The 72089-nt window shown below is 49.2% G+C and overlaps 2 long non-coding RNA genes across 2 annotated transcripts; one reads left to right on the top strand and one right to left on the bottom strand.

Moving 5' to 3' along the window:
* Nucleotides 1-24777: 24777 nt before the first annotated feature.
* On the bottom strand, nucleotides 24778-40376 carry LOC118143732 (uncharacterized). The gene is made up of 4 exons (XR_004728113.3): nucleotides 40150-40376; nucleotides 32714-34646; nucleotides 30721-30857; nucleotides 24778-25418 (listed from the first exon to the last, which is right to left on the bottom strand). It is a non-coding gene; the product is annotated as an uncharacterized LOC118143732 (long non-coding RNA).
* A 160-nt stretch (nucleotides 40377-40536) lies between these two features.
* Nucleotides 40537-49641, top strand: LOC118143868 (uncharacterized). The gene is made up of 4 exons (XR_004728363.2): nucleotides 40537-40995; nucleotides 48125-48270; nucleotides 48363-48469; nucleotides 48905-49641. It is a non-coding gene; the product is annotated as an uncharacterized LOC118143868 (long non-coding RNA).
* Nucleotides 49642-72089: the final 22448 nt, after the last annotated feature.

Genomic DNA, 72089 nt, shown 5'->3' on the forward strand with positions numbered 1-72089 from the left:
TTTCTCCCTGCAGTAATGACCTGCATCCTTTGCCCCATATCCTTCAGTTCCAGAAAAGTGACCGACAACAGCCACATCTGCCTCATCCTGAGCATGCAGCATTGCGTTCCTTATTTGGGGTGTTTGTATGTCATGCCTTCAGTCAAAAATAAGGTTTAATTGGAGAAATCCAGGCACCAAACAGCAGTAAGAAGAGAAACTTGTTTAGCACGGGAGGGTGGACATCACTGGGTGTCCCTGAAATCGCGCTGTCTCTCTGCAAATCTGTTTCGGGGGCTCCCCATCAGGCCTCTGCAGCATTCCAATAATAGTCTCCATTTCCTGCTGGCTGAGGACCCAGCTCCCAAGCACAAGGTCACTTTTTGAAGTTGAGTTTCCTCTCCACTGTGATGAATGGACGTGTTAGAGTGAACAGAACTTTCCGTCCCACCGCTGAAGATAAAGTATATAGATAGCAGTTTTTAAGGCTAAGGAGCAGAGACCCCACCAACAAAGACATTTGCTTTGCTTTAATTGTGGCTATTTTAATGCATATTGGTGGCTCAAGTCTATAAAGGCTGCATGAGATAATGCAGTTGTGCTGAAAACACACACACACACACACACACACACACACACACACACACACACACACAAAACCTTCCAGCTTTATAAATTAGAGAAATTAATCAAATGAAAATAGCCTTGAGAAAGTGCTCAGTGGGATTCTGTCCAATGGCCAACCAGCTCCTGGCCTTTCTGACGCAGAGTGCTGGACCCTTTTCTGCCACAGACATGGTGGTTGCCAGGGCAGCTCACCCGGGGACTGGCTCTGCAGAGCTGCGGCAGTGGCGCGGGACCCGTGCTAATGACTAATCATTGCAATCGTATTAATAAGGCTAATCTGAGTATGTTAAAGATTCAAAGGCAGCTGTCTTGACATTAAATTTTCTTCTGATAATGGATTTGACTGTTAGAAATAGTCAAGAGCTGTAAACCAAAGAAGAGAAAATATTTTTTTCCCTTCCCAATGTGGTAGAAAAAAAGGGAAACTCACTGTCTTATTGTTTTATCTACTTGCTCATAGGGTGGGCGTTGCTTCCAACCTTTATTGACCACGCATTTTTTTGTGTGAGTAAAACCTCTGTTGATGTTTTTTGACTCTTTTTAGTGACTCACACTGTCCTTGATCTATAAAGGCTATTCCTCTTTTGTCACATAGATTTCATCTGCTTTACCAGTTTTCTATGCTGTTTTCTTTCTTCAAAATAAAAAGTATCTTTATTGTCTTCGTGAACCATAAAAAGTATCCATGTTTATTGTAAAGAAAGAAAAAAGAGAATCAAGTATAATACAAAATAGGAAGAGGAGAAATAACATCACCCAAAATTCCTTTACAGCACCACAGAAACCCACGGCTAACATGATTGTGAAAATTTTCCCAGACACTTGGTGTGAATTAGAATATTATACAAAGGCATTTCACTGTATGTACTTTATTATGTAACCTTTCATTCAGCAAAGTGTGTATCATGGATCTTTTGGCCAATACCAGTGAAGACACACATGTCATCATATTTGGATACTACCTCTTATTCCAGTCTAAATAAGTACTAAGTCACTCACTTTATTATTTTTGGACCTTCGTTTTAAGTTTTTGGCTATATTATAAACAATGAATACACAACTTGGAATATACATTTTTAAAATACATTTTTTGGTAATCTCTTACAGATAAGTATCAGACGTAGACTTGCTTTATCTGTTCTCTCTGGAGGCTCTCAGCTCTGGCCAGCGTCCAGAGGCGGCCCGAGTTCCAGGGCTCACAGCCTCTTCCTCTATCTTCAAAGCCAGCTTCGGGGCATCCTCAAATCGTGTGCTCTCCCGTCTCTCTCTCCCTCTCTCCCTCTCTCTCCTTCTCTCTCCTCTCTCTGTTTCTTCCACACACACTTTTGTCACCGCGTCTCTCTATGACACTTTCACCTCCCCCTTATAGAGCTGCTGTGATTACACTGGACCTATCCAGATAATCCAGTGTCATCCCCATCTCAGGATCCTTTGCCACACACCCGCACAGTCCCCTTTGCTGTGGAAGGTCACTCATCACAGGTTTGGGGTTCAGACGTCTTGTGGTGCTGGTGCAGAAGGGGCATGGTTCTACCTGCCATGTTGGGCATGGCCCATTTTATAGGCAAAAAATTAAAAGGTAAAATTACTTGCTGAAGAACACACAGGTGGCTGATGCAATGATCCTTTATTCTTGTTTGGATTTCCTTTCTTTTTTCTTTATAGACAGGGTCTGGCTCTGTCACCCAGGCTGGAGTGCAGTAGCAGGATCTCAGCTCTTTGCAACCTCCACCTTCCAGGTTCACGTGATTCTTGTGCCTCAGCCTCCTGAGTAGCATGATTCTATCTGCCATGCTGGGCATGCTAAATTAATGTTAATTAATGTGACCCTCAGCTTTGGACCTATCTTATTTTCATAAACTGATTATTCCAGATGAAACCTTTTCTCAAGGTTTAACAACGTCACCAACATATATCTGATGAGGATCTGGCTGAACTGCATACATTGAAAATTAAGTATGGTGGCGCTTTGAATTCATCCGGTCCTTCAGTCCATGTCACACTCTCATCACGGCTCCTGCGGGGCCTACCTCCCGTCTCATGTATTCTTGCACTCAGTGCCTTTATTCCCACTCACCATCCTCTGGAACAGACACCCGTCCTAAGGGCGCCTTGTGGTTTACATGTGCCTCTGGAAAGAGCATGGTGCCTGTAATCCCAGCACTTTGGGAAGCTGAGGCGGGTGGATCACGAGGTCAACAGATCGACACCATCTTGGTCAACATGGTGAAACCCCGTCTTTACTAAAATTACAAAAAATTAGCTGAGCACGGTGGCGCGTGCCTGTAATCCCAGCCTCTCCGAGGCTGAGGCAGGAGAATTGCCTGAACCCAGGAGGCGGAGGTTGCGGTGAGCCGAGATCGCGCCATTGCACTCCAGCCTGGGTAACAAGAGCGAAACTCTGTCTCAAAAAAAAAAGAAAAGAGCATGGTGTGCGTGCCTGTGTGGACGTGAATGCTGCGGGCATGTGCGTGTGCGCGTGCTCTGTGTTGCCAGAGACCTTATTCAGCTTCTCACTCTTTTCACCCAGGATTATATTTTAAGACTGTCTTTGTTGCTGTCAATATCGTCGCGAAACGTCACGTTTCGTGCACTACCACACACCCCAGCAAAGAACCACCAGATGCTTCGCCTTTATTTTCTGTTTTTACTACTGGGAATTGGATTTTTTCCTATTCTATTTTCAAACTAGTTTTTTTTTTCTTTTTTTTTTTTTGAGACAGAGTTTCGCTCTTATTACCCAGGCTGGAGTGCAATGGCGCAATCTCGGCTCACTGCAACCTCCACCTCCTGGGTTCAGGCAATTCTCCTGCCTCAGCCTCCCGAGTAGCTGGGATTACAGGCATGCGCCACCATGCCCAGCTAATTTCTGTATTTTGAGTAGAGACAGGGTTTCACCATGTTGACCAGGATGGTCTCGAACTCTTGACCTCATGATCCACCCGTCTCGGCTTCCCAAAGTGCTGGGATATTTTTTTTTTCTACAGGTATGCTTATTTTATATTTTTAGCTGATGATTTTGAGTTTCTGAAAAATGTTTGTTTCACTTGTGAGAAATCATAATTGCATCTCCTGCTTTCTGTGTTGCTTTTTTAGGACTGCCATGATGAGTTCCATCATCTGGATGGCTCTACCACAGCTTTCCAGAGGCGGGAAGCCGGGGTGACGGTGTTGGTAGGTTCGTTCCCTCTGTGGACGAGGAGGGAGGGTCTGCTCCAGGCCTCCCTCCAGCGTCTGCTGGTGGCCGAGTCGCGGGCGTCTCTTGGCTCCGGTCTCTGCCTTTATCTTCACGTGGTGTCCTCGCGTGTGTCTCTGTCCAAATTTCCCCTTTGTATAAGAACGCCCCTCATATTGGATCAAGGCCACTTTCAAATTCTCATTTTTAATTGATCATTCACAAAGACACTATTTCCCCATAAGGTTGCATTCTGAGGTATGGGTTTAGGATTTCAACATGTGAATATGCATTTCAGCCCGTACTGCTTTCCATGTTCATAACTCTGTGTTTTATTTCATTGCTTTGTCTTGGACATTAAGAATAATTGTTGGCAACAGTGGCTACAGCAGCTGTCTGTGAATTCCCTCGGAGACTGATGGGACTACCTTACCATAGAGGCTGGACTTAGATATAGCTTGAGAGACCTATTCCATACGTCAGGTTCCTAGTTTACTCAGAGAGTTTTCTTTTCCTTTTAATTGGGAATGAATTTTTTTTTTTTTTTTTTTTTTTTTTTTTTTTTTTTTTTTTTTTTTGAGACGGAGTTTCGCTCTTGTTACCCAGGCTGGAGTGCAATGGTGCGATCTCGGCTCACCGCAACCTCCGCCTCCTGGGTTCAGGCAATTCTCCTGCCTCAGCCTCCTGAGTAGCTGCGACTACAGGCACGCGCCACCATGCCCAGCTAATTTTTTATATTTTTTTTAGTAGAGATGGGGTTTCACCATGTTGACCAGGATGGTCTCGATGTCTTGACCTCGTGATCCACCCGCCTCGCCTCCCAAAGTGCTGGGATTACAGGCGTGAGCCACTGCGCCCGGCCTTGGGAATGGATTTTTTTAAACCAACGCACTTTCAATATTTGCTGAGTTTATGATTTGTATTTCCACATAAGTTAAACTTAATTTAATACATACCTAAAATAAAGCAATGTTGTAAGAATTAAATAGAACTCGGGCTTTATGCGTACTCTCTTATTTTAATGCTAAGTTAATGTTTACTACCATTTTACTCAAGATGTTTTGCCTTTACATTGAAAAGAAAAGTTAACTGTAGGACTTAGCATGCGTGCTTTCTTTTTACAGTTCATTTCTTGAGCATTTATTATATACCCCAAAAATGTGCTAAGTAATGCTGAATATTATTTAATCTTCATAATGGCCTTATTATGTAAGCACTATTTTTCTCTTTATTTTATAGGTAAAATATTATCGGGTGAAATTAGTTGCTGAAGAACATACAAGTGGTTGATGCAATGTTCTTTTATTCTTGTTTGAATTTCCTTTTATTTTTTTTCTTTATAGACAGGGTCTCACTCTGTCACCAGGGATGGAGTGCAGTGGCACAATCTCAGCTCATTGAAACCTCCACCTTCCGGGTTAGAGCAATTCTCCTGCCTCAGCCTCCTGAGTGGCTGGGATCACAAGCCCACACCACCAGGCCCAGCTAATTTTTGTATTTTTAGTACAGATGGCATTTCACCATGTTGACCAGGCTGGTCTCAAACTGCTGACCTCAAGTGATCTGCTCGCCTTGGCCTCCCAAAGTGCTGGGATTACAGACGTAAGCCACCGTGCCTGGCTCACTCTTCTTTTCACTGAGAATTCTGAGGGACAATCAGGCGAGTTTAAGACTTTTTATTTTTATTTTCTGAGACAGGATCTCACTCTGTTCACGCAGCCTGGAATGCAGTGGTATGATCTTGGCTCTCTGCAACCTCTATCTCTTGGGTTCAAGCAATTCTCCTGCCTCAGCCTCCAGAGTAGCTGGGATTACAGGTGCCTGCCACCATTCCTGACTAAATATTATATTTTTAACAGAGATGGGATTTTGCCATGTTGGCGAGGCTGGTCTCAAACTCCTGGCCTCAAATGATCCACCCACCTCAGCTTCCTAAAGTGCTGGGATTATAGGCATGAGCCACTGTGCCCGCTGGATTTACCATGTTTTTTTTTTTCTCTTTCTCCTGCTTTCTTTCTTCATTTCTTCTGTTCTTCCTTCTTTCTTTCATTATTCTATTCTGATCTTTCTTTCCTTGATACTTTCCTTCCTTCTTCCTTCTATTCTTTCTTCCATATCTTTTCTGTTCTTGAATTCTTTATTTCATTACAATTTTCTTTCTTTTTCCCTTCCCTCCTCCCAAGCACCCTTTATTTTTTTCTTTCAAGAACCAGCTCGTGTTTTTTTAACCAATGTTACTGCATCTCTTTTCCTATTCAGCAATGTTCAGTTGTCCTTTGAGATTTAATTATTTTATTTTGAAGCTGAATAGAGCCTTCACCACTGGTGGCAGTGATACCCCCAACATGGTTTTGGGGTGAAATAATTAAAACGTTCAGTGTCGATCAACCGGGATGGGATTCCAGTCAAGGGCCGTGAGCTGGGGGCGTGGCCTCTTTCGGGTACCTAGGAGGAAGGGGTGAGTGTGAATTATGACTGTCGTAGCAGATGGCTGTAGCTCTGGAGAAAGACAAGGTGGGGATGGGGTGATGAATCACCACTTTCAGGGGAAGCATGAGATTCAAGGGACTCCTGAGCACATATAACAAACCCTTCATCTCCTGCATTTGGAAGAGAGAAAAAACTGTGAGCTGAAAATAAGTGCAGCTGAGCTCAGAGAGGTTCAGATACTGTGCTTGGACAAGTGCCATAGGCTAGCGGCACACTTCGATTGGACAGGAGAGAGCCCGCAAGACTCAGAATGAAGGCGCTGCTCCATGCACTTGGAATTTCAAGTCCACCTGAGCCTTCTGGGCCTGCAGATGTGGCCCAGTGCTCCCTGGCAAGAGAGGGAGCTTCAAGACAAGGAAGAAAACTTTGCTTATGGGATTAGATTCAGGGGTGCTAGTTCAAAGAAAGCTAACTATGGTGTCAGTAAGGGAGGGCTTACCGACATGGGGACATTATCGGGACACAGCATGGCCCCCGAAATGACCCAAAGAGATGATAGTGTTCTTTAACTCAAGTCGTCTGTCACTGATGTTTTAATTGAAATTTTGCTTCATTTATGTATTGTTTTAATTTCAGGATTGTAAAGAAGTCTTTATATTTTAATTTCAAAGGTTAAAATTTTGAGATGCGAACAGCTTAATTATGTCTCTTTCCTTCGTTCCTACCATTATTCTTCTTTTCTCTTCTTGTGTCTGAATGTTGTGACTACAGGATACAACCCCTATACATTCTGCTTTTGCCAACTTGAGATTTAATTTATGACGTAATACATGATGCATTTTAGCCAATTTTCCATAAACATTAAAAAAACAGTTGTAGCCAAGATGCAGCGGCTCCCACCTGTAATCCCAGCACTTTAGGAGGCCGAGGTAGATGGATTGCTTGAGCTGAGGAGTTTGAGACCAACCTGGGAAACATAGTGAGACCTCGTCTCTACCAAAAAAAAAAAAAAAAAAAAATCCAAATGTGTGGTGTGTGCCTGTAGTCCCAGCTACTCCAGCAACTCAGGTCAGAGGATTGCATGAGCCCAGGAGGTGGAAGCTGCAGAGACCTGGGATCACACCACTGCACTCCAGCCTGAGCTACAGAGACCTCGTGTGAAAAAAAAAAAGGTATGTTTTCTCTAAGGTATTCATTTTATAGTAAGTCACCCTAATTTCTGTGTTTGTTCCCTCTATACCTTTGTTTAAAAGCTGCTTCGATGATCTGTCAAGACAGGTGGCAGTGCTCAGTACCGTCTCCTACTACATGCAGTTTCTGCACATGTCTTAAATTGCCAACATTAATGTGTCTATTTAAAGACAGCATAACTTAATACTTCAACGTTTATAGCAATTACAGATCTCTGATGTGAGTGGTGCCCTTTATAATCTACAATTATCATCTCTGTGCCTGAGCGATTCTTGCTGTGCTGCCTCAGGGCCTGGGCTTAACTCTGCTGTCTCCTTCCCCTCCATGCACGTACCCAACACACTTTTTGAATCCCTTTCTGTCACTTTCTTGCGTGTGCTTGTAAATGTCACGCTGCTGGGCTTGGGTGTACAGCTCGTTCCAGGAGCTGTGATCTAACTGAAACTGAGACTGAGCTAACGCAGGACTGGTGCCTGCCTGCTGGTCTCCTTCGAGGACCCAGAAAACGTCTGCAGCCGCTGCCCGGAGCCACCCTCACACCAGGGAGCCCTAGGGCTGCTGCGCCCACAGGCTGAGCTGACGGGAGAGGGCTGGAGCAATGTGCCACACTGCCATGGGATCCCCATCCCTGATGACATGAGAGAGGGACCACGAGTTCCGAATTTCGCAGCTCAGGAGCCCACGTCCAACAGTCAGGTCTCCCTTCTGGAGCTGCGTATCTGGCTCTGCTAGATTTCTGCAGATTGTCCCAGGATGAAGGGGCCTGGAGAGCTGGCAACCCTCTACTGCTCCTGAATTGACAGGTTTCCTCAAGGACATGGCTGCAGCAGATGAACTGTGTGGCTGCCCTGGCACGAACCTGATATGCCCAACACTCATTCACAGAGGATGCATCAGATCCTCTCAGCCACCTTCCACCAGGCAAGGCATTCTCTCCTGGGCACACGGCTCCTGGAGCTTTCTGACAATCTCATCGATCCAGACCACAACCCTGATCAAGCAGTAATGGGGAGGAAAGGCACCTAAGGAGCCAGATAATGTGGGGCCAGTGTAGGGGGTCACGCTCTCTACTGGGCCTGAGGGGCACGGAGAGCAGCATAAAGTCCGGAGTCCTTCCAGGGCCTTACAGGTCCCACAGGGCTCCACCTTCACTCCCTCTGACTTCCCCTCGCCTCCACGTGGCCCCGAAGGTCTTATTCAGGTTTCCAGTTCCCCAGGATTGCTTCTCTTTCAGGCTTCGCGTTCGTGGCAATCTGACAAATGTCCCTGTCCCTGGTTGACCGGGGGGCTTCCTTCTCATCACTCAGAGCTCACCAGGAAGTCTGAGTCTTCAGCAGTGCTGTCCAGGCCGCGCCATCAAACCTGGCCTGCCCATGCTTTCTGCCAAGTCACCTGACTTAATTCTCCACGTGGCACCTCCCTGACCATTTCTCCTTCATTTCTTTGCTCTCTTAGGCATGGTCTGACCCTGACCTCCCCGACTAGAATGGAAGACCGGAGGACACCCAGTTGTCTATATCAGATGGGATGAATACACTGGGCTTCACATGGTAAGTGTGCATTTCTCCCCCACCGTGCTCCAGTGGTGGGTCGGCAGCACCCTGTCCCATGGTTAACACAGGCTCTGCCACTTTGGGTGGCACCACCTGAGACTCAGGCCTCCGCATTCACCACACGAGAAGAGAGAGAGAATGGAGAACCCTTGCTGGGCTTCACCGCCTCAGCCCAGAGTGAGCACACTTCCCTTCACTCCTGTTTCATGGGCTGGAGTGCCTCTTGGTCCTGGGAAGGGAAGGGAAGGACACGCTTGCTGGGTGCTGCCATCATGGTCTCTTCTGAGTCACCTCTCTGTTGCCCACACCCACAATGGTGCTTGGCACAATTAGGAGCTCCATAAAAAGCTGTAGATTGAGGAAAGAAAGGACACCAGCTTTGCCTTCCAGGTGTCTGTCGAGGACTGAGTGACATGGGAACGTGCGAGTGTGACATAGGTACATGCCACCACTTCCAGCTAATTTAAAAAATTTTTTGTACAGAAGGGTCTCACTGTGTTGCTGAGATTACAGGTGTTAAAAATGAAGATAGTATTGCTTGTTTTGTACTTCTCACTGCAACTAACCTAAAATCTTACACACGAACTTGTTGTTAGAGACAGGGTCGGAGACGCAGGTGAAGTACACCTCTGCATGGCATGGGATTTGCACAAACCCCGTGCATACCTCCCATTTCAGAGATGACCTTCTGCAGAAAGAGCGTGGTGTTGTATGGCTTCAGTGCGGAAGGTCTTTCTAGCAGCTCTATGCTGATGGAGTGGTTCCGGCAGGCAGGGGACATGGTAGAAAGAAAGCAGATCCGCGGGCGGTGACCACCATGGTTCAGACAAGCAAAGAAGGGCACAGTGAATGCATGGAGGAGGCAAACCACAGCTCCTAGTGGTGGCGGTGGCTGGCGTGGCTGGTGTGGCTGGCAGGCTCTGGTTTCCATGGTGAAGGAGCAATCCCCAAAGCCAGGGAAGGTCACAAGCTTGTACCAACGACATTTCCACATTGTACTCTCAGAGGAGCCCTCAGGGCCACGGCCAAGCTCCTGCTACGGAGGATGCCAGGGTAGGGGACTGGTTTCTACACTCACGGCAGAAACATGTCCATCCAACATGCTCAGGGCTTCTAGCAATGAATGAAGGACTAAACTCTGACTCTGCTGTGTTCAATGGTTCACTCTGAAGCTCCAGATGACTGAGTTTTTACCACATAACTTTCGGGTTGTTTGAAAACCAGCCACTGTTGCTTTACAGCTACAACTCCTGGCTCGTCACCTGAGATTAATGTTCTCTCCCACATTCTCTGTGTGTGGGGACAGTTGGAACCCATTTGGCAGAGAAGGCACCAAGCCCAGATGCCTGTTTCTAGGACGGTGAATAACCATGAGTCTGAGCTGGGCGTCAGGGTGCACAGGCAACTGTTAAGGAGCCAATTTATTACAGACAGAGCACTGTGTCCAGACACGGGGAGGCCACCTATCCATCCACCCAGCCACCCATCCATCCATTCATCCATCCATCTATCCATCCTTCCAAATATTATCTATCTAGCATCTATGTATCTTTATATCTACCTACCTATCCATCCATCCATCTGTCTGTATCTATCATTTATCTATCTTTATAGGCCTCTCTCACTATCACATTGCATATACGTATGTACAGACATACACATATATACATAAATCAAATAATAAAATATTAGACATTGCATTGCAGTAATGCTAAGACACATTATTTCACATTTTGATATCTCAAATCAGAATACATCTCACAAGACACAGAATGGTTTGACAATATTTTTCTTCTCTTAGTGTTATATTAAAAAATGAAGTATCTTACAATCAAAACCCTCTGAAACTCAAAGGGATGGTTATAAAGAACTTTGAAATAAAATAATCTAGAACAATCTCTTCATTGAAAGACCTTCAGTGGCTTTACCAAGGTGAAAGTTCTAGTAAAAAGAATGGGGTTGTGAGTGGAGATAGTTGACTTTTCCTTCCTCTCACCATCTGCTCCCCACATCATATACTTCCTCATGGACACAAATGTGTATACACACACACACACATACACCAGACACACACACATGCCAGACACACAGACCCACACACATGCCAGACACAGACCCACACACATGCACACGTACACACACAGACACACACATGCACACCAGACACACACACACCAGATACACACATATACACACACACATGCACACTAGACAAATACACAGGTACCCACATGACACACACACACATACACATCAGACACACATGCAAACACATCCACACACATGCACACCAGACACACACATACACAGACACACACACATACACACTCACATGCACACTAGACACATACACAGGTACCCACATGACACACATACACATACACACATACACATCAGACACACATGCAAACACGTCCACACACATGTACACCAGACATACACATACACAGACACACACACATACACACATACACACACGCCAGACAGCACCTGGATGCTTGTTATAGAATATATTATATATCATAGTTATGTCATATTTTGCTTATTTAATTTTGGAAAAGTCTTATCGTCAGTATTGAATTTTTTCAAAATAGTCTCCAAGAATCTTGAATCTTAACCTACATGAACTGTATCATATTACCTTCCATAGCCAGAAATGTAAAGAAAGGCAGAGTTGGGCGAAGCAATCTTGTTTGTCCCTCCCGCCCCAGGTCTGTGGGTCTCCGGTGCGAAGCGTGGCAAGGCTGCTCAGGGGTGGTTGCGAACCACCCCAGGGTCCCAGAGCTCAGAGCAAACTGTCCTCTCCGAGGGAAGAATGAGTTCCGCCGTCTTTTCTAACACTGTATGGAATGGAGATTTTTTTTTTTCTTGCTTCCTGGGCCATTCTCAGTTACAGGGACAACTTCCTACTGTTTGGAACCACCCCAAAGAGTCTCCCTTTGGCCAGATGTGCTCCACCGTGGAAACATTTCTGGAATGAAATTAGTTTGCTATTATAGCGTTGACTACAGGGGTAACTCCTTGTTAATCCAGGCTAGTCCTTACAGCTAAGATCCGTCTCTCTGCTGTGCCTCAGCACTCAGCCCAGGACCTTAAAGATGTGGGTGTTCAGGAAGGACCTATCCAAGAAACCCCTCAAACCTGTTCCCCCTTCCGGACCCAGGCTCTCTGCTTTCATGGTGGGTGATTAATAAATGGCGAATGAATAAGGGATGATGGGAAGGAGGAGAGAGGGAAGGGGGGCGGGGAAGAGAGATGCCCCAACCGTCTCTGGAATATCTGTAGACTCAGCCCATCGTAAGGACCTTCCTAAGGGCCTTAGAAAAGCACAAATGCTTTCATAAAGGACATAAATAAAAGCAGGGGAGTTGTACACTTGTTGGAATAGTACAGGTTCACTTTCCAGTTCAGTGTGCAGAATTCTGGGATGGATGCCAATTAAACCATGCTTGCTGGAGCTGGGAGAAGCCCCACATCCTGGCAGCATTTCCTCCAGGAAAGCACGAGGCACTGGGGCTGAGCCTCCAGCTGAGGCAGGCACTGCAGGCTTGGCTGAGCTGCCAGAGATTCGCAAAGGCCACTGCTCCCTACGTCCAAAGCACGCCAGATTAGCTAAGGGAGGCTTAACCTTATTTTAAAAAGTTCACTCCATCTTCCAACTTACAGACTCAAGTGGGGCTGGAGGTGGCGAGCCCAGAGGAAAGAAGGTGCCTCCTAAGCAGCTGGGACTCAAAAGGCACCCTTGGAAGGTGCTCCTGTACCCCACGTACACTCCCCCCAACCCTCTTCAGGATCCTGCCTTTTCGTGGTGATACGTTCTGCAGTATCATCATTTCCAAATCACCCTTGTCCTAAAGCACAACAAAGCCACTGGCTGACCCTACATAATCCAAGATAATTCACTGCCTCCTCCCAGAACTGTTTTCCAGCAGAGCGGAGGCCAGACTCCAGGCCTCCGCACCCTCCTCATCTCCTGCCCCAGGGATTCTCCCAAGGCGACATTAAAAAGAAAAAAGCTGATATCATTCAGGATCTACCAAAAATATAATGTACAGTACACATTTCCCACATTTGCACAAAATTTGGACTTTTGAAATGGAAACGCTTTTCTGAAACTATCCTCACTTTTCTCATCTCATAAAAAAGACAAAACCTAAGGCCACATCTGACACAGCCCAAGCTGAGGCAGGAGAATCCCTTGAACCTGGGAGATTTCCTCTTTACTTACCTGAGCTTCTGGTTTAGTGTGTTTCAAGGAAGGTCTCTTAGGCTACAGCGTTTGCACCTGGGGGAATTACGGCTTTAACTTTCTTTGTAAAAAGAAGATCAAGAATTGTTGCCAAAATAGATTCTTTGCTATTCTTTTCTTCCCCTCGGTTGTCTCCAAAAAGAAATTAGCAGTCACAGTCTCTACCTCTACATTATCCTTAAGAAAATACCATTGTGTTTGCTCCAGAATTCAGGGGCGCGCAGGCCTGGCCGCCCCTTTCTTGTGGTTGTCTGCAGCGGAGCCCCTGGCTTTGTACTGAGACGAGTGTCTCTTAGGCGTTTATTAAGTGATGTTCGAAGGCACCAGAATCTTCTCTTTCATTCTGCTCACACCGACACACAGGATTCACTCGGGAGGGACCAGCAGGCCACAAAGCAAGACACGGCTTTCTACCCTGCCCTGGAGTGCTGGGACCAGCGACACCCTTCCCCACCAACAAACCCCAAAGGAACAAAAACAGCAGCATATTGAGGATGGGTTGGGTGGAGGAGGAGGATGCTTGCTTTCAGTCTCTGCTCCTATAGTAGCTATTATGGTGATGTGCCTCAGTTTCCCCATCTGTAAGGTGGCAACAGTGGTGAGGACTATGCTGGTAGGAAGCACTGGAAACTAAATCACCCCTAAAGTCTCATTGAGCTCTAAAATATCCTGATTGTTGGCCAGGTGCGGCAGTGGCTCACGCCTGTAATCCCAGCATTTTGGGAGGCCGAGGTGGGCGGATCATTTCAGGTCAAGAGTTTGAGACCAGCCTGGCCAACATGGTGAAACACCATCTCTACCAAAAATACAACAATTAGCCGGACGTGGAAGTGGGCACCTGTAATCCCAGCTACTTGGAAGACTGAGGAAGGAGAATCACTAGAACCAGAGAGGTGGAGGTTGCAGTGAGCTGAGATCACATCACTGCACTCCAGCCTGGGTGGCAGAGCTGGACTCTGCCTCAAAAAAAAAAAAAAAGTCTTAACATATCCTGATTGTCCCTTAGACTTCTCAGTGAAAAGAAGAGAGCCAGACGCAGTGGCTCACACCTGTAATCCCAGCACTTTGAGAAGCTGGGGTAGGCAGATCACTTGAGGTCAGAAGTTCGAGACCAGCCTGGCCAACATGGTGAAACCTCATCTCTACCAACAAAAATTACCCGGGCATGATGGCAGGCTCCTGTAATCCCAGCTACCCGGGAGGCTGAGGCAGGAGAATCCCTTGAACCTGGGAGACGAAGGCTACAGTGAGCTGAGATGGCAGCACCACACTTCGGCCTGGGTAACAGAGTGAGACTTGGCCTCAAAAGTCCTTGCAATTAAAGTCAGACCATGGTCTTCATCCCTTTGCTAATCGTGCCGAAGGCCATGTGGCATTTTTCCTCCCTGGGCCTCAGTTTCCTCATCTGCAAAACAGTATCCTGGGACCAGAAGACCCCTCTGTAAAGTCCAACCTGAAAATTTCCTGACTCATCCCGAGAAAATAGTCACAGCGTGTACTTTTAACACATGGAAAGCCTGCCAGGGAAAATGAGGATGAACTTCCAGTGGACGTGAATTTGAAAGGTGGGTAGAGTTGCCAAAGGCCATTTCTGGAGCAGATTTTGGAGTGGGTCTAATGTGCCGTCTTTTCTTCTTTCAGAGCCGACCTCCATGGCCGAGGAGGAGGCAGCCTGTAAGTTGCAATTTTATGGCACCAAGAAAACCCTTCTTGACCTGCTGCAGGGAAGGCTCTAAATTCCATGTGAGAATGAAAACGCCCTTCGTCTCAGGCTCTCATCCCCCCACAACGCAAACCCTCTGGAAGGCTGTGACGGACACAGGCCTTGCAGGTGACGTTCAGCTACTTTGACTTCCATGCCGGCCCAAATCGTCTGTTTCCTCTAAGAAGCTTTGGCGGGGGAGAGGCCACGCCCATCAGCACACGGAGGGCTTCTTGAGAAGTACGGAGTGGAGAGACAGGGGCAGAACTCCAGTTTCTTGCTCTCCCTCAGCTCCAAGCAGGTGACCTCCCACTTTTCATCTGGGACCCTCCCCTGCTCCAATGCAATGGCGATGTCCCCAGCCTGGCTGCCCTGGGGACACCACAGTTCAGATGCCCAGCAGTTATCTCTCTGCCCCCAGGGCCCCAATTCTGTGTTCTCTCTTTTGGTCAAAACCACAACATTCCTCCAGTGTTCAGAACCAGAAGCCAAGCTCTGAAGACCCCCAAGTGCCCCTCCCTCTGCCCCTACCACGGCAGTCTTCCACGAGGCGCCCTGCCTGGCTCTCCCTCTACGGCCATCATCTGTGGGGCTGCGGGGCTGCCCTGGGGGAATGGGGGTGGGGGTCACGTCTGCGCCACGGGAGCAAGGCTCCCCACAGCAGTGCCATCTGCCTTCACCCACCCACTGCCTCCCCAGCATGTACCATCCACAGCATCACAGCACCAAAGTCCGTGTTTCACTTCATTCAAAGGCGGGTGCTGTGAGGGGAGCGTTTTCTGCTGTCTGATGACGGGCCCCACGTGCCTGGAGTCTCGCTGACACATAAGACTTCCTCAGTAGACATGTGTTGCTGCATAAATTTTACCCTTGAAAGAGCCAATATAAACAAAGAAATGGCAGCAGGCCCCACAAGAGGCTTCCTGGAGTTCACACGCTAGGGCACTGCACCAGCATCCTGGCTCAATCCTCAGTGCCTATCAAGACCTCTAGCTTCCTGTTCCAGCCACAGTGTCGAAAACAGGCCTGGGGGCTTCGCTTCAGCTGTCACTCCGAGGGAGCCCTGGCCCCTCACCTCATTCCCTGCTGAGGCCTGTGGGTCGTCCCCTGGGACCTGCAAGCACCCCTCCCCACAGGCTGCAATGCCAGGCCCACAGCCCCAGCACTCAGACAAGGCCAGGGACGGGTGGCACGGACGCCCGGGAGGTGAGCTTGATTCTTGACTCTGCCTAGTCAGGTGTGCTTGCCAGCTGGGGGTGAGAGGGTCTGGCAGTGCTGTTGGACAGCAAAGCCCCCCCACGCTGCCATCGCTCACCCAGACACACCTGTGTGGGGGCCCGGCTGAGCACCACCAGCGCCTGCACAGCAAAAGTCGCTTTCCTGGTACTTCAGCAGCAGTAGAAGTTTCAAAGGAAAAGTTATGCATGTGGTTTCAGAAGTAAAGCAGTAAGATTGCCCTGGGGGGAGGGGTGCCCAGGTGGGATGGGAAAAGACAGGGAGGGGCTCGGCTGTCTGTCGGGGTCTGTGGAAGGGGGTGCGTATTTACTGAAGCCACTGCGTTTTCAAGGGAACAACTCCTGGGCAAAAGCACTCAAGAAACCGAAACAGCAGGTAATTCAGAGACAAGCCAGGCACCAGGAGTGACTTCAAAGGCTGCTTGAACAAAGTGGCGACAATTTCAAAGACCGGTGGGAAGTGAAAGCTGCTTGCTTTTTGGGGGCTCTTTTCATGGGCACTCCCCAATGGCGATCATCCCCCTGTTGACTCAAACACCTGCAGAGGCACGGGGGAGCTTGCAGCGTCCAGCCCGCTCTGAGTCCAGATCCGAGGAAGGTTTGAGGCTGATGGTGTGATGCCGTCTGCGGGGAAGAGAAGCTGAGCATACTCCTCCCTGGGCCCATTGTTTGGGGACTGTCACCACGGACTCCTCATGTCTTGTCTGTCGGACGCCGGGCCCCCTCCTTCCTCCTGACCAGTGTGAGTTAGGCACCTTCTGTGCGCTCAGCGTAGATAGAGGCACCAAGTATGCAAAGCTGCCCCTGAAACCAAACACCTGCCTGGGGTCCGCTCACTGGGCCGCCTTCCGGGAGCCCTGGACGCCTCTCCTCCACATGCAGCTGCTGCGGGACCCCACGCACAGGCCTCACTAAAACAGGCTTCCTCCTGCACCCGAGCGGGGGGAACCCAGCAGTGGGGACAGGAAACAGGTTCATCACTGAATAGTCAAGGAAACTCATATTCTGCCGTGTTATGATCCCAACCCCGATTCCCTTGGGACCCCCAGAGTCAACTGATGTGCCTGTTTTTGGACACCTAAGAGGGGCTAAGGCCACCAGCCTGGCCATGGAGCACTCGCGGTATGAAAACAGAACACGCTGCCCCAGTGGCACAGCTGAATGGAGAATGAGAGGGAACCAGAGATAGCCAGGGCTGGGAGCGGGGAGTTTCAGCCTAAAAATCAATAGTGCCAGGCAAGGCTGGAGAGCCAGGGACAGGAAGTGCCCGACCCCTCTCTCCTCTCTGACGGGCCTTCCATCGGCCAAACCCCACTGGCAGCAGAGGGCTGGAAAGTCCAGGAGATGGGGCTTCCAGGGGTCTGCATGCCACGGCCTGGGCAGAGTGGGGCCTAGGGAACACAGGGGGCAGACGAGCCAGCTTCCTTAGGGTCCCACGCCTAAACTTCTCCTGCATGCCTGTCTGGCCCCAGGCCTGCCCCCATGCCACCTGCAGCTCCCAGCCACTCCAGTTCTGCTCTCTGGGGCCCACCTGCAGCCACATGGCTGCTGGCCACCCTGGCATGAGGCCGACTCCAGGCCTGGCTTCATGCTCCCTGCCTCCTGCTTCCTCCACTCAGCGTGTCCCGGCGTGGCTTCTGCTAGGTGGATGTTGAGGTGAACCAAGAATCAAACTCAGCCTGACGCAGAGCATGTGGTGGCTGATCAGCAAGCAGTTGCCTGTTGCTTAGAGGACGGCCACCAGCCAAGTCCTGTGGCTGTGGGTAAGGCCAGCCAGATGGCAGCAGGGAGGCCCAGGGGCCCAGTTAGCTCAAGCCAGTAGGACGCTGCTCTTCAGGGCTGTGCCAGGCCCAGGCACACTGGCACCTGCTGAGTCACTGTGAGTATTGCAGGGCACACGCCCACCCCAGGTGCCTCTGGGGAGAGTCTGCGATCCCTCAATGTGGCCAGGCTGGGAGCTGCCTACCCGCTGTCACTTAGCTTCCAGAGTGACGGGGCCCCCTCCCACCTGGTCAGCCAATCATAGTGAGCCTGAGCGGTAGGAGTGGGGTGGGCTGGGGAGGGGATTCCTCACCCCACACCTGCACCTGTGGTGCCATTGGCTTTATCTTTATTATGCGTTTTTGTGAGATTTAATTGATTTTTTTTTTTTTGAGACAGAATCTCGCTCTGTCTCCCAGGCTGGAGTGCAGTGGTGTGATCTTGGCTCACTGTAACCTCCACCTCCCTGGTTCAAGCAATTCTCTGCCTCAGCCTCCTGAGTAACTTGGATGACAGGTGCCCACCAGCACGCCTGGCTAATTTTTGTATTTTTAGTAGAGATGGGGTTTCACCATCTTGACCAGGCTGGTCTTGAACTCCTGACCTCGCGATCCACCCACCTTGGCCTCCCAAAGTGCTGGGATTACAGATGTGAGCCATTGCTCCCAGCCAAGACTGATTTTTTTAAACTGGAGTTAAATAATCATTTTATTACATGAGGCAGAGCTCCTCCTATGCTAGACATTCCTCATGCCCGAGCCTGTCCCCTCCATCAGAACAGAGCCCAATCATGGAGAATCGTGAGTAGCCAGCATTCCCCCTGGATTAGTCTGTTATCACACTGCTAGTAAAGACATATTCAAGACTAGATCATTTATAAAGAAAGAGGTTTAAAGGACTCTCAGTTCCACATGGTTGGGGAAGCCTCACAATCATGGTGGAAGGCAAAGAAGAAACAAGGCACATTTTACATGGTGGCAGGCAAGAGAGTGTGTGCAGGGGAACCCTCATTTTTAAAACCATCAGATCTCGTGAGACTTATTCACTACCACGAGAGCAGCATGGGGGAAACCACCCCCATGATTCAATTACCTCCACCTGGCCCTGCCCCTGATATGTGGGGATGATCACAATTCAAGGTGAGATTTGTGTGGGGACACAGCCAAACCATATCACCCCCTAACTTTTCAGGGGCCCAGGGCTCTCTCTTAGCCTGCCACTCCATGAGGTCCTGGGTGCCCCAGGCTGCAGACACCCACCCCTTCCTTCCTCTGGCCCCCTGCCTCCCACCACGTGACCAACAAAACAACCACCGAACAGCTATGAGCTGCTACTGACACTTCCCTCTGCAATGGACCACATATGCCACAGTGGTCCCACAAGATGTCGGCGAGGTGAAAAGCTCCTATCGCCCGTGACAGTGTCATAGTGCCACACATTTCTCACAGGTCTGCAGTGAGGCTGGCATAAAGGAACCTCCCATGCGGACTTTTTCTCAATTTAGAGAGAGCTCCTTCTGCTCGTAATGGAACTGTCAACTGTAAAGCAGCCCCGGCAGGTCCCTTCAGGTGTTGAGAAGAAGGCATTGTTAGCACGGGAGATGACAGCGCCATTTTCTGCCCCTGGAGACCTCCCGGGGGGCAGGACATGGAGGTGGAAGACGGTGACACTAAGAATCCCGACTCTCTATAGCCCTAGGCTAATGTGAGTGTTTATGTCTTTGTTTGATGCAAAAACATTTAACAGGTAAGAAATAGTAATAATTTCTAATAGGGAAAAGGGCCTGCAGAATAAGAACATAAAGACAGGAAATATTTTTGCACAGCTATACAATGTGTGTTTTAAGCTAAGTGGTGTTATAAAACAGCCAAAACGTTTTAAAAAGTTAGAAAGCGTATGAAGTAAAAAGGTGCAGCAAGCTGAGGTTAATTTGCTATTAAATAAAGAAGTGTTTTAATAAGTGGGCGACTTCACAGCCACCTGGCACTCACTCGCTGACTCACCCAGGGCAACCTTCAGCCCTGCAAGCTCCACTCTCGGTCAGGGCCCCACGCAGGTGTCCCACTGTTTGTCTCTCATACGTGTTTTTACTGTGCCTCTTCTGTTTAGATGCATTTAGGTGCACAAGTCCTCACTGCTGTGTGACGGCTGCCTGCAGCGTCCAGGACGGCACTGTGCCATCCCGGTTTGTGGTCTAGCAGCCATGGGCTACACCATCCGGCCCGAGTGTCCAGGGGCTGCCCCAGCCAGGTGTCCAGGGCTGTGTGAGAGCACTCTAGGAAGTTTGCATGACAACGAAACCACCTAATGACGCCCTTCTCAGAGCGAGTCCCCATCATGAAGTAATGCAGGGCTCTATTCCATTTTCAGGAGCACCTGCCCTGCCCCTGGCACGAGGAGGGAGGAATATGAGGGTTCAGGGCAGTTGCAAAGGGCCACAGGGTCAGGGGGGCATTTCCTCCTCTCCCTCAGCCCCCAGGCTCCAGTCACTGCCTTTACAGAACCCCGGACCAGAGGCCTCTAGTCCCCGTGCCGGGATAGCCATGCCCGCAAATCTGGGCTCCCTCTTTAGAAAAGGAGTGTACATCAGCAGAGATTTCACCACACGTGCAGGGAATGAACGGGAAGAGGAAGTTGACAGGGTGAGAGAGGACCCGGGGGGTCTTTCCTGCTTCTGAGGCTGGGGTGGGGGGTGGGCATCACCTCCCTTGGGATCAGCCTCCCTGGTGGCCAATGCTCGAGCAGGTGCCGGGGCATCTTCTGAGGGCTGAGGTCTCACTCCGCTGCTCAGAGGCAGCCTCATTTGCTCTGACGGGGCTGCTTTTGAGGGTAGGGAGCAGTCTACCGTGTCCTCACAAGCTTTCTTGAGATGCAATTCACACACCACACAACTCACTGCTTTAAGGTGTACAATTCAATGATTTCTAGAGAATTCACAGAGTAATGCAGCCATCACCACAGTCACTTTTTAGCACTTTCACCAACCCCTACAGAAACCCTGAGCCCATTCCCAGTCCATCCCAGTCCTTGCAGCCTCCCTGCTCCACTCCAGCCCGTGGCCCACTCATCCTCCTCCTGTCTCCCTGGATCTGCCTGTCCTGGGCATTGCATGGAAAGGAACCATGCTCTGCATGACTTTCTGTGTCTGGCTCGGTCACCGTGCATCATGTTTGCAGGACTCGCAGTGCTGGAGGCTGTGCTAGTGCTGCCTGCATGGCTGCTTTGGGGAATCCAGCCTTGATGGTGCTTCAAGGCCCTGGAGATCGTCTGAAAGGGCCCCTGGAGGAAGGGCCGGCCCTAGTGAGAGCAGAGTGTGAGAGCACTCCCCGGCGTCCTGGGGTGGGTGGGCTGATGTCCCAGGGTGTGCGGCCCAAGGCACATGGTGTCATCCCTCCAACATGCTAACACTGAGAGTATTTATCTGAGTTGGAGCCTCGGGAGGGATAAAACTGACAAGATAGAGAGAGTGTGGACACGGGGAGGAGGGGCCAGGTTGTGAGTCAGTTATGTGTAGATGCACAGATGAGAGGCAGGGCTCAGATGCTCAAAAACAAATCAATACCAAAAAATCGGATCCCTTTCCCAGTGGAGGCAGCATCTTATTGAGGCCCAGGACCTGCTCCCTCCCCTCCCACTCCGAACTTCAGGAATTCTCAATTCTCCTGAGCCTGAAACAACTTGGTACCTGTCACCTGGTTAATTCTTGAACTGTGTGACAGACATTAAGCCCTTTGGAAGGCAATTGGAGATGTGGGATTAGCAGAAAGGAAGTCATAAGTTCACATGAGGGAAACAACTCGGGACTCCTGCAGCCATGGACCCACTTGCCACCCCCTTCTTTAGCCTCACAGGGAGCACCAGGTGGCCAGTCCAGCAAACCAGGAAGGCCAGGAAGCTTGGGAGCAGATAGGAGACATTGTGGGTAGGGAGAGAGACGATGGGCGAGGAAGCAAAATGCCAGGACCAGCTTCTGGGGATCCCGCGGACCAGGCAAAGGTCACAGTCAGCAAATGAAATAAATGCAAGAGGGGTCATCAGCAGCAAAGCCATGCCTAACAGAAGGGCAGATCCAGGCTCTCTCGGCCCAAGGTGTCACAGTTTGGGGCACCCATTTAAGAAAAATAACACAAACTCCAATTGCAAAATTATATACTGAGTGAATCTTCCCTTAGAACGAGAAGAGAGTATAACAAATTGCGAGTTCTTAGAAGTTGACAAATTAGTTGTCAACTTCTATTTAAAAATGAGACTTGAAGCAACCTACCCAGCTGCACACCTTCTTGACACTTCTTCCTGCACTTCCTGCCCTTTTGGTACCACAGTTCTGTACAGCCAATTCCTTACCTCTGTGGTCTACTGATCATACAGATGGGTTTTCTTTATATCCCTCTCATCTGCTGTCTTTGTTGTTGTTTAGGAAAATTCTTTCAACTTTCTTTTTCTCTTTCATTGTGATTTTAATTGCCTTTTGTTTTTGGATACTGAGATTCTTCATTATTGAGGCGCCCCGAGTTTTTATTTGCTTTGGCGTAGGAGAAGGGCTGATGGTGTTTTAAAAGTCCAACCTCCCACCTTTTACTTTCTTTGCGTCTTCCACTGTGTTCTGATTATATGATGGTCGACATGAAATTTATACGAAACAGAGGCACAGGTAAGTGTGTTGAGTGGACGTTAAAGTGGCCGCTCTGCTTCCCTGAGCATCAGACGTCTTACTGACTTATTTTTGGGTGTGTTTATATTTTTTGACACTGGAGCATTTATTTCTTCAAGCTGCGTCACTGTGTTTGTGGCCATCTTGTTGCCGTTGTTGGGAACAGGCAGAATGAGTCAAGAGCAGAAGCACCAAGTGTGCTACGATGTAAAAGAGGAGTCAGAATGCTGAGAGTGGTCAGCTCCCCACTGGCCTCCTCTGCCTGGAGGCCGCCAGTCGCAGGGATTCTGATGTCTTCTCCTTCCCAAAATTGACAGCATCGTCAAAAGTGTCAGCTGCATTTAAATGTGCACACACTGCATGGGCAGGTATGTTCTCATCAAGGGAACACAGGCAGGTAGAGAGCATTCAGAGTGACCACGTGCTCTTCACGAGGCTCACGACGGGAAGAACCTTCCATAGAGTAGCTCCTGCTCCTGACATTCGAAGCCCTGTTTCTCCTCCTCTGCTGAGTATTCCAGGGGCCGATTCCCCGGGCACAGTCACACAGCTGCAGATCCTCTGACCCTGAGAAGTATTTCTGGAACACAATTCTATACCTGGAAGAGTAGCAGTAACCCAGCCCCACACCCGGCCGGCTGTGAATCACAGTATCTGTCCCACTGACCCAAATTACTGTGTTTCCAGCTCAACTTTGCCTTAGCTGGGCCCAGGGTCTTCTGGAGAATCCAGCACTGCAGAACATGAAGGCAAATGTGATACAGAAAGACAGCAACACAAATGCATTGTGACGAAAGCATCTTTCTTTTTTTTTTATTTTGTCCAAATATTTTCTTTTTTTTTTTAATTACATTTTATGTTTTGGGGTACATGTGAAGAACATGCAAGATAGTTGCATAGGTACACACGTGGCAGCATGATTTGCTGCCTTCCTCCCCATCACCTATATCTGGCATTTCTCCCCATGCTATCTCGCCCCAACTCCCCAGCCCCCACTGTCTCTCCCCTATTCCCCGCAACAGACCCTAGTGTGTAGTGCTCCCCTCTCTGTGTCCATGTGTTCTCATTGTTCAACACATGCCTATGAGTGAGAATATGCGGTATTTCATTTTCTGTTCTTGTGTCAGTTTGCTGAGAATGATGGTTTTCAGATTCATCCATGTCCCTACAAAGGACACGAACTCATCGTTTTTGATGGCTGCATAATGTTCCATGGTGTGTATGTGCCACATTTTCCCTGTCCAATCTATCATCAATGGGCATTTGGGTTGGTTCCAGGTCTTTGCTATTGTAAACTGTGCTGCAATGAGCATTCGTGTGCATGTGTCCTTATAGTAGAATGATTTATGATCCTTTGGATATATACCCAGTAATGGGATTGCTGAGTCAAATGGAATTTCTATTTCTAGGTCCTTGAGGAATTGCCACACTGTCTTCCACAATGGTTGAACTAATTTACACTCTTTCTTTTGCAAATGTAATGAAAATACAATTGTGTCAAAACATGGCTGGGGCTTCTTTGCTATTCCCACTCTGGGCAAAGGCCAATTTAACCCCAATCTCCCCCTCCTGCAGCCCACCGCATACCCCTCCTGTGCTGTCTCTGTCACTTCCCTCCTCCGGCTCTTCATTTTCGCACTAAGAAGAATGTGCCACGAGGTATCTGGGAAGGGAAGAGGATCCACAAAACTGCACCAGGAGAAGCACAGAGGGGCAGTGCTCCCGAGACTGAAGTTTGCACACACATCAATTCAGGGTTCACAGAATTTCAGTAAGATATCTGTTTGGAAACTTTAGAGAATGATTCCAACATACACGCTAATGAAAAACAAGCAGCAATAACAAAACCAAAGTTTCCAAAAAATAGAGACGGTAGGTGAAATAGTTGGGATATTAATCCCACCAACATCTCTAATGAAAAACAAAGATAAGTAAGACTGATCTGCACTCAACAACTATTAACTCAGTTAAAATTATATTCAAGGAACAGAATAAACAAAACTAAATCACATCGCAGAATACATAAAAATAGGCTCTGCAGTCTAAAGGAAAGAAATGCATGCCCAAGAAGATGTGGAAAAATTCAGCAAGGGACTGTCCCACAAACCCACCGGTGTGCCGGCAGCAGAGCCAACCGTGCGCCTCCCTCCCTGCCCCACCCCGCCACCAGGGACAGCTTGGGAATTGGCCACCTGGGAGTATTTACACCACAGAAAGCAGCAAATGTTACACATCAAGGTTGTGTGATTTTATCCCCCCAGAGAGACAGTTATTAAACAATTACTATCACACTACTGGCTGAAATACACAAAAACAAATTTCAGAATAACAGAAATGTGTGAACAGTAAGAATTTTAATGAGCTAGAAAGACATAAATGGGTGTTTAACCAAGCTCTGTATGAAAGCAATGGAAGGGAACTTAGAGGGTCCACTGATTTCTCACACCTGGGAGTTAATAATGCATGGACATAAAATGTGAAACACAAAATTGAAAACACATGACACATTGAGAAAACATTATCTATAATAATAGGTGGCTAATATTTATATCGACAAGTAATATACAACATCCTACTAGAAAACGAACAAAGAAAAGGGAAACCTGAAGAAATAAAAAATAAACAACGAAAAACAAAAAATATTCCATCTCAGTAACAGTAAAGGAAATGAAAGTGAAACGCTGATGTCATATAATTTCTGGAATCCAATGGAAGCTACTCTGAAATGCTCCTACTCAATGCTGGCATGAGTAAAACTACACTGCTGCTTGCAGAGGGCTGGCAGGGAATCCCACAGCTGAGCCACTTGGCAATATGAGTCAAGTCTCGGTAGGTGTCTTCGTCTTTCTTCCAGGAGTTAGGAATCTACATGAAGGGAGAAACACTAGCTGCACAAATGCATATGTAGAAGATATTCACTACAGCATTACTTATAACAGCCATTAAGGCAACACGATTTAAATGCCAAACAATGGAAATGCACTTAAATAGGCCAGCACAGTGGCTCATGCCTGTAATCCCAGCACTTTGGGAGGTCTAGCCTTAGGTGATCTACCCAAGGTCAGAAGTTCGAGACCAGCCTGGCCAACATGGAGAAACCCCATCTCTGCTGAAAATGCAAACATTAACCAGGTGTGGTGGTGAGCGCCTGTAATCCCAGCTACTCAAGAGGCTGAGACAGGAGGATTGCTTGAACCTGGGAGGCGAAGGTTTCGGTGAGCCAAGATCGAGCCACTGTGCTCCAGCCTGGGCAATAAGAGCAACACCCGGTCTCAAAAAAATAAAAAAGAAATACAAAAAAGAAATACACTTAAATAAATTATGGGGCTTGCATGGCTGAAATACTATATTGCTACAAATGTTGCTTTTCAACTTATATTAATGTATAGGAGAAATTTTGTGATGTAATTTAAGTTTTAATAAAACACAATAATATATGTGTCTTTAGCCACATTACAAAGACATACACAAAAGGGACACAGAAGAAGAGATCATATCAAAATTATGATATTTAACAATGCTGAGCACCTCTGGATCAGAGACTCAAGGTGCTGTGCCTTTTCTTCATAAAATCACGTTATTGCTTGTCAGTAAAGTAAAAAACCAACGTGAGAATCTGACAGTGGTTCTAGCCCACTGCTGTCTAACAGAAAGCAATGCAAGACACATAGGCAATTTTAGGTTTTCTTTACTTTCTTTTTTTTTTTATTTGAAACAGAGTCTTGCTCTGTTGCCCAGTCTGGAGTGCACTGGCACGATCTCAGCTCACTGTAACCTCCACCTCCCCAGTTCAAGTGAGTCTCCTGCCTCAGCCTCCTGAGTAGCCGGGATCATAGGCATGCATCACCACACTTGGCTAATTTTTGCATTTTTAGTAGAGATGGGGTTTCACTGTGTTGGCCAGGCTGGTCTCGAACTCCTGACCTCAGGTGATCTGCCCATCTCGGCCTCTCAAGCTGCTGGGATTACAAGTGTGAGCCACTGTGCCCAGCCCCTGTAGTTTTAGATTTTCTAAGAGACACAGAAACAGAAAAAGGAACCAGGTGAGATCAATTTTAATAACATATTTTATTAATTCAGTAGGTCTAAATATGATTTCAAATGTGATGTTTTCAAATTATGAAGAAGACGTCTTGCATTCTTTCTTACTCTCATAGCAAATCTCTTACTTTCTACACACAGTGCACTTCATTCACACCAGCCACATTGCAAGGGCTCCGTAGACGCATGTGACCAGCGGCTGCCATAGTGGACAGCGCCGCTCTAGGGCCGCCCCCAGAATACACACACAGCACATCCTACCTCAGAAGATCAACAGCTGGGACTGCAGACCAACAATCCATGTGACAACAGTTTCCCAGTGTCTCTCAATCACAGACCATCCTGGATAGTCAATAACAGCTTGGTAACCTAGCGTTTAGGTGCTGAAAGTCACTGAGGATAAGCATGGCCAACGTTTGTTTATCCACACCCTTTTTGCACACTCTGACTGCTAAATGTTTAGAAATAAAACCTCTTCTTTTTCTAGAACTTTTGCACAAGGCCTAACAATAGAAGTGAATTACTCACTTTCAGACGTTCACACACTGATTGGACTCTCAAGGGTTAATCTGCATGGTGTTTCGGAAATGTTTATCAACTACTTTTCCAGTTTTGAAAGATATTTGCAATCTGGCCATTTCCTCACTCCTACAATTACCAAAGTTGCATGTAAGTTAATATTGATTTGATTTATCTTGTGATTAGGTTCATGAAAGTTGTTCTTTTTTTAATTCAATTAAGGTTAATTCTGATACTCTCTTGGAGATCTTTGCATAAGGGCTTCTGATATTACTAATTAATTCCATTTTAACTTACACCATATCCCTTATACTTGGCCATATCCTCTTTGCTTTGCAGAAAAAAAAAAAAAAAAACACTGAACCCCTGAGTTTTGACTCACCTTGATCAGCTGTGCAGAACCCAAGGGTACATTTTTGAGTATTGGTTCTACTGATGACTTCATGTTACCTTTATCTTATGTTGATCGTAACCTCTGTCCTTATTTTATATGCTGTGTATTTCACTTCAGAAATGCTTTCTGGAATGAGTCAGCTTTTAATTAATCAATGGATTCCATTTTAGTATCATCCAAAAGTGAAATTTTGAACACCTATTAAGAATGCTGAACTATAATACAGTTCATAAGCTTCATTTCTGGGATGTGGCTGACTTACCCATTAGTCATGCAGATTTAAAGTAATGGGTAAAAGGCAACCTACAGCATAGAAGATATTTGCAAACCATATATTCAGTAAGGAATCAGAGAACCTGAATAGACATTTTTCTAAAGAATACATTCAACTACCCAACAAGCATGCAGAAATGTGCTCAACATCGTTACCAGGAAAACACAAGTCAAAACCACAGTGAGATGTCACTTCACACCTGTTAACATGGATTTTTTTTTTTAAAAAAAAGAGAGAGATAACCAATGTTGACGAGGCTGGAGAACAAATGAGTCTTATACACAGTTGGTGGGAATGTAAATTGTACATTCATAACGGAGAACAGGAAGGAGGTTCCTCAAAAAACTAAAACTAGAGCTGCCATATGATTCAGCAATCCTGTCTCTGAGTGTGCATCCAGGGCTTTGAAGCCCGTGTATTGAAGAGCTCTCTGTGCTCCCCTGTCCACTGCAGCTCATACCCAACAGCCAGGATAAGGAAGCAACCTAAGTGTCCATCGACAGATGAGTGGATAAAGAAAATGTGGTCCATATAAACAATGGGGTACTATTCAGCTTTAGGAAAGGAAGGAAGGCTGTCGTTTGTGACATCGTGGTTGAACCTGTAAGACAGTAGGCTACGTGAAATGAGCCAGACACAGAGAAACAGATGCTACATGGTCTCACTTAGATGTGGAATCTAAAAAAGGCAAACTCATAGGAGCAGAGAGTAGAGGGGTGGTGAGCAGGGGCCAGGGGATGGGGGAATGGGGGGCTGTTGGTCAAAGGGCACAAGCTAGCAGTTATAAGATGAAAAATTCTGGAGGTCTAACGTACAGCATAGTGACTGACATTAAAAATAATGTATTGAGACTGGGTACAGTGGCTTATTCTGTAATTCCAGCACTTTGGGAGCCTGATGCGGGCAGATCACTTGAGGTCAGGAGTTTGAGACCAGCCTGGTCAATGTGGTGAAACTCTGTCTCTAGTAAAAAGAAAAAATTAGTTGGGCATGGTGGCGTGAGCCTATAATCCCAGCTACTCAGTAGGCTGAGGCAGGAAAATTGCTTGGGCACAGTGAGCAGAGAGCATACCACTGCACAGTAGGTGACAGAGTGAGACTCTGACTCAAAATAATAATAAAAGCATAATAGCAATGTATTGAATACTCGAAATTTGCTCAGAAGGTAGGTCTTAAGTATTCTCAACACACGAAAAAACTTAATTATGTGAAGTAATGAATATGTTCATTACTTGATTATGTAATCATTTCACAATGTGTACATATATCAAAACATTGCATGGTATACCTTGAATATATACAATTTTTTCAATTATACCTCAATAAAGCTGAAAAATAAACTACTCCATTAAAAGAAATAATAAAACAACAGGATACAGATCCTTAAAATTATTGGACAGAATGAAGGCAGTTGGCCAGCAGGCTATTTATACATATTCCTTGCCTAGAAGGGTTTCTCAATTCTTCCTAGACCTCTCCCTAGCTAAAGGTACATTGCACTGTTTTCTACATTGCAACTGTTTGCTGGTTTCAAAACAACCTCCCCTATCCACACACCTACTCTCTTCCTCTGAGTTCTCCCAGCTGGATGTCTCTGGCCCGTGGAAATCCTCCTACCTCACCGTAAAGGACCTCACTGGTATTGATTTAAACCTGTTTTCTTTTTTCTTAACTCACGTCTCTTTGAACAAGCAATAGGAGAATAATTCCCTGAAAGCTGTCATGAGAATGCTCCCTATGAAGTAGCTCTCAAAGTTGGGGTCATTTACTAAATGTGACGGATTTAGAATGATGCGGTTTGCCTGACCATGGTACACAATCCAAGTGGCATATTCAGGGGAAAAATATAAAATAGAGTGACAGCTTCAACTGGTAGTTACAACCTCCTGCTACAGAGTTTCGTCTAAATATAGAACATAGTTCACTCCACAGAGACGGAGCTCCCGCAGCGCCTGGGAGTGGGGAAGAATTCTCCATGGTGATGTTTAGCTGGATGATAGTACATTTAACACCTCAGGTGTATCAAATGATGTGACGGAAGCTATGATGAATGTGAATTTCCTTCACTCTTCTAAGTTAACAGGAGGTTTATTCAACAATATTCAGCAGTTACTGAGCACTTGTATGCACTAATCATTAAGAACAGAAGGAAGGAAGTGATGGGCTCTGTCCAGGGCAGCGAGGCTTTCTAGCCTCAGCCCGACTGACATTTTGGAGTGTTTAATCCTTTGTCCTGGGGGCTGCCCTGCACATGGGAGGACGTTTAGCAGTGCTGTTGGCCTCTGTGCACTAAATGCCCATGGCACCACTCCATAACAAGCACAAATGTCTCCAGCCTTTCTCAGTGTCCCTGGGAGAAAAATCACCCCCAGTAGAGAATCGCTGGTCTGGTGGAGGAGTCAGACACGAAACAGGGAGTTCCTGGGCCATAGTGTTGGGATGGGGGTGAGAGCCGTGGGGGCCCATGGAAGGAGTGCCTGACCTATGGGGAGGCCACATGAGGCAGGAAGGCTCTCCTGGCTGGAGGGGCTGAAGGTCTGGAAGGTGACAGCTGGTTCAAGAGGCCAGTGGGGTGCAAGTCAGTGGGGGGCATCAGAGGCCCAGAGGGCGGGAGTCCTCGGTGAACAGTGCTGGAATGAGACGGGCAAAGGACAGCTGGAAACTGTAGGCCTCACTATGATGAGAAATGACAAGGAACGATGACTCTGAGCCCTGGATCAGGAGGAAGACAAGGCAGACTCCTCTCTCCAGGCTCTGTCAGGCTCCCAGCTTGGCGCAGGCGCATGTGAGCACTCACACTAGCAAGGGCCTCTGCTGCGGAGGCCTTCAACTAGTATTGGCTCAATCTTTGAAGAAGCCTCAGGGTCTACAGCCCCAAGATGACTGTTCTAACCCCACCTCCTGCTGTCGTTTAAAGCATTAAGAAAGATGACACTCACGCAGCCGGGCGCCTGATCGTAACTGACACAACTAGCAGTCACTCAATGACAGGAACTTCCCTTTGCTTGTTTGAAAGGTAGAGTAAGCACCATTCGACCTTCGTGGTCAGGAGTTTTATTTTCTTCTACGCCACCTCCTTAAAAATAAGCAAACAAACAAGAACGTAAAAGTTTTGAGAGGCTAACGCTGGCATTAAGGTGAAAGTGAAGACCTAATCCCCCCATTTCCGTGTCCCAGGCAGGACAAGTGAGTGCAAGTTCTGAAAGGGCCCACAGTCACGGCACTGTCCCCAATGTACAAAGAGCAGGTGCAGTCCCTGCCAGCCAGGCTTTCAGGATCTTGCGGGCAACAGGAACAGAGAGGAGGTAGAGAAGCAGAGCCCGGGTGGAGGAGTATTTATCCAGGTGCTGTTCCCTAAATTGTTTGTGAGAATAATGGGCGCTGCTCCCAGGTTCAACCTGCCTTTGTAGGCATCCGTTAGAAAGATGTACAAGGAAATTGCCCTCTGCAAAAGTGACCACAGAACCGGAGAGATACAGGCTTGGGGTATCGTCGGAAGCCGGCTCCACCTTCAGCACAATTGCTCCTGGCGCCTGGTTCTTCCTGTGACAACACCTATGATCCTCGCCAAACATGATTCATCATCAACATCTGTTCCAGACAGACATGAACGTCCCTGACATCACTCAGAGCCTATTCTACTTCCAAGGAGAAAGCAGCTCCAGGATAGTGTCAGTTACCGCGCTACGAGACACACTCGGTGCTCTATTTTTGCTTGGGGTGAAATAGATCCCAATGCCAGTCACAGATAATTATAGTCTGGAATATTACATGAAAATTGAAATGTGTAAAATGTCTCTCTCATTTCAAATAAATGTCAAAAGCCACACATATATTTCGGTGATGAGACTTTGGGATCAAATGGAAGCAGACTCTTTCTCTCTCTCTGCCCCAAACGCAGCCCTGCCTCTCCCTGGGTTCCACAGTGCTGCATCTGCAAGGTCAGATGTTTGAACGTTCCCGAGGCTTGGCTCCTGCGCAGCCATACGTGGGCAGAGGAGGGCACAGCATGGAGAATCCCACTTATTCACTGGCAGCGCTCACACTTGACAAAAACAGAAAGTTCAAATTCAGGACATGGGCAGCTATAATAGCTTCAAGAAAAACTGTTTTTCAACCAAAGAGAAACCATTTCTTCTTTAATCTGTGGGAGGGGATCAATACAGTCCATCATCGCAAGCCTGGAAAATCACACTCTCACATTTTCTGGGTGTCCCGAAGGTTGGAGGAAAAGCGTCTGCTGAGCACAGCCTCACTCCCGTGATAAGTGTCCCTACATAGCTACCTCTTGTTCCCAGGGCAAGGCTCTCAGACAGAGGGTGGTCCCTCTCCCGTAGACACTGAGACCCTCCCAGAAACTCCTTATTCTCACAGCTGCAAATTACAATGTGAGTTTTTTGGAGGAGGAGAAGTTATGGCTGGCTTCGAGGGGCTGCCCAGCTTTGGCGTGGCTGTGGGCTGTGGGTGGGTGACTGGCTGGGCCTGTGTCCGCATCCAAGGGAAGGGGCTTGAGCTGAATGTCCTTCCCGTCTCAGGTGCCCGATGCCAGGGAGTCTATGCTGCTGGTCACTTTCATCCTCAGGGGACTCCTAGTCGCTAGAGAAAGCCCGATGCAAAGAGGGAGGAAGGACCGAGTCTGCTGTGAGGACCTTGCTGCACCGAGGGAAGTGATGCTTGGCGGGGGTGGTGGTGGGGGAGACAGGCTTGTTTCCAGGGTCTTCCACTCTGCAGTTCACCTGGGGGGCCCCTGGCTCCTCCTTACACACACACACACACACACACACACACACACACACACACAGTGTGAAGGAAGGGCTCTCAGGAGAGGAGAAGGGGCAGGGGAGTGCAGACTCCTGGGGAGACATTCACACCTCCTTTCATCTAGCACCCCTCTCAAAAAAAAAAAAAAATTGTTGCATCTCCTGGCACTACCTTTCGGATTAGGTGTATTGCTGACCTCTCTTCGTCTGAGGGAGGGGAGGGTCCTTAGGAACTGGATCAATAAGGGATGCTGGCATGAGTGTACGCTGGCCCCGAGGCTGCTGGTCGCTGTCCTGGATCTCTGTTTTGCCAGGAGAAGCTGCAAGTGGACCCAGAATGAATAGGGAGAAGGCACAGGGAGCAGATGGCGGTTGGACCAGCCCAGCTGCCCAGCGATGGAGAACACAGCTTTGTCATGTGGTCAATGTTTGGGGCTCTGGAGGAATTCCAGCGGGGGCTGCCCATCCAGCGAGCTCTCTGGGAAGCCTGAGTGTGGGGGAGCAAGCAGAATGCTCTAGAGAGTTCTGGTATCCTGATGATCCCTCGGCTTCCTGGTTCAACCAGGTCTTTGCCATGGGCAATGCTGCTTCACACCCAGGCCAGAGGGACATCAACAGCCCACAGAGACAAGCCCAAGAGGAGACTCTTCCCAGAGGAGACTGGGGAAGGCACAAAAAAACAACCAGAGAGGGCCAGGCACTGTGGCTCAAGCCTATAATCCCAGCACTTTGGGAGGCCGAGGCGGGTGGATCACGAGGTCAACAGATCGAGACCATCCCGGTCAACATGGTGGAACCCCGTCTCTACTAAAAATACAAAAAATTAGCTGAGCATGGTGGCGCATGCCTGTAATCCCAGCTACTCAGGAGGCTAAGGCAGGAGAATTGCCTGAACCCAGGAGGCGGAGGTTGTGGTGAGCCGAGATCGCATCATTGCACTCCAGCCTGGGTAACAAGAGCGAAACTCCATCTCAAAAAACAAACAAAAAAAACTCCGTCTCCAAAAAAAAAAAAAAAAACAACCAGAGAAAGAATGGAATAACCATAGATGCCGAGAAAGGTGCGTTGCAGAGTTCTGTTATTCAAAACAAAAGAAAACAAAACACCGTAACTGGATCTTCCCGCTGGAGCCTGGAATGCAGGGAACAAAGGCAACCTCAGTGCTGTTGTCAACACTGGTCCGGCGGGCGGCAAGGGCCTCTCTGGTTTAGGACGCCGTTGTGAAGAGTAGGAGGGTCTAGCAAAAGACCCCCACAGAGGGCTGGAAGGGTCCACAGAGGCTCATTCCAGCAGTTCGGAACTTCCTTCCGGTAGAAGAGCCAGGTCAAGAATGACATGTGTCATCATAAAATATGCACAGTGCAAGTTGTGATGAGTATGACCGGTTGTCCCATCTTCACAGAAGGATGATCAAAAACAAGAATTTCCACTGCAGCAGAAGAGTTCAGCCAGAGCAGAGACCCTGCACGCAGGCCAATGGGGCCTGGAACGAGGCCCCCAGCGGGCCCTGGCGTGGGGAGGGCATTCACTCTCACCTTCCACCTCGGCTAGGTAGAGAGGAGAAAAAGGGAGAATTTAGGGTTGCTCCGACCCCCAGGGTAGAACACATCTACCCCTCAGTCTTTGATTGCCTTTCCTAACCTCTCTCAAATACTCATGTCTAGTGCAACATGGTGAACCCAAACTAAGTACAATTTAGGTCACAGATGTTTTAATTATTTTTGTTTCAATTCTGTGATTTTAGAAAGACAAGTTTCCAATTATTCCCTGGATTTGTAAACTTAAATTTCCAAAAGCACACATGCAGACATGCATCTTAGTGTTTATTTAAACCCACTTCAAGTTCTGGTTTGACTCACAGGTATCTGTAGCTCACCTGTCTTCGCAACTTCTATTCACTGTCTTCCTAGACAAACCCTACTGATAAAAGCATGCCTCTGGCATTTATCACGTCAACACGTCTTACTTTCTTTCTGTAAACTCCTCCAGATACCATACACGCAGTTTTCATACTTCACGGATAGTATATATTCAGCTGGTAGATATTGCATTGTTGAGAACTGAACGCAAGCCCAGGAATCTCGTCCAGCGAGAGGGTCCCAAACCTGGAAGAGAGCACGCGCCGGAAAAAAAGGAGATAGAAAAGGCGAGGTCTGGAGGGCTACATGCGCTATGCTCATGCAGCAATTTTATTTTTGCAATGTGTTTCATTATATACTTTTCTGAAGTTAAAGTTGTTTACACCAGATTAACGTACTTAAGTTACAGTAAGCAAGTTACACTCAGTAAGTAAGTTAAGCACAGTAAGTAGGCTACACCCAGTAAGTAGGTTACACCCAATAGGTCAAGGTAAGTAGATTACAGTCACGCCCTGTAAGCCATGGTAAGTAAGTTACAGTTACGCCCTGTAAGTTACTGTAAGTAAGTAACACAGGTCCAAAATGAACACAATCAAGCAATAAACCATAAGAAGCCGAAAGTAGACACAATGCCTCCCAAGTCCTCATATCCATAAAGTAGTGTCTGTTAATTATTTTGGATAATATAGAGTTCCTCTCTCGGTTCCTACTTTCCCTCGGCTCGACTCCCCCAACCGGGGATCTGTGTCCGGGCTCAAGCTCACCGTATGGCGAGGCCCATTTCCAAGGGGCCTCACGCGGGAGCGATCTTCACAGATTCCCTCATTGCATGAAAAAATTCGAACTAAAATCATTTTAAACAGTGAAAATCTATGATAACCAAATTGGTTTTAAACCTCAACACAAATGTAACAAGGAAAATGCTTTTCACTGCAATGCCATCGGTTTTAAACTCATCTGAACTTCCTTGAAAATATCAGAAGGATGAGGGTTGCGTTGCCAACTGGAAGTAGGACTGAATAGGTGAAGACATGTGCGATAGATCTGCTCCTCTCTGTTCAAGACTCTGCCACACTCGCTAAACTTTCAAATGATGCAGATATTGCTTGAGGAGGCTTGAATTAACAACCACCAAAGACAAGAGAAGAAACGTGATGCAGATCATTTCAAAATACTTTCTTAGTTTCTCAGTGTCAATGTGGACACATTTTTAGAAGCATCTGCTACAGCAATACGCAGATTTTTTTTTCTCTTTCTGAAATTGGGGTTGATACACTTGAGAAATGTGTCCCCACCAAATCTCATGTTGAAATGTGATCTCCAATTCTGGAGGTGGGGCCTGGTAGGGGTGGTGATTGGATCACAGGGGCGAGTTCCTCAGGAAGGGTTGAGCACCATCCCCTTGGTGCTTTCTTCGGGATAGTAGATGATTTCTAGAAAGATCTGGTTGTTTAAAAGTGTGTGGCAGCCCCTTCTCTCTCTTGCTCCCACTGTTGCTGTGTGGTGGGCCAGCTTCCCCTGTTACTTCCACTTCTGCCATGATTGAAAGCTTCCCGAGCCCTCACCAGAAGCCAAGGAGATGCCTCTGCCATGCTTACACAGCCTGCAGACACATGAGCCAATTAAACCTCTTTTCTTTATCAATTACTCAACATTAGTTAACCTCAGGTATTTCTTTATAGCAATGCAAGGACAGCTGAACACAAGGATCATAAATCTATATTTAAATAAACGTGGTTTAAGTGTCCATAATTACATGGTGCATTAAGTTGTACAATTCCAGAGCTATCAGCCCATTAAACAGAAAGACTTGGAAAAACAGTGTTTTGTCTACAGTCACAGCGAACGTTCGCATTGCTGGAATACCCCAACACTTCGTGAGGCTTTCTTTCATAGCCGGGACTGCCTGCATGAACCCCAGATTAAGTCCTCTGGGGTGCATCCACGGCCACATCAACTGGACCTGCAGCCCATCTCGTATTAATAAATTAGTTGTGTAGAGTTTGACAAGAATGACTGTCAGATCTCCTGCTAAAACCTTCTAATTCAAGAAGAAACCTCTGAGGTCTTTCATGCTGGATCTCAACAGGGTAGAGGAACCTTAATTTCACAGGGGCTGCTGCATGAGATTCCACAGGCCAGGTCAGACAGGGACAAGCGGTGGTGAACTCTGTGAAAAAGACATGCTTATTCCACGGTATTCCTGTCACCTCGCTGCGTAAGATGGGTCACTGGTGAGCAGCTGGGTTTGAACCCTGTCAGTCTGATGCCGGATTCCCCCAACCCTGCTGGCTCCATCACATTCTCCCGGAGTTTCCCCAATTCCTGATGGCTGTGAACTCCAGACTCTGGAGGGTAATGGGACAGAGACTTCTAGTGCCAGCACAGGGAAAGGATTGAGGGAGACAGCTCTGAAGTGTGTCCTTTGAGTTCCTACCACTGGCAACCTGTGCAGCCTTGGGAAGCTACCTGGTGTCTCTGAGCCTCAACTCTCTCATCTGTGAAATAGGATTACAACAGAATCTGCATTGTGTGATTGTTGTGAGGATTAAATCAGACTGAAGCTATGAAGCACTAGAATGACTCCTGTCACATGCTAACCACGCAGTAAACACTGGCTGCTTATATTCCTGCAGTTTTTTCCTCTAAAACATTTCTATTCTTGGGAAGAGAAGACTAATGCATCACCCCGTGAGAGAACAATGTGTGAAATGCTGTGAAGGAAGTTATTTCCTTTCGCAGATCAGAGGCATGGAGGACGGGTGCTGCCGGGATCAGGGAGGACGCATCCATGAATGCACAGACCCTTCTGAGGGTCTGCATGCCTGGAACAGGCTCGTGAACATAGGAGCTACCGTGAGCTGGGCCAGTGCCCTGCAGTACGTGGGGACACTGGACCAGGTCTCAAGGGAGGAGAGAAGCACGCATGTTCCCAGCAAGGCAGGTACCAACAGCCAAGTCCCATGAGCTCCTGTGTGACCCGCCTGGGGCTGGTGCTTCTGCAGGAAGAAGCCACTGCAGGAAGCTCAGGGTCTCACCCAGCAAAGAGCTCCTCATTTTCAGAGGGGTGGAAGAGCTGTGAGGTTCCAAAGATGACCTAGATTGGGTCAGGAGACCCTGTGGAACCCTCCCAGTGGGTGAGATGGCAGCATGCCAGAAGAGCAGCCGGAAGAATCACATGGAACGTGAGGCTGGGAGGTGTTCTTCTGTTTCCCAGGAGGCTGTAAGGTCAGGCTGAGATACGACTGAGGATCTGCTTGTAACGTGTGAAGACTGAACAGGCCGTCTACTCTGCCATGTGATTTAAATGAAAGAGGAAAGGCATTTCCCCCTTTAGCTTCCACTGGGGCTGAAACTCTTTCCACTGATTGAGGAGCACAGGAAAGTCCACGTTTCCTGGAGACGTGAGACTCAGAAGTGGAAGAGTCTATCAGGAAAAGGAAACCAAGAACACCTACAGTGGGGTGTCCACACTTTTGGCTTCCCTGGGCCACACTGGAAGAAGAACTGCCTTGGGCCACACATTAAATACATGAACACTAATGACAGCTGATGAGCTAAAAAGAAAATAAAAAAATCTTATAATGTTTTAAGAAAGTTTATAAATTTGTGTCAGGCCGCATGGAAGCCATCCTGGGCCGCGTGTGGCCTGCGGGCCCCGGATTGGACGAGCTTGCTCTGGAGGGTGTCTGAAAGGTCAGAAATGGGAGTTAAGGGAATTAAGGTGCTGGGAGAAGAACTGTGCAGCAGGGAAGCGGAAAAGAACCCCAAAGATGACAAATTCAGGTGGGGAAAAGCCATTCATTCCTGGTGACGCAACAGTCCCTGAGAGGCTTACACCTTTCATTCCACCTAAATAAACACCCTTCATCATCGTCTTCTCCAGCTCCAAGTTCTACATGCAGCTCCCTCCACGTAGTATTTTAATTCTCACAGCTCTGTAAGAGAGCAAAGGCAGGTGGGGCCGTCCCATCTTTCCAGAGGCAGAATCACACTCTGCCCTGGGCGCCCCTCAAGCCCCACACCCAGGACAGGGTAGGTGGGAAAGGCCCCAGGCTTAGTGTCTTCTCTGGGGCCATGACCATCAAGACATCTTGAGAATGAAAGAGGACATTATTTTTAAGAAACAAAAATCACTTTTTAAAACGATTTTCTCCATCAATCTCCAGATCAATTACTTGATTTCTCAGTAGGAATATCACCTTGAAATACACAGATGAATGGAAAAGCACTTGGGTCACACTTGCATCGCAGTCAGATGTATAAACTTCGTACATATCTGTGATGGATCACAAAGGAAGTAATTACATTTGTTTTCTTTGTTAAGAGTCTGAACCAGCACTTATTGTGGGGAATGAACCCAATCCATGCAGAGTACTCAGAACAGTGCTGGGACTGGGACTGTGCTAAGTATCCAAACAACGAGCTCATGAGATTCCCCATACACAGAGCGTTCAAAGTCAAAATGCTGCTTCTTTCTAACTTACACTAAAAGAATTGCTCAAGTTAAAAATGGAGCTGGGACAGGTGTGAGTGTGGCTGTGGATGTTTTCCATAAGCCTTGCTTCAGCTGCATGGAGACCCCGGCAAGTGGCCCACCCCGCCCTGCCCTGACATCTGCACTGAAGCTTCAGGCACTCACTGGTCATCAGGAAGCAGCAAGTCCCACTGTGAGAGCTAAGCGTGCTCATTAACAAACTGACATCAGTTTGGGTTTGCATGTTCAGCTGGGCCATCTTCCCTGTAAACAAGGCCCGGGGTACCTGGAAAGATGCTGAGAGCTGGGACTGTTCTGCTCTGCGGCCGTGTGTCCAGCCTCCTTCCTGCATCCAGCTCCCATTTCCCTTGCTTCCCTGTCTGCCCAGGGCCCAACGAGGCTGCTGTTAGCCTTCTGCAGAGTGAGGATTTAAGCTCCAACCTCTGGACCTTCCTGAAGGACCCTCCAATTCTACCACTGGTCTCCTCCTGGTAGCTGCTTGACGGGGACGAGATCTGACTACCGAACCCAACACTACGCTGACGACTGACATAGTTTTATGTGTAGTTGTTCCCATTTGCGTCTCCCAGGAGGGCGTGAGCGAGAGCAGGGCTCTGTAAAAATGAGATTCTAGACAGGTGAGTAGAAGAACTATTGTAGATTGGAAGGCTTCTCCAAGGTTTCAAATCTATTGCCTGCCCTCTGTGCCAACAGCCAGGCTAGCTAACTACAACTTCTCTAGACCTGCACTAATATAGTAGCCATGACTCACATATAACTATCCAAACTCATATTTATATTAACCAGAATTTAAATAAAATCAAAAATTTATATTTTTCCACCACACAAGCCACATTAGAAGGGATCGAGGTCCACAGGTGACCAGTGGCTACTGCACTCACCCAACTCTCATCTTCAGTCGTAATTCCCATAATCTCCATGTGCCATGGGAAGGACCCAGGAGAGGTAACTGAATCACGTGTGCAGTTTCCCCCTGCTGTTCTCATGAGAGTGAGTGAGTTCTCACAACATCTGATGGTTTTGAAAGTGGGTGGCATTTCTCTGCCGGCACTTATTCTCTCTCCTGCCACCCTGTGAAGAGGTGCCCTCTGCCATGATTGTAAGTTTCCTGAGGCCTCCTCAGCCATGCAGAACTGTGACTCAAAACATTTTTCTTTATAAATCACCCAGTCTTGAGTATTCTTCACAGCAATGTGAGAGTGGACCGATACATCCGCCATCCTAGAAATCCTGCTGGACAGAGTGCCTTACCTCAGGCTGCAATAGCAACGCCCAGCGTCTGGGTGGCTGAGACAACAGACAACTACTTCTCACAGCTCTGGAGACTGCAAGTCCAGAATCAAGGTGACAGCAGATTCGGTCGTTGGTGAGGGCTCCCTTCCTGGCCTGAAGACAGCCACCTTCTCGCTGCGTCCTCGCATGGCTGAGAGAGAGGGAGTTCTGGTTTCTCTTTCCCTCCTTTGTAGAATGTGGGTCCCATGATCCAGCCTCATGACATCATAGAACCCTGATTACTTCCAGAATGCCTCACTTCCTAATATCTTCACATGGTGGGGTCAGGGTTTCAACCTAGGAATCCTGGGGACCCCAACATTCCATCCTGGGAGGGTGTTGCCAGAGGAGACTGACATAGGCAATATTGGCTCTAGAGGATCAATACCCCCAAGTCTATTTAGCACGTGCACATGTGAGACCAGTGCCCATTCGGTTAAGGACCCGTGGGTTCCTCTAGGAGTTGATTCCCACGGAAAGTCACTGTCACGGTGCTGCTGTCTCCATTTGCACGTCCCTGTACCATGGCATAGCCACCTTCTGTGGCCTGAAAAACGCCGATGGCACAGCCACGGGGCCTGGATGGTCCCATGCAGCCTACTGAGGCCGCATACTGAAGGCACGTCGAGGCACCTGTCTCCCTAAGTCAGCCTGTCAACCCCGGGTTGTTTTGTCTGCTGCGAGCTTGGTCAGAGCCCCCAGGGTCTGAAAGGCAAACCACTAGCAAAAGTGCCAGGACAGCTCCGGTTCCAGCCTCATTCTGCCTGGACCCAAGTTCTGCTTCATTACCCCTGAAACGTTTCCTTCACGGAAAGCTGGTGGCAGGTAATAAACAGGCCAGGGGTCCCCTTGCCGGGAGCCTTGACGAGAGAGACAGCCCGGCCGAGGCTCAGTGCTGAGACATTCAGAAAGGAAATGGAGCTGTTGAGAGACTGCCACGCCTCGGTGGCTGACCGGGGACTCGGTCGGCCACACGTCTCCGTCATTTTAACATCTGTCGTGGCCTTCCCTGCCTTTCTCTTTGCTGCGGGTAACTGCACAGTACCAGCCGGGAAGCTTACAGTTGGAGAGTGTTGTGGAGAGTGCCAAACTAGGCCCTGCCCACCCCATAGGTCAGGCATCCTGAGACCCCCATGTCCATTCGTAAACTGAGGCTCAGGTGTGGTAAGGACTTGCCTGGGGTGGCCTCAAATGTCATTTGTGGGCTGGGGGAGCTGGGCCTGCCAGCTAACATCGACGACTCCAATCCCACCCCTGCCTCCACAGCTTGAACAAGAATATTTCTGAGAGCCATGGCCGGTTTCCAGGCTCCAAAGGAGGGGCAGCTAATGGAGTGCCTGCATCACCTGCCTTTTTCCCTAAGCTCATGTTGAATGAAACAAGAAGAGCATCATGATAGAAAAGAAATGTTCATAAATTCTTGGTAAACAAGAAGCATGAGCAGCCAGCCTGAAAAAAACAGAGAGAACAGAGGAAACCACAGAACAAGGACTCGGGGGGTGAAGGGAGTCTCCGGGAGATCCAGACACAGAAAGAGGAAAGAATATGAAGAGCAGGGTGAGGGCCGGGGCAGCTGAGAGCCTCCGTGCGGGACCCACACACAGAGCAGCTTGGTGGCACCGCTGTCACCTAGTTGGAAGCAGCTTGGTTTTTCTGAGGCTGCTCAAGGGCCAGCTCCCGCAGGGAAGATGAGGTCTGCCCTGGGTGGGGGGAATCCTGGGAGGGACAATTGGAGCAGAGCTGGCAAGGCTCAAGGCCACCGCAGGAAGGGAGGGGCGGCGGCCCACCTGGGAATGAAGTCTCCTGCTTGCTTTCAGAGAAGGCAAATTCACCGCTTCTATCCAACTGGAGGTGACTTTGCAGTGGACCTGACAACTGCGAAAGATGCCCCAAGCATCTCCCTAGGTTGAAAAAGATCATCCCTCCTGTGAAGGTGAATATTAGGTGTTCATTTGATGGGATTGAAGAACGCCTACACAGCTGGTAAAGGATGTTTCGGGGTGTGCCTGGGAGGGTGTTGCCAGAGGAGACTGACATCTGAGTGGGTGGACTGGTAGAGGATGACCCACCCTCAGTGTGGGTGGGTCCCCATCCAGTGTGGCCTGAATGAAGCAGGTGGAAGAAGGTGGGAGACGCCGGCTTGCTGGGCCTTCCGGCTTTGTCTTTCTCCCATGCTGGATGCTTCCTTCCCTGCCTCTTGCCCTTGGACATCAGACTACAGATTCTTTGGCCTTTGGACTTGGACTTATGCCGGTGGTTTGCCAGTGGCTCTCGGACCTTGAGCCACAGACAGAAGGCTGTGCTGTTGGCTTTCCTGCTTCTGAGGCTTCGGGACGTGGACTGAACCACGGCTAACGGTGGGACTTTGCCTTGTGTTTGTGTGAGCCCAGCTCCCTACGACACTCCCTGTCATATATACTTATCCTATTAGTTCTGTCCCTCTGGAGACACCCTCACTCACAGTTCTGAGCCCCAAACCAAGGTCACCAGGCATTTGGTGAAAGCAAGAGAGTGAGAAATGAGCAGGATGAGCATAGAAAGCAGAGAGGACGCAGAACGAAAAAGAGCTTTACAAAGCTCCACCCTCCTTCCCACAGAAAGCAGAGAAGATGTGGCACCCACGAAACATACAGAACCCACGAAACAGCAGCTTCCCATCGAAAACCAGGCAGAAAATAAAAGGTGTTCTTTCATCTTAAAACACCGGCCAAAAGGGATTCTTCTGTGGATAAGCTGAATAATTGGGTGTAGCAGATGAGTGGGACCGTCTCCCAGAACGCTGTGGAAAGACGAAAAACAGCAAAGTGGAAAATGTGAAAGAAAATTTAAGAGACAAGGAGAACAGAACAAGGAGGCTGCCGTCCATCTACTGGACATTCTGCAAGAAGGCCCCAGAACACTGGGGCAGGCAGCAGGCTTCTGAAGAGCTTCAGGACTGGAGGGAAGTCCCACGCTTGGCAAAGAGGGGCCATCAAGAGCTGAGCAGGGTTAATTTTTCAAAGCTCCATATCCAGATTAATCCCTTAACAGAGGAAAAACTCTAGGAATAAAAATAACGCCCCCAAAACTTCCAGCAAGACGAAGCAACATGAATAGAGATGGCTAACATCAGACTCCATACCAGCAATGCTGAAATGAATGACGGATGTCAATAGCTAAGCATCCTGAAGATTTTTGAACCTGAAATTCTTTACCTAAAAAATTCCTTAATAGCCAAACCCTTAATCAAAGGTAAGGAATAGGCTGGATGAGGTGGCTCATGCCTGTAACCCCAGCGCTCTGGGAGGCCGAGGCGGGCAGAGCACCTGAGGTCAGGAAGGAGTCTGAGGTCCCTTCTGTGATGGTTGACCATCCTGGCCCACAAGGCAAAACCCTGTCTCTACTAAAAGTACAAAAATTGGTTGGGTGTGTGATGTGCATCTGTAATCCCAGCGACTTGGAAGGCTGAGGCAGGAGAATCGCTTGAACCCGGGAGGTTGCGGTGAGCCAAGTTTGAGTCTCTGTGCTCCAGCCTGGGTGACTGAGCCAGACTCTGTCTCAAAACAAACAAACAAAAAACAAAAGTAAGTAATAAATGCAGACATTTTCAAAATTCAGAAAATCCACTCTCATGAAAAAAAGAATCAGTAGGGGAGAGTTATTTCAGCAAAAGGAGAAGAGACCATGGGGAGCAAAGGGATTGGAGGCACATACGCCCTGGAGTGTGACTTAAAGCAGGACTAGGTAGAAATATCTTAAAGGGTCATTAGATCTCAAGATAATGCATAGAAAAGTGTCCAGAATGAGTGACCTCATGTTCACAATCCTGGATGCTTTCTCTTATTATTATTATTATACTTGAAGTTCTGAGAAACATGTGCAGAATGCGCAGGTTTGTTATGCAGGTGTACGCGTGCCGTGGTGGTTTGTTGTACCCATTGACCCGTCATCTGCATCAGGTGGGAATGCTTTCTATTGCCTTTGATGACTGAAGACATCTTGTAGTCAAACGCATATGGCTACAGAAAGTAAGGTAAATGCGGTAGGATGTGATGAAGGCACAATCCTCATACAACGACCAGGCAGAAGCGAAGCCGCGGGGCACGTGGGAGGAAGGGCTGCTCTTCCTTCTTCCCTTCTGGAGGCTGGGAGTCCATTCTTGCTGCCAAAGTTGGTAAATCAAGGAATGGATGTTTAGGTTTAATGCAATCATGAAAACAAGTCAAACAGTTACAAACGATAATACAATGGATGGGAGTTGGGATGTGCTGGTGGCAAAGCGAAGTGGGAGGCGGTGACAGTGACTCTGAAGGTTGATGCTGTGCTTGTGCCCACTGGCACTGTTCTGCCCTATGCATCTTCACACTTATTCTCGCAATAACCCTGTGGCGCAGGTGCTGCAGACGTGGAAACTGAGGCACCACCACATTTACTAACTTGTCCAAAAAGCAAGCAGCTAGTCACTTAGCTGCATTCATCTTGCACAGTGCAGATTCCACAGACACTGTTTACAGTTGATCAGGCTGTTGATGCCAAAACGCCCCAAGGACCTCTCTCACTAAGAACGTCACTGAGCTCCATCCAGGGTGCTGCTCCCAGAGTCAGTCATTGCAGCCCATCAGCCTAGCTGGTCACAGCTGGTGGCCCCTCCACACAATTCGCTGGCCACTGCTGCCAGCCTCCTCACTCCTCTTCCCTTCCTGCCATGGAGTGGCCCAGGACCAGCTGTCTGCATTCACCCTTCGGTGAGACCAGTGGCCTCATATGGACTTTAATGCCATTTTCCAGCCACAGTCACTATGTCGGACCTCTGCTGTCATCCTTTTCAAAGCCCCACATACGTATGTCCAGTTGCCCACAAGCCCTCACAGAGCATTCAGGCTCAACCCCTCCAAAGCCCCACTCATGTTCTGACCCTCAGCAGCCTTGCTCTGCACACTGCGCACCATGCCTCAGGTGATGGCAGCTCCTTCTCTCCCAGTGGTCATTTCATGGGGTACCCTGCTGGATCTACCTTTGAAACACACTCCAAGTCAAACTTGCCTTCTCTGCAGTGAGCTCCCTGGCATTAGCCTTCGTCCCTAGCACGGGTTGACCTCCCTGAGTTGTCCCTGTCTCTGCTTCCTACACAGACTGCTTCATGTGGTCTCTTCTCAAACCAACGGTCCCTTAAGAGCCCAGGTGGCTCTTCTGACCTCAGTCACCCCGTTCCCTCCTCGCTCCCATGTCCACCGCTCACTCTGCACGAAAGCCGCAGGCTCGCAAGGATGCAGCTGAGCTGAGTCTCCCTCGCTGGCCCTCTGACCTTCCTCCTGATTCTCCCTCCTCAGCAACTGTGCCAGCTCCCTCACTGTCCCTCTGCATGCCTGGCCATGGGGTGTTGGTGGTTCCCTTTCCCCAGAGCTTGGTTTCACTTCCTGAAAACTGTGGCTCAAATGTCCTCTTCTCGATGAGGCCTCTGCTGCTCACCCTACTTTATACTGCAGCAACCACCTGACCACGTGCTACTTCCCTTTCTACCCACAGCACTTACCACCTCCCAAGAAGCCAAATAATTGGCTCATTTTTAAGATGCATTGGTTTATTATCCATCCCATCCCCCTCCCTAGTAGAATGTCAGCTCCAGAAGAGCATGAACCCTTGCCCGTTGGACCCTGAGTTACCAGAACACCACCTGGCATACACTAGGCATCCAATAAATGTTCCTGATGGGTGAATGAGCTCTCCCTGTTCTCCATGACTCCCATGGCCCATCCTAGGCCAACTCTTGTGGCCAGTGGGGTAGAGTTCTCTTATTGTCCAGAGCTGGGACTCCAGGTTGCGGTCAGTGTGACCCAAACCATGTGGGATGAGGGTGAGGATGGAATGGCCCCACTCAGATGGGCCACTACACATCCCTCGGGGGAGAGAGGAGCTTGAATAAGCTGAAAGTAGGAAAGTCCATGGGAATGGGTGAAATTAGTAACAAAACAGACTCCTGAAGCGTGAGTACCCGTGGGGTGTTCTCACATGCACGCATGTTCTCACACCCAGAGCAGCTGTCTGAAGGGCGCATTCAGAGCTGCCAACAGAAGCCCTCTCTGGGATACAGGCTTAGGAATCCTTGTTTTCCCTCTGAAATCTTTGGCTATTTTTATAGTAAGCATGAATTATACCTAAAATAACTTGTTTAAAGGGTGTTCTGGGAAGGTGGGCTGAAGCTAGATGATTTGAACCCAAATCACTCCTTTCCCTCCTTTAAAGATTGATGGGGAGATGTGAGGAAGCTTGGCTCACGTACAGGTTACCCCTGCTCTATTCAGATTAAATTGAGACATGGACTAAAATCTCTGAAACGCCCATAGAGGTATCTCCAGCCCAACCATCTGGAATTGATCTTTCAGCAGTGGCCGCATGCACCACCAAGGACCCTGGAACTCTCGGGGATTTGAACGAGGCTGGACGCAGGAGACAGTGACTGCAGTGTGCCTGGAACTCACCCCCAGGGTCTTCCTGGCTTCCTGACATCAACAGGCTTCAGGCAGCCACTTACAGCAACTGCAAATGCCTAGCTCACTTCTTCCATTCAGAAAGAAATCATATTTGCTAATCTTCTCCATAAACATGTATTACAATCTTGGGATTTTGTCAAACCGTGTACACAAAGTAATTACAGGAAGAATAGTGCACTATTTGCATATCTAGTATTTAAAGGGTTACTTATGTAATTATTGAATGTAACTTAGAATAAGCTGTTTGATTCCCTTTCATCGTGAGCCAAACATTGGGTTTTGAAAGGAATTCCTTTAAACTTCAATAATGTAAAGGCACATGCTAATGTTAAGTTACAACTCTAGCTTAGGTGAGTCAGACATGAAAGTATTTAGGGCTGGTATTCTGTGAGCAAGTTAACTTTAGACAGTTTAAAAAAGAAGTCGTCAAGTATCTGTTGCTCGTGGTAGACACAGGATATTAGGAGCAATTAGAAGTTCTTGTCCTCACTTTCAGACGGCGTCCAGTCCTCCCTGGCTTTTGTTGGTTTAAGCTTCCAGCATAACAAACCTCGCTGTGCCGTCAGCACCTGAAACCAGCAAAAGCAATGCCTTTATCAACTCCCGCCAGACATTCACCTTTTGAAACTCACACAGAGGGGGAGGGCGCGGGGAGAGGAGAAAGAAAAATGAAGAAGGCAGCGAGAAACTTAACCCAGTGGCTGGAAGGCATCAGACAAGAGAGAGAAAGGAATCGAATGTTGTGTATTTTCCCGATGAAAACGCCGATCGGTCTCAGCGTTGTTCAAACTGGAGGCCAGGTGGTCAGCGTTCGCTCTGCCACAAGAGTTTTTCCATAACAAGGCAGCTATGAGCCCAAGGATCCTCAGGGGCTGAAAGGCACCTGGGACGCTCCATGAAAAGGACCCTCTTAGGACTGCTCAGCACATTCACCTCGCTCGACCTGGCAGGAAGGAGCGGGCCCAGCTGGGAAGTTGTGTCCACTCTCTAGTCCATGACACCAAGGAGCTGGTGTGGGCTGAGGCTGCAGTTCTCACACACACACGCACACATACACACAGACACACACACACACACACACACACACACACACACTGCTCTACTTAGGGTTTTCAACGAGAACTTAAATCTAAGCGCTGGAGAGAAGGAGCAAGGTTGAAAGGGGTTGGATCTGAACTTCGATGTCAGCAACGCAGCTCTTTTGGACAGCAGCCATATCTTTGATCCTTTACAAACTGTTAAGAACCAAGTGTCTTGAACCCTGATCAGTTGAAGTCTAACAAATTTTACAGTTATTTCGCAGGTGATTAATAGTGGGATAAAATGACAAGGACAGTCTTAAGAATTCTTCCAGCTAACAAAGACATTTAAATAAATTAAAGGAGTCCCAGTGTGTTGAAAAACTTGAAGTTATTTCCCTGACAGTCATTTGACATCTGGTAATAACCATTAATATTTTCAAAGTATTTTCTCTTCCCTTTCAGACATGCTGGGGAGCTTTCTGAGCCCCTGGCTGTGTGGCTCTGTGACAGCAGCCTCCTCTTCTACAACATCGGCTGGTACAAAAGCACACAGGGCTGGAAATCAGCTGCCTTGCCCTCTACACTCCACACCAACTCTAAGACTTTGGGTAAGTGACTACCTGTAAAATGGAAGGATGGAAATCAGATGGGTTCTTAGGCTCCTTGGAGCCCTCTGGTTTTAAAATTCTTTATCACCCAGCACGTCAAGCCTTGTTTCCATTGAGGATTTTAATCTTGGCTGCACTTTTGAAGGTGGGGAGCTTTAAAACTAGATACATACGTCTGGGATGCCAGCAGATTTTCTGGGTGAGTCTTGGGTATTGTTTGAAAAGCCACTTGGGGGAGTCCAATGCTCAGCCCAGATGGAGACACACTGGTGGACTGGGTAAGAGGGGTGTCATAATGAGCACGGTGGGACTGGGGACATGTGGTCATTGCTCAGGTACTGGGCACCCAGTGCTGGCCCTTGGAGCAACACAGAGTTCAGGGTCTGAGCAGACCTTCCACCGTCGCAATCTCTCCCATGTTGCAACAGCCTCTCCCCAAGTTCTCATCATCTGAGAGGGCGCAGAGGTGGGCACAGCAGCCAGGAGAGCTCACCATCCAGGCGCAGTGAGGGGCTGGCTGAGAGGTGACACCTGGATCGTTTTGGGGATGAATCGGCGTGACTCGGTGAGACCCATTCTTTCTCTTTCCCTTTTGACACCACCCTCCATTTGGACTGTCTTCGCCTGGCCATAGTTTCCTACCACCAAGATGGAATGCCTACCTGAGAACAAGGGCGAAACGCAGGAAGGCCATGCGGGCGGATGGAGCTCCAGAAACACTGGTTGAATGTCTGGACCCAGATGCACCCGCGGCCATCTCCCCGTGAACTTCTCAAGACCTGGGTACATTCCTTCCTGCACTTAAGAAAGCAGAGTGAGGCTTCTGCCGCCTGTGTCTGAGGGACTCCTGACAAAGACAGCAGCCGGTCTGGAAAAACCCGTCTCATGCTCTCACTTTTTGACACACTTTGCCATTTTTGGAGAACAAGATAGATCATGCTGAACAACTGAGAAAGGTGTGCTGTGCTCCTTCGGGTCCATTACGGTCTGACCTTCTCTGCCAAGTATCATCCTGGACCTGGGAGCTCGTCAGAAATGCAGAATCTCAGGTCCCACCCCATACCTGCTGCATCCTAATTTCCATTTAACAGAATCCCCAGGTGAAGTGCACGCACATTAACGTCTGAGAAACGCTGCTCCATAAAATCCATATGGCCAAGTGACTTGCCCAGAGAATGATGAATATGTACCACAAAACCCTATTATCATCAATTCCAAGGGGCAAAGAACTCATCCGTCTTTAAGTGGGGAAAATAGCACAGGATGTCAGTCCTGAAACTGGGTCGCCTTTGTGGGGATTTGGGGATTTGAATTCTGCAAGGAGGGATCAGGAAAGGCAGATGTGCTGGAGCTTACCCTGTTCCATCCACAAATACGTCTGTTCTGTGCACCTAGAGGTGCCTCCTGAGTAGATGGGAGAACCACAGAGATGTCTCAAGCCCCCAGGGCAAGGGACCGCTGAGCAGAGTCCCCAGCACACATGTGGCCAGCCCCATGCGGAGCACCACTGTTTTCAGGGTTCTCCCCCGAATGCCCATCCAGAGCCCACAGAAAACACATCCACTTACAGGCCACTGTGGGAGCCAGGGGAGTTGAGGTCATGGCTTAACCTAAGAAATCACAGCACCCCACGAGTGTGTGAGAAGACAGGGCTTTTTAGACCTTTTTGTCTGGATGCAAGTTCACAAATAGTCCAGGTTTGATGTGCCACACTGGCAGATGGGCTCTGGCCACACAGAGCAGGGAGGGAGAAGGCTGGCCCAGGAGGGACAGCAGCGCAGGGCAGATGTGCCCTAGGATGTGCCCAGGAGGGAGGCACTGGGAAGGACCAGCCCAGGAAGCACAGGTGCCGAGAGTCGAGTGTCCTTGGGGCCGAGGGCATCCTGTCCAGCCAGACCACCATCCTGGCAGTCTCCTCAGCATCCAAGGGGCCGGGAGGCAATGAGGACATAGCCGTGCAGACTCAACTCTGGAAGACCGAGCTGGAGGGCCAAGGCCAGGGTCATCAGATCTGGGAAAGGAGCCTGTGTGGGGTGGGGCAGGGCGGAGGGCCTGTGGGGATTCCAGTGAGACCTGGTGGGGGAGGAGGGCGGGCATCCTGCTGCAGAGAGCTGGGTGTGTGTCAGCCACATGCTTCTGGCCCAGGAAAGTGAACCCTGGGGACCATGTTATACCTGCACTAAAAGACTGCACGGGCCAGCCCCAGAGGCCACCGGCACTTCCTGCCACACCCCCACCCTCCTGCACTCTTCCCCTACAGCTGTCTCCAGACAAGCACTGTGGACCAGGCGTCCCCGCCATCAGGATGTTTTCACATGGGTAGGGGTGGGAAGTGGGAACAGGTCCCATGTCCACAGTCAAGGAGCCAGAGGAAACCCCCTACTCATACCAGAGTAAGCAAGAGTGTCCCAGAGGCACAAATTAACAGCATCTGCCTCAACCCTCCCTGTGCCCATGCTGTAACCCCCAACACACATGCACAGCACACATAAACACGTATACACATGTGTACACACAGAGACCACAGAGACATGCATACACACGTGTACACACAGACACACATGTACACACAGAGACACGTATACACGTGCACACAGATGTACAGAGACACACATACACATGTGTGCACACACAGACACACAGACTCACAAACATGTGCACACAGACACACAGAGATACACATACACACGTGTGTACATGTAGACACACAGAGACACACGTATATACATGTGCACAGAGACATATACCCATATGCACTCACAGGCCCACATACACATGTGTGCACACAGACACACAGAGATGCACATACTCGTGTGCACATGCAGATGACAGAGACACACATACACACATGTACACACAGAGAAATAGACACACATACACATGTGCACACACAGACACAGAGACATATACACACATGTGCACACACAGACACAGAGACACACATACACACATATGCACACAGACCCAGAGATGCACACATGTGTGCATACAGAGACACACATATATACGTGTGTGCACAGAGACATATACCCATGTGCACACACAGACACACAGAGGACGCAGACACAGACACATGCGTGTACATGCATATATGCACACACATGCATCACACAGAAACACATACACACAACTGCACATCATGACAGCTGCTCCTAACATGGCTCTTTCTAGAACCTAATTTGGAGGCATCCCACATGAAGATCAGAGAAGCAGAGTCTCAGAGGATGATCCGAAGTAAGCCTTGGGACGAAGTCAACCGTGTTGGTGGGTGACATGCATAGGGCAGGCCCAGGAATAGCGTGAGTCCTCAGGGCAGCACCGTGCAGTAGTTTTGTCTCAAAGTTTCAAACACAAGCCTTAGCTGGCCTGGAACCCCGCCTGCCCACTGTGCCTGGAAGGAGGAAGCACTGTATTTGTGGCAATTTTACAGAAGCAGCCAGGACACAACTATAGACGCTCTTCCACTTACCATGGGGATGTGTCCCAATAAACCTACTATCAACTGAAAACATCATCAGTCAAAATGCATGTAGCACCCCCAAGCTACGCAGCATCACGATTTAGCCTACCTTGAATGTGGGCTCAGAACACTGGCACTGGCCACAGTCGGGCAGAGTTGCCTAACCCAGACTGCATTTTATGATAAAGTATGAACGTCTCAAGTAACTTATTGAACACCATCCTGAAAGTAAAACACAGAAGGGTTGGGTGGGTGCTGGAAGCGCGGCCCCCGCTGAGTGAGTGCCGCTTTCATGCCATCCAAGAGTAGAGAGATTGCAAGTTGAACCACGGCAAGTCAGGGAGACCCTGTGTTCTCTGCTGAGGACAAGGGGTGGATACAAAACAGGCAACCCCCCACACCTCCAGAGAGCTCACGGTTTTGTGGAAGATGAACCAGCTCACAGACACCAGGGCAGATGTGTGGCTAGAGAAGGACTCACGTGTGTCAACTGTGGTTCAGCGTCAGCCTAAAGTCCAGACCAGGGTCTTCACTGTGGCTCTCCACATACTAATGATGCCATGTGGCTCAGCTGGCTGAACCCCTGTGTGTCTCAGTTTCCCATCTGTCAAGTGAGCATAACCACAGCTGTCTCTCCGGGTGGAGGGGAGGCTGAGTGAGCTAAAAGCGGTGGGACAGCTGGTGCTGTGGACAGCGGCAAGTGCGGGTGTGTGGGGAGTGTCACTAATGGATGGGGCAGCCTTGGGAGTCCCAATCCTGGGACAGTCCACGAGGAAGACCATGGCGATGGGGACCTGAGCTGGGCCCTGAAGGATGGAGAGGGTTGGGAGATTCCAAACAGGGGAATTCCAGAACCTTCTTCATCCCGAGTGGCTGCGTTGAGCAAGGGTGTGGGAGCCTGTGGAGAAGCTCTGTGGGCGGGGTGACCACATGCATCTGCTTCCAGCTCTGACAGCTCATGGCCTCTGACGTGCCTGGGACCACCCCTCGGTTCCTGACATCTCTGGTATCAAAAGCCTGAACCAAATTCCCCGGGTTCTGTAAGGCCCCTTCCTATTCCAAGATGTTGTAAGATTACAGCATTTTAATTATCTCTGAGAGTGCCAGGTGAGTGATCCATGCCACAGATGCCTTAATAGGCCCTTCAGAGCCTGTCTGGAAAGAACAAAGATAATTTTAACTGATTTAATAAGGAAAGAAAAACATAACTAGCTTGAATTATTGACGCTTTCTTTCACCTTTTGCCAAGATAGACTTGAACTCATTTGAAAGAAAAATGTTGCTGGATTGCATAAAATACATGGAACCTGCTTTCTACTTAGCAATCTCTTTATTTTATCAATTAGGAGCGGGAAATGTAGAGAAATGTGGAAATGAGGAGTCTCTGCAAGGGTCGCTCGGTTCCTTTAGAGGCTGATTGATGGCGGGGATAGAGGCGGAAGCGTCCACCTGCCTGAGGGGAGATAACTGAGCATGGCTGGCATGTCTGTGCCGGGTCTTTGACCAAGCTGGGTGACCCTGGGCACGGATTTTGAATGGCACAAATCACCGCTGAGCTATCGGCTGCCTCTTCCCCAGCCCCTCCTGCTCTGTGCTCCCAAGAACCAATGTCCCCCACTCCCCAGGTGCCAGCAAGGGGCTCGGCTTTCTTCACATGACTCTGGGGGCTGACAAGGAACCAAACGGGGGGCCCCCGAGAGTCCCACCACACCCACAGCCAGCGCAGCGCCAGGCACAGGGTGGCCCTAGAAACAGTGAAAGCCAAGAAGGACTGGAAATGCCAGACGGCAACCGACCCATGAGACTTTCTCAGGCAGCCCTTGAGTTCACGCGTCATAGAGCGATGGCGGAAATGTAGGGAAGCAGAGGCTGAAGGCCTGACGGGGTCTCACTTCCTTGAGAAGGGGGGAAAAGGGCATGTGTGGGAAGGAAGGAAACGTTCCCCAGTATTCAAGCCACGAGGGCATTCTCTTCCTTAAAGAAAAGTCCAAGATGCTCCCATTTTTAATGCCAGGAATACGTTAGGGGGATAGTCACACGCATGTACAACAGAAACTGGTGCTCCTGGAAGAAACCAGGCAAAAGCAAAGAATCAGACATAAAAAACTGGACACAACACAACAAAAAACCAGGCCCGTCGTCATCTGAGGGGTCCATTAAAATTGTTTGTATTTTCCAGTGAAAAAGTAGGCCACACCCGGTGTTGCGGACACACACGTTGTTTAGTTGGTCTGCTCCAGTTGGGTTTTGACTTTCCTAATTTTTTATATGCTTCACAGTGATTTCACAGGGAGGTAGAAACCTTTGATTTTTCCAGCACTTAGCTGCTTTCATCTGGCTCATGAATGGGTGGCCAAGCCCAAGTGTCAACTTGACAGAAATAGAGTTCACAAGTCAGTGTTTGGACGAGAAGCCCATAAAAAACAGTTTGGGCTTGAAAGGGATTTCCACGGAAGCACAGACTTCAGAGCTGGCGCTCTCGCAATTACCGCGTCCAGCTCGAGCTGGAATCCAGGCGGACCTGTTGTGGCCACTGTGCCACGAGGGACAGATCCCGAGTCAAGGGCAGTTTGTCATTTTCCACCATTGAAAAGTCTCCAGGCACCCCCGGCTTCTGCTGAGGCTGGACTCGCTGCTCCGACTCTGTTGCTCAGCTCCAGAGCCTTCTGGAATGCGGCGTCTTCTTCAGGTTCCACATGGAGGCTCCTCAGGGCTCTGGCTCTCCCCAGGGAGCAGCACCACCACCGCTTGCCCGCCCACACTTGCACAGAGAGAGGAAAGGGGGCCTCTCCTGCAGCAGCTGAGGCACTGTCTTCTGAGAAGGCGCCTTGCCGTAGCTCTTCCTGAGCCCATCATGGTGGCCGGGGACAGGGGAATGGAGGCCCCCCTGGGGATTCGCAGTTCTCCCTGCGGTGTGGGAATGTGGTCAGTGCCCCCTAGGCCTTCGCGAGGCAAAACTGGGGAGTCACTGCAGGGAAAAGGAGGCATTGATGCTAAAGAATCAACCCGCAGAGTGTTCATCTGGCAGCAAAACGCCTCTATATAGAGGGTTTTTCTATTTATGGTTCGCATCATACTTTGAAATACTAACTTGCTTTGGGGTTTGGTCACCTCGCTTTCCCCATCTCCTCACCATTTCCCAAATCTGGGGAAGTGGAACCCTGTATTGGAGTGGTCCCCCAGCTCTGCAGTGGCCAATCCACTTGGCCGCCCCAAGGCCAGGGGGAGGAGGGCAGGTCGCAAGTCCCAATGGGCAAGGAGGTCTCAGCATGGGGAAGCCCAGGGAGCCCCAGCCCCTGCCCCACCCAGTGATGGCAGAGCTGCTGAGCCTGAAGAGATGGAACAGCCACCTGCACCCCAGTGTCCTCACCCCACATCCATACCTCTTGATCCCATCTAAGACCTTGGACTCAGTAGGGCCAGAGTTAAATTCTCTACCTGCCCGGAGGCTCTAAAAGCAACATGGCGAGAAGCATGCCTTTCTGTGTGTGGACTCTGCTCCTGGCTCTGATGCTTACAAGCTGGGTGGCCCTGCCAGATTTACTTCAGCATGCGTGCCTCAGTTTCCCCACCTTTAAGATGGTAACATTAGTCTCCTCTTTATCTGAGATGCCTTAGCCTGGCACAAAGTGAGCTCTAAGGAAGTGTTGACTCTTACAGGGACTTCAATCCAAAATCAAGGTGAGCCACAGGCAGTAACATTCTGCCACATTTCCTGTAAAGTTGGGTTGGAAACTGAGCCCCATGCACCCGCACTGTACTGAGGAATCTGGGGACCCTGAGGGCCTCAGACCTGGAAAGCCGCTGGTAAGTCACATTTGCAGGGCACTGCGGAAGGGATGTCCATCTGCCCAGTTTTAAGGGATGTCTTCTGTGTGAGTAATTAGAGACATCAGCAAGCCGAGATGCCCGACTTACTTGACATTTTCTAACAACTGACAAGCAAGTCTTCATGCTGGAGGAAAATAACCTTGACGTCAGAGACTGGGCTTGCGTGGCCAATGGATATGGGTTACCCTGACTCTTAATTAAGGAAGGCTTTACTGTGGGGGTGGGGCAAGCACCACTGTGGATTTATTTAATGTAAAACATTGACATGCAGAAAGAACTGGAGAGATCTTGCAATGCGTTCTCACAAAGCTAAAGGGGCCAGTGTGGCATTCCTGCAGGACAAGAGGATAGTCAGCGACCAGGCTGCCAGCAGCATGGACGTTAGAACCGGCATCTCAAGTGCTTCCAGAAAGCAGTGGCTCTTACAGGAACCAGACACTGTGCAGCAGCTGAGAGTCAGCATCCACCCTTGGCCAGCACATGGATATCCTTGTGTCTGGTCCTAGGACAAACTTCTCTCTCTGCTATGTCCAGGGTGGAATGACAAATGGATGTTCCATGAAAGGAGAAGTAGGAAGCAGGGAACCCTGTCCAGCTTGGCTCCACTCAGGTAAATGCACCTGGGGTTCAGCTCCAAAGCTGCCTCTGGCCATCCCTGTGGCCCAAGCAGACCACTCACTGGGGAAGCAGCAGCAATGTCTGAAGGAGGCATGGGTGCAAAGGGGGTCTCTGGCTCTGTGAATCGAGGGTAGGAGGGAAGGGGGCCTGGGGCACCACCTGAGGGCTGTGACCTTTTGGCTGCTAAAAGAAGGTTGAGTGCATGGACTTCTATGCTGGAAAGAGCTGGAGGAGGGAACTAATCCTGGAGGCAGGGGCTGGGGCATGGCCACTACAACTGGCCAGAAAGGCCACATTGACATAAGTAGGGATGGGCCCTCAGCTCTGCCACAGGTCACCATCCACGAGGTGTTTCCCATAAGATGACATAGAGATGGCATTTCCAACAGTGCCCCTTACTCCACACACTCCAGCTCAAGGGAACATTTTCACTGAGCAATGATTTAAGAGCCAGATTTTAAGTAAATTTCTTTCATATTTCTTAAGTTGGGTACACACATTAGCCTAGCAAATATGTAGCCAAGAAATACACAGTGCATGTTAAAATGCATACCACTCAAACGCCATCATATAGACATAGATACCAAATTCTCAAAATAAAAAAAAAACCTTATATGTTAGACATTAAACTTGTTTTGGTTCTAAAACCAGCGCATCAATAAATGAAAATAATTCTAAGACTTTCTTCATCCAAAATAAAAAATATATTTAGAAAAGAATCTCTGTTATCTTCTCTTAACTGAAGGATTAAGAGGAAAGAAAAGAAGTATCATGAATTGGAGTAATCCAGAAGGAAACCTTGAAGATAGAATAACCTAAACCACATCACCAAAAATGAGCTAGAATAGAGAACAACAGGACATTTAGAATTTGTTCTTAAAAGTAAGAGAACACGGCCAGGTGCAGTGGCTCATGCCTATAATCCCAGCACTTTGGGAGGCCAAGGTGGGCAGATCATGAGGTCAGGAATTTGAGACCAGCCTGGCCAACATGGTGAAAACCCTGTCTCTACTAAAAATACAAAAATTAGCTGGGCATGGTGGCATATGTCTGTAATCCCAGCTACTAGGGAGGCCCTGGCAGGAAAATCACTTGAATCAGGGAGGCAGAGGTTGCAGTGAGCTGAGATCACACCACTGCACTCCAGCCTGGGTGACAGAGTGAGACTTTGTCTCAGAAAAAAAAAAAAAAAAGAAGAGAACCTAATGCATGCCTATTATCAAAAAATACTGCTGTGTGAGTAAGGGATGATGATCAAGGGATCTTGCAAGTAAGAATATTTTTTCTTTTTTTGCCTTTGGAACAGTGAAGGTAAATAACCCATTGCCTTCCCACCACCATGTACAGAAAAGGTGGTGAATAAATGGATGAGTGGGTGGATGGATGGGTGGATGGATGGATGGGTGGATGCATGGTTGGATGGATGGGTGGATGGATGGATGGACGGCTGGATGGATGGAGGAAAACATTCACACCATCTATGCAGAAAGCTAGGCTCCAAATCCTGATAAGCTGTCTAATAAATCAGACATATGTTAAGGATAGTTCATCTTTAACTATATTTAAATATCAGTGTTCACAAACATTTTCTGAGCAAGTGACAAGTGACAGCCTTGGCTGTTGGGTGGAGTCTTGGTCCAAGTCTTATGACTGCATCAAGCTGTAAAAACTCATTTTAGAGCCCTCAGCTCATAAGCACACAAGTAAACAAGAATTCTGTCAAGCCCTACCCCTGCTCCATGAGTGTCCACCCCTATCCATGATGTCTATCCCTGTCCATGGATGTCCACCCTATCCATGATGTCCACCCCATCCATGAATGTCCACTCTATCCATGAGTGTCCACCCCATCCATGAGTGTCCACCCCATCCATGAGTGTCCACCCCCATCCATAATGTCCACCCCCATCCATAATGTCCACCCAATCCATGAGTGTCCACCCCATCCATGAGTGTCCACCCCATCCATGTTGTCCACCCCCATCCATGATGTCCACCCCATTCATGAGTGTCCACCCCATCCATGAGTGTCCACCCCCATCCATGATGTCCACCCCATCCATGAGTGTCCACCCCATCCATGAATGTCCACCCCATCCATGAATGTCCACCCCATCCATGAATGTCCACCCTATCCATGATGTCCACCCCATCCATGATGTCCACCCAATCCATGATGTCTACCCCGAGTGTCTACCCCCATCCATGATGTCCACCCAATCCATGATGTCTACCCCGAGTGTCTACCCCCATCCATGATGTCCACCCCATCCATGAATGTCCACCCTATCCATGATGTCCACCCCATCCATGAATGTCCACCCTATCCATGATGTCCACCCCATCCATGAGTGTCCACCCCCATCCATGATGTCCACCCCATCCATGAATGTCCACCCCATCCATGATGTCCACCCCATCCATGAATGTCCACCCCCATCCATGATGTCCACCCAATCCATGAGTGTCCACCTCCATCCATGAGTGTCCATCCCATCCATGAGTGTCCACCCCATCCATGAGTGTCCACCAATCCATGAGTGTTCAACCCATCTATGAGTGTCTACCCCATCCATGAGTGTCCACCCCCATCCATGATGTCCACCCCATCCATGATGTCTACCCCATCCATGAGTGTCCACCCCATCCATGATGTCCACCCCATCCATGATGTCTACCCCGAGTGTCTACCCCTATCCATGATGTCCACCCCATCCATGAGTGTCCACCCCATCCATGAGTGTCTACCCCATCCATGAGTGTCCACCCCATCCATGGTGTCCACCCCATCCATGAGTGTCCACCAAACCATGATGTCCACCCCATCCATGAGTGTCCACCCCATCCATGAGTGTTCACCCATCCATGAGTGTCCACCAATCCATGATGTCCACCCTGTCCATGATGTTCACCCCATCCATGAGTGTCCACCCCATCCATGAGTGTCCATCCCCATCCATGAGTGTCCACCAATCCATGATGTCCACCCCATCCATGAGTGTCCACCAATCCATGATGTCCACCCCATCCATGAGTGTCCACCAATCCATGATGTCCACCCCGTCCATGATGTTCACCCCATCCATGAGTGTCCACCTCATCCATGAGTGTCCATCCCCATCCATGAGTGTCCACCAATCCATGATGTCCACCCCATTCATGAGTGTCCACCCCATCCATGAGTGTCTACCCCCATCCATGAGTGTCCACCCCATCCATGAGTGTCCACCCCATCCAAGAGTGTCTACCCCCATCCATGAGTGTCCACCAATCCATGAGTGTCCACCCCATCCATGATGTCTACCCCAGTGTCTACCCCCATCCATGATGTCCACCCCATCCATGAGTGTCCACCAATCCATGAGTGTCCACCCCATCCATGATGTCTACCCCGAGTGTCCACCCCATCCATGATGTCCATCCCATCCATGAGTGTCCACCCCATCCATGAGTGTCCCCATCTATATTGTCTACCCCTACTCCATGAGTATTTATGCCTATCCACATTACATGTCTTGTGGTATTTTCTGTTTTATATTATTTTATTTCATTTTTTATACAAGTACTGGTCATGACCTATTGATTTAAAAACTCACCAATGTTTGCAACTCATAATTTTAAAAGTGGTGCTATAGAGGACACGAAAGGAGATGCTGGCTGTCTGTGTCAGAGGGAGGCCAGCAAGATGCTCACTAGTGAATGGGTCCAAGCCTGTGTGCTCATCACAGGCCTCCCCGCTGATGTGAGAAACAGTTCTGATGCCAAGAGATGAGCAGAAAGGTGGGTCTCAAGGCTGGATACCCACATAGCTGATGTCTGGATGTAGGCTTTGTGAGAATGGGGCAGAGTCTCAGCCTCCCTGCCTACTCCAGGCATCCTACAGGGATGGGTACTCCCTGATGGGACTCCCACTTCAAAGAGCCTGGCATGCTGGGATTTCCCATCTGTGTGAGCCCATTCATGCTTCCCAGCGAGAAAACTGAAGCTGAGATCAAGCACTTGACCTGCTGGAGACAAACACCCCCTAAGCACGGCCCCCTGTCAGGCACTAGTCCTGAGCAGTGCTGTGACCCAGGACAGGAAGATGGGCTGGGCAGCTTTACTGGGCAGGTGACAGTGTGACCAAGGTGATTAGCTGGGCTGCGTGAGGCTGGAAGGGGCACTGGGATGTAGTTTGGCCAGAGCCCTTCTATTCAGTGCCTGCCTCACCAGAGGTGCTCAGCAGAACCCTGTGGATGGACAGGTGGGTGGATGGCTGGGCGGATGGGTGGGTGGAGAGGTGGACGGATGGGTGGGTGGAGGGATGGGTAGGTAGGTGGATGGGCAGATGGAGGGATGGATGGGTGGATGGATGGGGAGATGGAAGGGTGGATGGAGGAATGCATGGTGAGATGGAGGGATAGATGGATGGATGGGTGGGTGGAAGGATGGATGGGTGAAGGGAGGGATAGATGGATAGATGGTGAATGGATGGGTGGATGGAGGAACAGATGGGTGGATGGAGGGATAGGTAGATGGATGGGTGGGTGGAAGGATGGATGAGTGAATGGGGGGATAGATGGATAGATGGGTGGATGGATGGGTGGATGGAGGGATACATGGGTGGTGGTTGAATGGGTGGAGGGATGGGTGGATGAGTGAATGGATGGGTGAGCAGAGGTTCTCCAGAGCTTGGTGAAAAGTGAGGACACAGTCCTCTGCGGCTCCCGTGCTTCAGGACTTAGGGAAGGCATTAGGAGCTTTCTCCTCCCCAGCCCCTTTTTTCCACCCGCACCGGCCTGTGTGCCCACTGTCCCAAGTGGCTGCATCTTCCTCTCTGTAGCCTTTGAAGCTGAGGTAGAGAGCCCTGCAGGCCTGATGGGGCTCCCACTTCAAAGAGCCTGGCATGCTGGGATTTCCCATCTGTGTGAGCCCAAAGGCACTGGAGTGCTGATGGGGAAACTCCAGACAGGGATGGGGGGCAGCAGCCCTGAGAGGAGGGGGTTCCCAAGCAACACAGGGCTCCCGGGGTTCCTATGGGCCCCCATCAAAGGTGAGAGAAATTCCTGGGGTGTTGGGGCAGAGTGGCCCCCAAAAAGATTCCCAAAGAGAGGTCCTCATAGGGAGGCAGGAAAAGACGTGGTGAGACCCTTTCCCTCCTTGCTTCATTCATTCACTCATTCATCCACTCATGTGTTCAGAACTTTCCCAAGGCCTCCACCCTGACCTCTGGACCTCTCCAGCTCTCGGCCTCCAGGACACTGGGCAAATGCCAACGACCTCGGTAAGTTGGGTTTTTGTTTGTTTGCCAAGGACTAACACCGTGCCAGGTGTGGGTCGTGGGTCGTGGTGTAATTCCTGGTCCAGTATCACTTGGGCTCATGGTTCTGGGGTACATGCTAGGGCGCCCTCCAATGTGACCCCTTCAGAGGCCACGGGTTGGTGGCTGTCACACACCAGGGACTCATCCACCTGCTCACCTGCGTGCTGCTGCGAGGTCGCCTCTCCCTCTCCAGTGGCATTTTGGGAGCCCAGGTTCACAGGGGACAGGCTTGAGGGTGAGCCCAGGGTGGGTAAGGGGAGGGCTCCAGGGAGCACCTGTGCAGATCCTGTGGGCAGCACAATTCTGGCATCATGTGACTCGTACAGAGTGGAGGGTAATGTTGCCTTGAAGGAGCAGCTCCTCCCCTTAGCAAGCCAGGGACTGGGCATGGGGCTAGGCCGGTGGCACTGGAGCTGGAGGCCTGGTTTCTCTCCCTGGCTTTCTCCTTTCCTTTGGTGGGATTCAGGCTCTGCCTTCCCCCGAGCCACCTTCTTTTGTCCCACATCATAGGCCACTTCCAGATACCTCCTCCACACCCCCACCGCCCACCCAGGGACTTGCAGAATAGGGGCCTCCGGTCCCCTCAGTATCCCTGCCTGAGCCAGTTCATGCCATGTGATTTCTTTTCCTTAGTAAAACAAAATTTCAGAGGCTCCTGTTCAAAGCGCTTTCTCTTTGAAGAAGAGATGCAACGTTCTCTTCTTCAATAGGTGAAGGAGCTGGAAATGCCTCTGCTTCTGTGGGAGGCACAATTGGCACACACTTCTTTATGGAAATGGGGGTGCCGGGTGGCCTCCAGCCAGGCCGGCCTGTGAGCATGGAAGGATGTGAAGAGAAGGGTGTGAGGGATTGGCCATCAGGAGAACCCTGGGTAGAACCCATTTATTATTTATTTATTTAGAGATGGAATTTCAATGTTGTTGCACAGGCTGGAGTGCAGTGGCATGATCTTGACTCACTGCAACCTTCTCCTCCCAGGTTCAAGCAATTCTCCTGCCTCAGTCTCTCAAGTACCTGGGATTACAGGTGTGCACTACCGCACCTGGACAATTTTGTATTTTTAGTAGAAACAGGGTTTCGTCATGTTGGTCAGGCCACTCTTGAACTCCTGACCTCAAGTGCTTCACCCGCCTTGGCCTCCCAAAGTGCTGGGATTACAGGTGGGAGCCACCATGCCCGGTCAAGAAACCTGTTTTAAATGCATATCGAGGGGGTGGGAGGCAGAGGGAAACAGGAACATCTGGAGGTAAAAGGCCCAAAACTGAGTGAGGCATTCAGCTGCTCAGTCCCCAGGTCTACATGATGGCCACCTCCTGCTGAAAGCCTCTGCACCCACCACAGCCTGCCCAACCCCTCTGCACCCCACAGGACTTTAGTATCTGAACTCCTAATCACAGCAAAAAGCCTGCAAGGGGCCAGTCGCGGTGGCTCACGCCTATAATCCCAGCACTTTGGGAGGCCGAGGCAGGTGGATCACGAGGTCAAGAGATTGAGAATCCTGGTCAACATGGTGAAACCCCATCTCTACTAAAAATACAAAAATTAGCTGGGCATGGTGGTGCACGCCTGTAATCCCAGCTACTTGGGAGGCTGAGGAAGGAGAATTGCTTGAACCAGGAGGTGGAGGTTGCAGTGAGCCGAGATCATGCTGTTGCACTCCAGCCTGGGTAACAACAGCAAAACTCCATCTCAAAAAAAAAGAGCCTGCAGGGGCATCCTGGGCCAGCCCTCCCCAGAACATTTTGCGAGGCAGCCCCCAAGCCCACACCGTCACTTGCCATCTGCAGCTATGAGCTTGCGTGGGGTGTCATCCCCATTTTACCGACAAGGAGCCAAGGCCAGCCAGAGAGCAGCAGAGCGAGGAGGCCCACCCAGCCCCGCCCTGAGCCAGCACCCCAACACCATGTTCTCCCAAACCAAGGACAGACAGTGGGGTGCCCCCAAAACCAAGGTGACGCACTTACAGTCACTGTGTAGCCCCCATGCACAAAATGTTCACTATTTTGGTACACTTTACCCTAAATGTTTGAGTTTATGTCAGAAGAGTTAAGGGGTTGTAATTCCCCAATATAATGAAATGTTACACAGCCACGGGGAACTATGTTCAATGACCAAGTTGGCAGAGAAGTTTTAAAATATAAAGCCCCAGTGTTGGAAAGGAGGAGAGAGGCAGGCACCCCCCAGAAAGTACAACCAGTTAGCATAAATTGTTCACAGTCTGGAGAGCCACTGAGGATACATACAAAAAAAGTATTCACACACAATGGCTCAACAGTTCCTTTCCAGAAATGTATCCGTAGAACCTAAAGAAACAGGCACGGTCACATTGACAAGGGTACTCACTGCAGCTTGTTAGCAATCATGAGCCAAGGGGAATATTCTACAACAGGAATTAGAATAAAGAAATGATCACAGGTGCAAGGAGGTGTAGCCGGACGTTACGGTGGCATAGGACACTTGACAACATGAAAATGCGAGTGACAAAATTAGATTACAAAACAACATTGCGAGAGGACCTCATTTACAAATAAAATTCCTAGCATGTGCCGTAAACCCCCGAAGATAGAAGGCGAAGGATAAAAATGTGTTTCTTAGTCACGGATCAATGTTTCTTCTTTTTAAATTGTTCTAATTTTAATTTTCTGACTTTTCTACTGTGAAACCATTTTATTTTTAAGTAAGAAAAAAAGCATTTTGCATATTTTTAAAATGAAAAGTGATTTTAATGACCTGGGGCAAAACCTTTTATCAGACACATAAAGTAATATAAAGAGAATAAAAGCAGGGTCCAAAATACAATGAAATATGTCATCTAAACGACGTAAAACAAATGCTCCATGTATATTTAATATATACATGAATAGACAGTTATTAGGGGATAATATTCAAAATATTAATGGCGATTTTCTGGGGTGTTGGGATGATGGGTGTTTGTTTTTCCGTTCCATCTTTCTGCAGTTTGTAAAGATTATACAATGAACCTTTGTTGCTTTAAAATCAAGAAGCAATTATTTCTTTGTGTGTTGGTAGAATATGCAGGGTATGACATAAAGCTGACAGTGTTCACCCTGTTTAAATGTCTGCTACAGCAACACGAAGTACCTCACACTGTCAGTCCATCATCACCACTGTGCACCTCCGGAAATTTTCTATCGCTCCAAACGGAAACTCTGCACCCACTAAGCAAGAACTCCCGTTTCCCTCCCACCGTCCCTGGCAACTACCATCCCTCCATCTGTCTCTATGCATTTGACTACTCTAGGGACCACTTATGCATGGGCTCATACAGCATTTGTCCTTTTGTCACTGGCGTATTTCATTTAGAGTAATGTCCTCACGGTTCATCCATGTTGTAGCCTGTGTCAGAACGCCCTTCCTCTTTAAGGGTGAATAACATCCCTCACACGTGTGTGTGTGTGTGTGTGTGTGACATTTTGTGTGCCCATTTCTCTATTGGTGGACATGTGGGTTGCTCCCACCTTTTGGCTGTTGTGAACAATGCTGCTATGCACACGGATGTGTTGGAAGTGCAATTCTGGGTTTACACCCCAAACTGGAATGACAGTATTAGATGGCAGTTCTGTGTTTACTGTTTGAGGAGCCACCACACAGTTTCCCACAGCAGGTCTACCCTTTTATATTCTCACCAGCAATGAGTCAAGGTTCCAGTCTCTCCTCTTCACTTTATCAGTGCTTGCTATTTCCTGGTGTTTCGATCCTGGCCGTCTTAATAGGTGTGAGTGGTAGCCCATCGTGGTCTTGATTTGCGCTTCTCCAGTGGCTGGTGATATTGACATCTTTTCTTAGTTTATCAGCCATTTGTATTTGTTGTTGTTGTTGAGAAATGCCTCTTCAAGCTCTTTGCTCATTTTTAATCCAGTTCTTTGTTTTTGTGGCTGTTGTTGAGTCCCAGAGTTCTTTATATATTTGGATATTTGGGATAATTGCCCCTCATTAAATATATGATTTGCAAATACTTTCTCCCACCCTGTGGGTTCAAATTATATATTTTTTCTTGTGTTGCCTGCACTTTGGTGTGATATCCAAGAAATTATTGCCAAGCCCAGTGTCATAAGGCTTCTTCCTCTCACAGTTTTATGTTAGCTCTTACATTTCAGTCTTGACTCCACAGAGTTATTTTGTTAAAGCCCCTTCCTTCATTTCTGTCCATACTTGACTTTTCTCTCTCTCCAATACTTAGAAGAATGAATGGGCTAACTAACCAGTATCTCTGAGCTTTCTAATGAAGATGCAAGGTGTGGCTGCATTTGGTCTTACAAGGGCCATGGACTGTCAGACACAGCTGGGGTTCTGTCCCTCTGCCCTCACCCACAGGGTGCCCCAGGGCCACATGGCTTCCCCACCTCTGGGAGTCCATTACTAGTGTCCCGACAGCTGGACAGGGCCCTATCCTCTGTCTCCTCCGCCCCACACTTCAGCCTTGCTGCTTCTCCTCAGAGGTCAGTTCTAGGCATTTCACACTCAGGTGGGAGTAAAACAATGCTTGTCAGAAAGGCAAGTTATTCCTAACTCTTGGCTTCTGGTTAATATGATACCCAGGAGAACACAGAGCCCATCAGAAGCCTGGTGACCTGGAGCTCTAATGGAGGTGAGCTGGGTGGTGTGGTCAGCAAGTAGGGGTGTCTTTGAGTAGAGACCTCAAGGACACACTTGCTATTCTTTCCTTCCTTCACGCTGGGGCCCCCAAGGGTCCAGGACCTGGGACAAGAGCAGCCCAGGTGCAGCCGACAGAGGAGGGATGCAAGAGGAACCTGGGCACAAAGACTCTCGCTAGGTGCCTGGCAGAGGGCCATGGACATGGCCACCCAAAGCCACGCCCCTCCCACCAGATGTGTTGCTGTGGAGGTGGCTGATGCCTCTGGCTTTCCAGACCCCCTGGCCTGTAAGGTGTGTGCCAGCAGGTGTGACATGGTTTGGATCTGTGTCCCACCATAATCTCATGCGGAGCTGTAACCCCATTGGAGGCAGGGCCTGGTGGGAGTGACCGGACCCAGGCCAGTTTCTCCTGAGTGCTGTAGTGCCATCCCCTCGGTGATGTTCTCCCAATGGTGAGCGAGTTCTCCCAAGATCTGGCTGTTTAAAGTGTGTGGCGCCTCCTCCCCCCACTCTCCTGCTCCTGCCATATAAGGCACCTGCTCCCACTTCACCTTCTGCCATGATCGGAAGCTCCTCGAGGCCGCCCCAGAGGCAGAAGCAGCTTTGCTTCCTGTACAGCCTGGGAACCATGAGTCAACTAAACCTCTTTTCCTGATAAGTTACCCAGTCTCAGGATTTCTTTATGGCTGTGTGATAATGGACTAAGAAATGGAATGAACATAGTGGTGTGTGGCGTCCCAGCTGAGTGGCTCAGAAGGGCACCACACAGCCATGGTAAGGGAGGGCATGGGACTCTGGAATGCCACAGGTGGCTCAGCTTCCCGCCACAGGGCACCTGCATTGTGCACTCACAGAAGCAATACCTAAGTGCCCATGGAGTCAAGTCACTGGCCTTTGGAGGTTTGTTTTCTTTCCAACAGCTGCATTATCCTAATCCATTGCACAGGCCAGCAGCCACCGTAGTCCTGGTCAGCAGACTGTCCGCAAGGCTGGGGAGACAGACTCCTCCTCCCGGCTTCTCCAGTCATGTTGAAGACCTCAACTTTCAGGCATCACCATGGACACGAAAGCAAAATGGCACGTCTAACCTCAGCTGGCTGGAAGGATGGCTGAAACTAATAACTAGTGAAATCTATTAGGCCAGAAATGAGAACAAGGAGAAATAAATCAGGTGCTAATTATGGGCTGTTCCAGGGAGTGGAGGAGCAGAGGTTTCCCGGGCGGCGGAGCCCTGCCCGGCCAGGCACCTCTGTGTGGACTCTTCAATCATACCTCCGGGTCTCACGGTGCTATTATCTTAATTATGAACCAAGGACTTGGAGTTTCCTTGAAATAAAAATGAGCATGTCCCATCTAATTATTAAATGCAAGAATAGTTCAACCATTTCCTCAAAACGGTTAATACTCAGAGGAAGAAAGTGCTGGCATTTCTTACTAATTCTGACTTCATTGCTTCAATTGAAGCCAAGTACCTGGGCGAGGAGAGAGGGTTGTTAATTCCAAATCGTCTTTGAAAGTCACTGAGACCACTTCCAAACATCCCAGATAGAGGCTGAACGAGAATAAAATGAACAAATGAAGCTGACTTTCAAATGTGGACTTTTCCATTTAATTATCAATCCGATTGCAGTGAATAATAAAGAATATGAAGAACAGCAGACAGCATTTGTTAAGTATTTACTACGTGCAAGGCTCCATGCCAAGCGTCTTACATCTATTATTTAATCCTCAGCAACACCAAGAGACAGATTTTATTATCCTCATTTTGTGCATGAGAAACCTGAGACCTGGAGAGGCTGGATGACTTGTTCAAATGCACAGCAGAAGCGCGATTTACAAAGGTCAGTCTGATTCCGAACTCTGTGTCGTTAGCCAGGACCCCGAGACGGCCTTCACACTTGTGGTTCTGTGGCCCACAATAGCTCTTCCTCGAAATCTGGCTGCAGTAAACACAATTGAAGAAGGATTCTTTCTGCAAGATTTTTCAGAGCTTGACCATGCAAATAAGCATTTTGCTGCATGGACTAGAAAACTCCCGCAAATCCATGGCACAGGCTGCCGGCTGCCCACCACCCAGGATGCAGGGTGGGGAGTGCAGGGTCAGAAAGGGTGCACGGTCTTCACTGGGACCTGCCTGCCGTGGTTCTGGAGACCCCAAAACTCAGGAGGAGCCAGAGAGCAGCGTGTGTCCCTCTGGCTGGACCTGACTTGGCACCTCTTGGCTGAGTTCCCTGTCCAGGGAGTGGAATAGGGGTGCTGATTCTGAGCGTCTGTGCTGCCTCTCATGAGGAATGTGACTCCAGCCCTCTTACCACAGCCTCTGTACCTGTAAAACACGAGTGATGCCATGGGCAGCGTGCAGGGCGGGTGTAAGGACTGATGGAGCTGAACTACGCCGGTGCCTGGCCTGCCCTCCTGCCATCCTGGGATCTGCTATGACCCTCAGGGCTCCTGTTTCTGCCACCCCCACTTTCCCATGGGACACCTTCCTATGCGTTTATTTCCTTACACGTATTGGCTCCCCTTTCAGCCCAGAAATATGGACTTCAGCAGTGCCTTGAGCCGGGAAGCAGGAGGCCATGTTCCAATTCCTGCTGGTCTTGTGACAGCAGTGCCTTCCGAGTGCCCCTCATGGGCCCCTGAAGTGCAGGGGGTGGGAGCCCACACAGTCCAGCATTCCCTGGCCACTGGCATTCTGTTTCCTGAGAAGGGTTTTGAGGCTCTTTGAAGCCGACCATCCTAGATGGGAAGAACTGGAGCTGTCGCGTGACTGAGACCCTCAAAATATTCACAAATGGTCTCTCTCAAGTGCAAGAACATAGCTGCCCTGGGGTCACACACAGGCCTTGGGGAGTGTGACATTTGCTGCTTCAAAGCCACTCAGGCGCCCTCCCTCCTCCCTATGAAGGAACTCGTTGGCCGGAGCAGCCCTTTGAGGAGGTAAGTTCCTCTTTGTGGCTGGGAAGCTTGGAAGGTGGCTCATCTGCACTCACTTCCGGATGCGTAGAAGAAAGGGCTGAGAAACACTAGAGTCCACAGGAATACAGCCTCCCTGACGGCGCTCGTTACCTGCCCTCCACGTTTACCTGCCGCCTGAGGTTCTGCCTCACTCAAGGATCCGGCTCCCTGAATGATCTGATAAACTGACTCTAGGACTGTGGTAGGGACAGTGCCAAACATCAGGGTGTAAATCATGAGATCAATGTCGTTCCTACAGGTAATTTTAACTGTTCCACACTCTCACCTTCCAGCAGAAAAATATAAACATCCACAAGTGCACTATTCACAGAAATAAGGCTTTGGGTAAAATATCGTCATTCAGCTAATACCTGCAGACCCCTGCCTGTGCAGAGCCCTTGGGTAAGGCTCTCCCAGGGGAGACTAATTCTTCTCAAATAATTACAGTGAGGCCAGTGGCCATCCCAAAGGCCACCTGACACCTCCACCTCTGGCTTGAGCCTCCTTGTTCCCAGCGCGTGAGCCGAGGAGGAGAGCTGCACCTGCCTCTCAGACTTTCTCAGGGATGCTCCCTGGGCTCATCCTACGCAGCGCTCACTGTCCTCAGGTACAAAGCACAGCAAAAACGTGCCTTCACTGGCCCAAGTTTTAGAGAGAAAGTAAAGGATGTGCCATCCGGAGGCAACAATATAAACTAGTGACTACACAGAATCTGGCCAGTCCCAAGCTCCCCTGGCCCTGGCCCCTGCCTTCCCTCGTCCCAGCACTGCTGAGACTCCCAGTTTGCAGACACCTCTCAGTACCAGTTACCCCACCTCAGGTCCCTGTGAGCTCAAGAAGCAGCTGGTTCCTTCAGCCAGTTGATCCAGGGGGAATCGGGATCAATCCCACTACTCTGTTTAGTCAAAGGAGGGCAAGGGATTGGAAGGAATTAATAGCAAGGTGAATGACAGTAGATTCCCAGATAGGTGCTGCTTTGGAAACACGCGGTTTTGGATGCAGGGTCGTGAGGGTCGTGCACGTGCTTTCCAGGTTCAGCAGGTGCTCCTCACAATGCTGATGCTCTTCTTGCTTTGGGATCAGGGAGACTGTTGATTTCTCCAATTACCTAAACAAACCATGCTCCTTGCTGGGGAAAAAAAATGAAAAAAATACAAGAAAACACCTCTCCTGAATCCATCTTTAGGCAATTACTTTGATTTTTGAAAATATAAATGCCTTGCATTGTGAAAGTTTCCTCTGTCCTCCTGAAGGAAAGCAGCCCGGTGGGTCCTGCTTATCCTGATTCCCAGAGGAGGCTCACAGCTTCTGTCCAGTTGCTCTGCCAAGCGTCCCCACAGCACCACCGGCAAGGTCACGGCACACCTGGGACAGGTACTGCCCACGGACACAGGCAGAACAGAGAAGAGAGTTCTGAGAAGAACTGGGAGTGCTCTGGGGCTGGGAGGCATTGCCCTGAGCTGGCAGTTTACCCAGCTTCCCCGTGGGCTTGTCCTGACTGTCACCAGGAGCAAGCAGCCCTGTCTCCATGTTCCTTCCCCCAGGGCCTGTCTGGAAAGCGGGTGCCCCGAGGAGTCAGTGGAGGATGCAGTGACCTTGAGATCCACCACGAAGGCCTCCTGCAGGAGGAGCATGCCCTTTGTTTGGGGGCCCTGGGGGCTCCTGTGGCCAGGGTTCCTGGCTGGAGGTGACAATGCAGCAGGGAGAAGACACAGGGAGGCCGACCCCATGTGCTGCCTCCCTAGGACCTCTCCTGCTCTCTGTGCTGAGAAATCTTTGAGGCCTAGCATCCTCCACCAGCAAGGTGGAGGGATCCCGTCGCAAGGCATCGCCAAGGCCAGGCCACAGATAATTGCACCTGAGCGATGCTCGATCTTCCACTCCCAGCATCGATGTTCCATTTGGCCACCTGGGCACATCCATTATTCATGGTAATGACACCATAACTTCTATGGGGTTTTTCATCCTCAAACCACTTTACAAATACGGTCTGTTTAATTTGAACTGCAGTTTCCCTCCCCTCTCCATCCAAGTGCATTCGCCCCAGCTGCAGGTGCACGAGCAGGGCGCTGACCGAGCTCCTGCGGAAACCAAGCTGGACCCACTGGGCTGCTCTCTTCAGGAGGAAAGAGGAAACTGACAACGCAAAGCATTTGTATTTTCAAAAGCAAAGTAATCGCCTAAAGACAGACTCAGGAGAGGTGCTTTATTGTGTGTTTTTTCCTTTCATTTGTTCCCAGCAAGGAGATTAGTTTATTTGTGTAATTAAGAAAAATCAACAGTCTCCTCACCCCTAAAACGACATTACGATTGTGAAGAGTACCTGCTGAACATGGAAGCCATGTACACGACTTTGCATTCAGAAATGCGTGTTTTCAAAGCAGCATCCTATCTGGGAACCGGTTTTCATTCACCTTGCTATTAATTCCTTCCAGTCCCACTAGCCTGCCTTAAGTAGATGGACCCCTGAACAGTAACACCCACCATGACTTTCCAAGTCCCAGAGTCAGTGGGTGCTCGGTCAGCCCTGGGTGCCAGGGAGAATGGGCACCTCAGGAAGGTGCTGGGGTGGGGAGGGCAGGGCGCAGGTGGGGCCAGGGTTCAGTGTGGGAGTGCAGGAGGGAGAAGGGAGGGATGGAGTGTCCCTTCTCTTCCCAGGAAGGGAGGAGCTGGGCTGGGGCTGGTTGGGCCAGGGCACCCCCCCCCTTCCCTGCACCCATCCCGGAATCCAGGGTCTGCCCAGCCCCGCATTTCACCCTACCCACACCGTGCCGAGTGCAGGGCAGCTGCATATGCCCATCAGCAGAGCACCTGGCTTTCCGTGCTCAGTGTGGGGAATGTTCTTTATGGTGGTAGCATCTGGACATAAGGTGTTTTTGGAAAATAACAACACACTCATTTTCCTTTCATCATGTCTCAGGATAACCCAAAGACTTCATGCACTCAGGGGGTCCTGGATCATCCGCTGTGGGATCCAAACCGGCGAGCACCCCAAGAAGTCAGCGTGCAGCCTGAAGCGAGAGTCCCCAGGAT

The sequence above is a fragment of the Callithrix jacchus genome, chromosome 11 (assembly GCF_049354715.1).
Source record: "Callithrix jacchus isolate 240 chromosome 11, calJac240_pri, whole genome shotgun sequence".
Lineage (NCBI taxonomy): Eukaryota > Metazoa > Chordata > Mammalia > Primates > Cebidae > Callithrix > Callithrix jacchus.